At 51.4% G+C, this 70,367-nt stretch overlaps 1 protein-coding gene across 2 annotated transcripts; it reads right to left on the bottom strand.

Moving 5' to 3' along the window:
• Positions 1-10,318: 10,318 nt before the first annotated feature.
• Positions 10,319-68,480, bottom strand: TNR (tenascin R). Of its 2 annotated transcripts, XM_059673463.1 has the most exons (21): positions 67,921-68,480; positions 65,057-65,533; positions 58,816-59,079; positions 54,958-55,073; positions 52,652-52,802; positions 48,193-48,462; positions 43,310-43,495; positions 37,358-37,447; positions 36,171-36,434; positions 35,362-35,631; positions 34,127-34,246; positions 33,127-33,273; positions 30,634-30,753; positions 27,650-27,793; positions 26,859-26,989; positions 25,852-25,984; positions 17,905-18,056; positions 16,520-16,616; positions 12,905-13,066; positions 11,330-11,493; positions 10,319-10,748 (listed from the first exon to the last, which is right to left on the bottom strand). In XM_059673463.1, exons 1-21 carry the CDS (start codon positions 68,420-68,422, stop codon positions 10,629-10,631), a joined length of 4,080 nt encoding a protein of 1,359 aa, XP_059529446.1. In that variant the 5' UTR covers positions 68,423-68,480; the 3' UTR covers positions 10,319-10,628. The 2 variants fall into 2 exon arrangements, with proteins under 2 accessions (XP_059529446.1, XP_059529447.1); XM_059673464.1 differs by lacking the exon at positions 67,921-68,480 and having other exon boundaries at positions 58,816-58,975; positions 65,057-65,137.
• Positions 68,481-70,367: the final 1,887 nt, after the last annotated feature.

Here is a 70,367-nt window from a genome sequence, read left to right as displayed (position 1 = left end):
CAGAGCACGAGACGGCTCTGTTCTGCAGCGGGGCTGGCTCTTGGAAGGGGAACAGGGGGTCCTGGGAATCCCACCCTGAGGGCCAGGCAGACGGGTGGGGGAGGCACTCTGGCTGCGTCTGCGGCTCCTGATCAGGAAGGAGACTCTGGTGAAAAAGATCCCCACGGGAAGCAGCACATCCGTGGCACCAAGAGGTGAACCCAGGGCCCCCCCTGCTGGGAGCGGTGTGGCTCCGCGGGAAGGGCCCCCGCGGTTACTGGTTACTCGCGAGCCTGAGCCAGACCTGTCCCCTCTGAGCCAGAGAAGCGAACCTGAGGCCTGTTGCTGCCCGTCACCCTGGATGTTGATCCCCTGACCCGGGTGGCCTTCACAGCTAACTTAGCGCGACACAGGTCTGCAATGGTGACGGCACGTCCTAAGCACAGAACTAGGCCTCCTGGCCCAACAGGCGGGGCTGGGACTACAGGAAAGAAAAATCAACATTGCGACTTTCTCTGAAAAAGCTGGAGGAAATCATGGTGTTGCATCCCCCTCTCGTGCACCGTGCCCCCTTCCTGAATACCTGGCACCCCCTTTCCCCTCCCGCCTCGTGCCAGAAGAGCTAGCTTGGAGGGTGAGCGGGGGTGGGAGTGGGGGGGGGGATGGGAGGGTTGGTGGTAGGCACGTTTCTTGGCCACTTCCTGAGGCTGCAGTGGATTTCTTTCATGGACAACTTTCTATTTTTCTTTTTGCTTCACCTCTATCCTTGTGGCAGTTAAAGTTCTCCTTGGCTCGGGGTCTGCTCCCCGACATCATGGGGCACGTAGGCATGTGACTTTGATGTCCACGTTCTCCTGGGAGCATGGACAGCGGCCCTGACTCCCTTGTTCAGAATTTTGGGACAAAGCCTTCCCTTCCTCCTGTCCTCGGTTCCTAACGTACCCTCGTTTCTTTTCTTCGTGAGAAACCTCCAGGACAGAGGAGATGGGGAGGTGTTTGGGGATCTTAAACAATCAGCCCCATTTATTACTGTCCCGGGGGCAGAAGCGACCCTTGGTTGGGAACGTCATTGGCAGCCGCTTGTTCTCTGTACGCATCACCTGATAAACTCCAGGCCCACCTGGGAATCTAACCTCATGCCCGGAGTGAGCCCAACGAAATGAAACTGAGAACACAGATCGCTCTTCAAACATCGATACACGACATAAAGAGAAATTCAATAGGAAAGCTATAGCTGTAATCCACTTGGGGGGCTATTTTGTCTTTTGAACTGAAACGGACTGGATGGTGCATCTTAAAATGTGGCTTTAACGGAGCCTGCATGGAAGCCGTCATCTTCTGGTGATAAATCTTAGAACAGCGACTCTCAGCTCGGGGCCATGTTGCTCGCTGCGGGCACGTTGCATTTGTCAGCGTCTGGGTATATTGGTTGGTACAGCGTGGGGGGCGGGGTTCTGCTGGAATTTGGTGGGTAGAGGCCAGGGCTGCTGCTGAGTCTTCTACGATGCACAGCACAGATTCCTGCAACAAAGAATTAATCTGACCGAGATGTCAGCGATACTGGTGCATTGCAACCCTGCCCTCGGCAAGCATGCGCATTCCAAACCGGGCTAAAACAGCTCGTTTCTTTGGGAAAACTAAAGGGGTGTGTGTGTGTGTGTGTGTGTGTGTGAAAGCTAGGTTTCCAGGAATGTCCCTCAAAGTATTTACATGGCACGTGACGCGGGGGGGGGGGGGGCGGTTAGGGCAGGAGGGCAGGTGGTTCCACGTTGCGGGTTGATTTCTCCGTTGTCGGTGACTCTCGGTCACTAAGTCCGCGAGGTGCCGTTCATGGAGACCCAGGCTGTCACTGCTGACAGCTGTTCCAGTGTAGCTTTGGTTGTAAATACAAGTTTTAGTGATTACTCTGCGGGTTTTATTTACGGAAGAAAAGTCATAAAAAAGTGAGCCTGGCCCACAGATCACGCCAGGTAATGCGTGCGCACAGACATAATTTACACCTTCCCTCCTAGTTCTCACTGTTTTTCTTGGCTCTTTAAATTTCCTGCACAGCTAGCATATTGAATTTTCATAATTGCTACTGCATTTCTTGTAATTTATACTCATTTCCCAGAAACCTCTAAAGGGCTTATTGTTTGTCGCAAAGAGCAGGCCCAGAACTTTCACACATGAGATGAATGGAGTGCTCAGTAGGGATCGCGGTCATAGCGATTCTTCTTTAAGGCCTTACAGGGCAACAGCACCTAAAAATGCCAGGACATTTCTTTTCTGACGCCCTCACTCCACCCCCCCCCCCCCCAAGGAAGATTCTATGGTGCTTAAGCCTTTGAGAAGGTTCTGTTAGCGTTTTGGATTCAAGACTCTCCTTAATTGCCACTTTTCTTAGTGTTTGAAATGTGTCTGAATTAAAAAAACACTGTCAATATTGAAATGACAGCCCTCATCCTAATTCACTGAATTCTGTCACGGTGTATCTCTTTCCAGTTCCTCGTGAACACGTACACAGAAACGGGGAGACTTCACTCTCTTTTCTCTTAAAACCACTGAAGCGAGGGCCCTGACCCTCAGGTGTGCGGGACGTCCTGGCTGGGGAGTGGGGAGTTCGGTGCAAGCGGACGGAAATGGCACGAGGCACACAGAGATGCCCGGGACCAGGCCCTTCATCCCTGCACATCCAGAGCAGCACCGGGTCCATAGCAGGTGCTCACGGAGCGTGGATGCTGCAAGAGGGAAGGGGACAGAGACGCAGTTGTGTGTGCACTTACACACGCATGCTCTTTTATTCCTTGAGAGCTGGGCAGTGGGGTACATCGCACATGCCACACGAGAGGGAGTACAGGCCCCAGGGCCCTCACTCCCGTGAGCAGCCTTCCTGCCGGCCGGCGGAGAGGTCCCTGCCCGGCCACGTGTCCCCGGGACGCTGGCATCCCTGCGGGAGAGGGCGCTGCGGCGTCAGGCCGGGCTCTCGGTAACAGCTCTGAGTGCTCGTGCCGCTCTCGCTTCTCTTGCTTAATGATCCACTTTTAGTGTCACCCGCGGCGGTTCCGAGTTCCCAGCACACAGCACGGGTTCGGTCTGTGTTCAGGTGGTTGTAAATGTGCCCGGGGCCTTCAGTAAGGGGCGAACGACACTCATTTAAGTCAGAACCGGAGGCGAGCGTCCAGCCGCCGCAGGAGTAAATCCTAATCCCGACCTGCCTCTCGGCTCTCCTTCCTCCCTGTTGCTCCCTCCCCCAGGCGACAGGCAGAGCGTGATGCCTGGACAGCCCTGAGGACGGGAAGCCTGGCTGGTTTCAAAGGCCTCTCTTGTCTGAGGGTCCGGAGATCTGGGCTCTGGGAAATGAGTCCCTGGGGACGCTGGGCAGCGCTCTGCCCCGTGCGCGTGGGGCACCTCCGGGGAGCCTGTCGCTGTGGCTGGGAGCCGGGATTTTGCCGTTTCCAGGGCTGAGAGGAGGCCTGCTGGTGCCTACATAGGTCTGGGAGGAAGGATTCGTTTTGTGTGTTTTTAAATATTATTTCCAAGTTTGGGATTCTGTCCCTTAACGAAGTCCTCTCTCCGTGTGACAAGGGGACGTGGAGAAAGGCCTCTCCCTCTTGGCTGGGGGAGTCTCCATGTTCAGTCTGGCCCTGGCCGCCTGTGGGGAGCTGTCATTAGAGCCCCTCAGGGTCCCCAGGGAGATGGGCCCCGTCCCGGCCCTGCTCCCACAGGTAGGTCCTCTGCCTCGGACTCCTAGTCACACTGTTCCCACTCACCTGTCCTGTGGATTATTCCCGTTGTCACCAGACCCAGCGGCTGGCCTGCCCCAGGGAGTCTCCGCACACGCCCTCCCTGCAGGGGCCCGGCCCGGCCCTGGCACCCAGGTGCCGCCGGTGACTGCCATCTCGGCACGTGGCCCCGGGGCCTGTGGAGCTGAGGTAGGCAGGTGGCCCTTATGCCCTCCTCTTGGGGCTGTTACCTGGCTGGGTCTTACCTGACGTGACCGGGAGGTTACAGTTGGTGTCACAATGTGCCCTGGGCCCATATTCAAGGGAGAAAAGGGGAAAATGGTTTCCCAGGTGACCCGAGTCCGAGAGGTGGGTGGGCCTGGCCGTGGGGACCGGAGCTGAGGGAGGCAGCGGGGCCTGTTGGGTGTTCTCCGCCAGGGCCCATAGGTGGCACTAGAACCTTGGAGATCTGGCTGCCACGGGGCCTCCAGGGTTGAGGGAGCCGGACCCTGAGGCGGTCGCAGTGGCTGATCAAGGGCTCAAAACCCAGACAAGACAGTGCGGGTCATGCCCCGCACCAGCAGAGGCGCCACCCACCTGACCTTTCCTGAGGGTGAAAGCAAAAACGGAGACGAGAGGAAGAGTTCAAAGCCGGTGGGAGATGGGAAGGAAGGGAGGGGAGGAGGGGAGGGTGCTGAGGAGGAGACCCAGGGGATATGAGAGCAGAGGATTGGGAAGGTGGGGGGCGCGGATGGGGGGCAGGGCACAGAGGAATGGGAGCAGCTCCTGGAAGGGTGACCCAGGGAAGACGGTTGGCAGAGGTGGTTGGCAGAGTGGCCGGCAGACGCGTAGAGGGGGTCTGAGCGAGGAGGCAGACCAGCCACGGAGCTGGCCTTCCCCCATCATCCTTCGGGTCTTTTATTAACGTATAGAAAATGTGTTTAAAAAAGGAACTATACAGAGGCTAAAAGCTACCAGGACTAAAAGCACTAGTTCACAATGGTTAACAAGCGGAGACCCCAGTCTCTGAGCCACGGCCGGACAGGCTGGGCGTCGTCCCCGCTCCCTTCCTGTCCCTGCGCTTTCCTTCTGTTTCAGTTCGTTGCCGCGTTCGCCGCTGAGCAGTGCGGTGTTTTCCTTCTTCCTTCTGGTCTTTCCTTCGTGTGAACGCTTTTCCAAGCATGTGGTAGCTACAAAGTCAGTAAGTTGGTCTTTGTTATTTGTACCTGAAAAGGCTGTTAAAGGTTAAGAGGGCAAACGCAAACTCGGAGGGATGGAGGACCTGGCATTGGTGATGTCTCAGAAAACTGTCTCGGTGGGTTTCAGCTGGCCGAGGCCTGATCACCCCCCCTCCCCCCCATGCTCACAGGGCTCTCTTAGGGCGCCTGGCAGTCCTCTGGGCCGGAGTGTATTTGAGGTTTGAGTAACTGTGGTGTGTGGGGGGATGATTGACAGGAAGGAGGCGATGTGTGTTAACTCCCACAGGTTCCGAACCTTGAGCCTGTGGGACATTTATGTGAGTCTAGGCCTGAGGGGGCCTGGGTGGGGTGGGGTGCGTAGGGAGCGCTTTCTGGGCTGATGTGATCGCATTGACCATGGTGTCTGGTGCCTCTCACAAGGGACCATGACGTGCGGGGCTCTCTCTCGGGGAGCGCGACCTATTCCTGTGTCTAGAATGTCATTCAGTTAAGAGGAGAGGGTTCATTTCTGGGGTTGGGGGCTGGCAGCTAAAAATACAAGTTACCAAGAACTGGTTTCCTTATCAAGTCCCCAAAGTGGCAGAGAGAGAAGAGATTGTAGCTGATGGTCCTCGGCCCTCCCCGGCCCTCTGGGGGTGGGGGGCAGGTAGGGCAAGGGACAGGGAAACCAGTGAGCAAGTGAGTGAGTCTCCTGCCTGTGTGACCTCGGGCAAGTTACTTAACCTGTCTGTGCCTCCATTCTCTCACCTGGAAAATGGTGAAACCCGATCCAGGGTTCTGGGGAGGATTGAACAAAGTAACACATGTCCAGCCACTAACCCCCCCCGTCTGGAAAACAGCAGGTGTGCATGGATCCCGATACTCTCAGCCTTCGTTTGGGGAGAGGAAGTGAAAAAGTTTATGCCAAATCTGATCGCAGCTGTGTTACTAGCCAGCCCTGTGAAATGAGCCAGTCGCCTAACCGTTCTGGGCCTGGGGGTGAAATGAGAGAGGGGTCAGATATGCAGTCCCCTCCAGGCCTGAAGGGGACTGGGAGATGCCAACTTGAGTTCCATCCCCCTGATCTCATGGGACAATTTGTTTTCTCTTGCCTCAGACTTGCCAAAGCTGCGAGAGGGGCCTTGGACCTCAGAGGCTGGGGCGCAATGTGAGGGTGGGAGCCTGCCCAGCGTTGGCCTGTTGGAGGCAGTGTTGAGCATGTTTGTGTTCAATGTCAGGATGTTCAGAAGCAGCCCTGGGTCTCCCTGGGGCTCTGAAACCACTGAGGGGAAGAATCCAATCGTTCTCACCCGTGCACCTGCCTCCTGGCCCTGTCTCTGGACCCAACCCTCTCCGTGGCCTAGAGGTTCCCGGCCCCCTGGGAGAGCCGCTGGGGAGACGGAAAGCGTTAAACGCTTCTGACCTGGAAACTCGCATCAGCCCAGCCTCACAGCCGACAGTGAGGAGCGGTTTCACTGGTTAACAGAGGGGGCAGGGTTTTTCTGAGGAACAAGAGCCGTGCTATTTGGATGTCCTGCAAGTGCCCGATTAAGCCTGGAGAAGGAGGGAGGATTTCCGGTTTGGAGAAAAGGCAACACTGTCCAAAGACGGAGAGGCTGGCCAAGGACATTTGGACAATGAAGTGCTGCAGGTGCAATGAAGTCATGCTTCAGGCAAAGGGTGACCTCGAAAAATTAATCAGAAATGCTGGAGGTGACAGATCGGGCTTGTGACTGCTTGGGAAGGAACGTGCTGTCCAGGCAGGGTGGGTGGAGCGAGTCAGGTTCTGTGCAGCCACAGGCCCCTGGGACCTCCACCTTCCAGGTGAAGTGGGGAGCAGACAGGGGTGCTGGGGCGGGGCACAAAGAGCAGGGAACTAATGCCGGCCCTTCACGCCCCGTCTCTGCATTTTTACTGTGGGTCCATCTGGAGAAGGCTTGCTTTTAGTCTCTAACGATCCACCAGCGTCTCTTTTTTTGTTATTTGGTGGCCAGGCAGAGCTGGCAGCAGCTCCCGGAACCTGGAGCTGTGGGCACGAGGCAGACTCCCATCTTCAGGTTGTGCCCCAGCCTCTGAGGTCCAAGGCCCCTCTCGCAGCTTTGGCAAGTCTGAGGCAAGAGAAAACAAATTGTCCCATGAGATCAGGGGGATGGAACTCAAGTTGGCATCTCCCAGAGATTCCTTTAAGGGTTTTGAGAGCAGATAGTGAGATGCAAGACGAATGTGCCCTTTGGAGCAAAGAAATGGGAGTAAGGAACTGGACTGGATGGGAGCCTGCTGATCAGACAAAAGCCACAGAGAAGCACATGTCCTGAGCCAGGGGCTCCGCCTTTCCTGAAATCCTAGGTGGTTAAATAAAAAAGAAAAATATGTTCAAGCCCCAGGTGTATTTGCAATTCCTGGCCACCAGCTAGTGGGTGTCAGTGCCCTCAGCTTTGTGCACCTGCTGTTCTCACAGGTTCCGTTTCCCCCAGAGGAGGGAACAGAGAGGAACTCTAAGCCCTTTCTCACCGGTGCTTCGACAAGAGCTCTTTGAAAAGGTCCCTGAATGACCCTTTGTCCTTGAATCTACAGCTCTGTCCTGGGACTGGCTTATAAAGTCTACATGAGGTTGGGATTGTTTGGTTTGGCATTGAGCTCATTGGCAACCTTGGTTCTCCAGGTCTTTCTTGGGAAGGCCAGTTCTCAGGATGCCAGGAGCAGGTATGAGGTCTCTTACGTCTTCATGAGGAGTGGGGCTGTGAAGGGTCCGGGGCATTGAACTGTTTGTGGAAGTTTGCTCTGCATTTCTTTGCTGCCATTATTATTCTTATTATTGTTATTATTATTAACAAATCTGTTCATCTGTTGGCCAGTTTTCCTTTGGTGTGGGTTCTCCTGGTAACCTGGAGGCACTTGCTGTCCTCACCCCCAGATGACTCACAGGGGGTTACAGGAGGGGCTGGGGTTGTGATCGCCCCCTGGTGGTGACACTTAGCAAGCTCCCTTCTCCAGTTAAATCTGGTCTAAAGACCAGCAGGAGTTTCCCACAGATTTGTCTTCCCCATTCCCCGCTTCACCTTCCAGAAATAACCCAGGAGAATGTGAGTGTACTGAGCTGGAAATGATCTCTCTGATGGGGAAATGCGAACAGGAGGAACTGTCTGGATCCTGGGTTTAGGCAGTGAGTCTGTAGCCGTCATCGGTGGGTTGTGTGTGTGTGTGTGTGTGTGCATACGCATCCTGGGTGTCTCCAGGTAAACTGCCCCTGGGCAGGGTGCACACTCCTTCCTGTCCCTGGAGGGACGCGCTGGTGTAGGCCGGGTGCTCTGTGGGTGCTGCTCAGGATCCACCCCTGGAAGAGCACCTGCTTGGGGGAGCAGGATTAGCAGGAGTCAGGGAGGGAGGTAGCAGCCCTGAGTCAAGTTGACCATGGGACTTAAAAACGATAAAAATTTGTGACAAAATGACTCTACTTAATAAAAGGAATCTATAAATCCTTGGACTGAAGGTTGGGTGAGCTAATCTTTGAAGTCCCTTCCTTGCTTTAGGATTCTTTCACATGGATCAGGGCCGTGCTGTGAGACTATTTATAGAAGTGCTCCACAGGGTGTGGCGCTTCCAACAAAAGGCAGATTGGGGTTTCTGCAGCGCTTCCTGAACGTTTCTCTGTGTCAGTCCCTTCAGGAGACGGGCAGTATCGGTGCCACTCAGGTCCCTGGGCTCTGCTTTCGCAGACAAAATGAGTGCAGCCTCCTATGGGGCATAATCCTTCCTGCAAAGTGTGTGTGTGTGTTTCACTGATGACTTCTCCCTCCATCCTTGCTTCCCTCCCTCCCCACTCCCTTCCTAAATAAAGCAGGGTTTCTGGTGCATTTTCATGGCTTGATTGTGCTCCCTCGCCAATGCCAATTTCTATGCAGATTTTCAGATGAGAGATGGGCATCAATGACTGTTAGAAGCCATCCTGGCCTCATCTTTCATGTAACAGGTGAGGAGATGGAGGCCCAGAGAGGTGCAGCGCCCTCCTGGGTGTCACAGGGCCAGCAGAACGGCCTGTCGCTCAGCTCATTCAGTGTGCTCCCCGCTGTTCACTGGTGGCCCACTCCACGAAGTCTCATTTAACTTACAGGTTTCTAGAAAGGCTTGCTTGCGTTTCCCTGCTTTTCCTCATTTTTCTGAGGCCCACAGTGAACTGAGAAATGGAAATGCCACCTCCGTTTTTCGGACCTGGGCATGTCAGTCACATCCGCACCACAGCCGTGACAAGGCCTTGGCGGCCTGCTAAAGGGACAGTGTGCACAGCAAGTGACCACAGGTATGGTCGTCAGCCCGAGGGATGGTCTCCTGGTTATCAGAGCTTGGCTAGGCTGCAGGTGGAACAGGTACCCGGATGCCCCAGTTGGACACTACAGAGAGTGGAATTGAGGCCTTGAGGAGGAGAGGACGGGGGAGGGCAGCTGGGGAAACAGCCTGGGTTTGGCCGGCGCCGTGGGGACGATGGCAGCTAATGTTTGATTTGGAGAAGCTGAAGGGTCCTGGCTTCTAGAGCCTCCAGCTTTCTCGGGCTTAAAAATCAAATCACAGACTAGCCAGTGGAGAGAGAACATCTCATCAGAGGGGAGGTGGCCCACAGCCCTCCCTGTTCACCTTGGATTTCTAGATGTCATTTCATTTCTCCTCTCAAAGGCAGAGAAATAAAAGAAGGTGGAGAAGCCTTCTCAGGAGCTCACCTCATTAAGGAGGCCATTCCTGTCTCTCTGGGACCAAAAAAAAAGGGGGGGGGGAACAAGAACAAAACCCTCAAACCCCACCTCTTCCAGGGAATACCAGTTAGGAGAATGGCTGGCTGGTCATATAATGTCTTCTCTGACTCTTATTAAGCCTCCCACATAAAGGAGAGCCTGGCTAAGGAGAGCAATCAGTTTGCAACTCAGAAAAAAACTGTTCGTGACATAGGACCAGAAATAAAGACCTGTGTTCCCCATGGAACCTCAAATCTCAGTGACAGGGGCCCTGAATTCTCCTCCTCCTCCCTTTCCTCCAGGCTGGACCCCAAATCACTAAAACCCAGCACTCTCTCCCTCTCCCCCTCCACAGAGACCCACAGGGACACAGCCATGAGCAGCTCCGGGCCAGCCAAGGGCACCGAGCACCTTGGGAACTATTGTCGGAAGCAGTGGCTGGGCTTGTAGGGTCACGGGGCCTCAGGGTAGGGGGCAGGCACAGGCTCCGTGGGGGCTGGAAGGGAGGTCACTACTCTTGAGATGTCACAGGGCCACTCGGCGGAAGGGTCAGAAGGTGAGAACCTCTGGCCTGTGAAAGAGGCTTGGGCTGGCGGATGGCAAGGTCGAGCTGCCTCTTGGGGGCGTTGTTCGCAAACTCTCTCGTGGAGGCTTCTTCCGTGGAGGCAGTGAACAGGGACACATGCCGGGAAGGGGAGGGCATCTCTGAGGGAGGGCAAGGGGTGCAGGCCCGTGCCCGTCACCATAGCAACCTGACTCCACCACTGGCCTTTGATTTGGTCTTTTAGGAAACGTCTCCCTTCTCCTCCTGGTGGGAAAAGGGGCCGGCTAAGGTGGCTGCCGAGGAGGGAGAATGGACTAGGGTCAGGCCCGAGGGCAGCAGAAACCTTAGGCTAATTCTCAACCGACTCCTGCTACTCCCTGCTTCCTTCCAACACTCAGGACACGTTGCAATGCACAGTGCTGTGACCCCCACCCCTTGCTTGGTTTATAAAATACAAACAAATGACAGAAAGGTCAGGTGGCCGGCGGCCGCCCACGGCTCAGAAGTGCAAGGACCGCCGCTTCCTCCCCGCCAGGGGCCGGTGGTTGTAGGGGCGCGTCTTCATTTCCACGAAGGGGATGGAGAACTCGTGGCCTTTCCAGTGGTACCAGTTGATGCCCTGGGAAGGAGAAAGCGTGTCAGATCCCCCGAGATGAGGCCAAAGCACAGCCTCGCTCCAGCCTTTTCCCTGGAAACGGGCTGTGGCCGGGCCGCTCCCCGTGGCCGGCTCTGTTTGGCCTTCAGGGTTTGTGTGCAAAGTCCCCACAGCACGGACGCATTCTGGAGGGTCGCCCAGTGCCTGCTCACTCCTGGTGGGAGGCCAGGTGGTTTCCGCAGACGGGGACCAACCCCGGGTTTGCCGGGACCACGGGGTTCCCTGGCTGCTGGCTTCCAGGGCGAATGCTGGGCACGTCCCAGCGGGTCACCCGTCACCCTGCCCGGCCCACGGGCATGTGGTCTCTAACAGGCATAGACGGGCCGGTTAACACCGGTATTTCTCATTCTCTGTTCCTGGGACACTTCGCAGGCTGCTTCCTCTCCTCCTGCTTCTACCCTGTCCTGCCCGCCCCCAGCGTCTGCATTACCTTCCTCTTCACGATACTCCTTCCCGAGACCCTGCGTAAGACCCGCCTGTGCAATCAACACACACGCCAAGGGACCCCTCGGCTCCGGCTCATCCGGGCGGCAGACTCCACCCACCTGGCTGTGCCTGGACTCCCCGTACTTCCCGTTGAGGTTGGTCCGGTGGCAGTTCTTATACCACCACGCCCCCTTGTAGGACAGGGCGCAGTTGGTAACGGCGATGTCGTTGTCTCTGTCCGCAGTGGAGAAGGGGCGTCCCTGGTGGTAGCTGAGGGAGTCCCCTGGGGAAAAGGAACACGCGGGAGGCCGTTCAGTTTGTCCCTCCTCCGTCAGGATTTTCTGGACGTTTGACCTGCTCCCAACCAACCGGCTTCCACTCACGGGACCTTCCACTGAGCCCCCCTTTTCCTTCCACCTGTGGGTCAGTCTGGCTGGACTGACCGTCCTCCCCTCCCCTGGGGCGGCTGCTTCCACGCTGCTCGCTCCAGCTCATCTCCCCCTTCCCCACCCTGCTCAGAACCCTGTCCACGCGGCACCCCCAACCTCTGTCTGTTTCCTCCAGGCCTGCAGGGGACAGACGTGCACAACTCCCTCTGTTTCCGGGGGGACAGTGATGAGCCTGGTAACACGGGACAATCTGGTCACCGCCATGCAGCCTCCTTATCTGTGAATGAGTCGGTCTGATACTTTGTTCACTGGAGTGCACTTCAATGGCTATGCTATGCCCGAAGCGTGGTGACTGGACCTTCCATGGGGCATCGGGCAGGGCTCGTGGCCACGGGGAAGGGTCTGAAATTTGAAGCGTAACAAAGGGAAGCGTGCCTTCTCTTTGGAGTAACGTACTTGGCTGGAGAGAGAAATAATTGGACAGAGGCCGGAATTGGAAGGGCAACACCTCGATGGTCCTCGCAGTGCCAAGAGGCATAAAAATGCTGCTAGAATTATACACTGGCCCTTAGCCCTAAAATCCGAGTAAATGCAAGGGCCCATCACTCCCTGCACCAAACAGTAGAACATTTGGCAAACACAGGCTTTATGGAGTAGACCCCAGGGAACAGACAGGCTGCGCCTCAGGACCGGCCCAGCATTTGGTTCTGATGAAACCATTAAGGCCACGGGTATTCTTCTGAGTGTAAATGTCGTCAGCGTCTGCACAGAAGATGTGGTGATGTACGTGGCTCTTGAGGACGGATGAGTGGAATGTGGACACCATTAGTGCTGTGGCTTGCTCCTTGATGGCTGTGATGGCAACTTCTGTGTGTGTGTGTGTGTGTGGGGGCATCTCAGAATATGCAGGATCTGGTTAGTTTCCTCAGTTCATGGTGGTTTCCTCGTGTCACTGAGGGGAGGTTTCTGCCCAGACAGCACGGGGTTCTGCTCTCTGGATAGGAGCCCATATTGAATGATTGAGACAAGAAGAATCGTCCTTGGCCCTCCCACTGAACTTCGGTGTTTAAACCTTAAAAGCACGCTCCCGGCCTGCACTGCCTGTTCCTGGCTGCTGTGCAGTAGGCAGGGATCCCTACGATCATGCTCCAGACGAGGAAACTGATTTCAGGCCGCCGGGTGGTGAGGGGCAGCCTGGCCGGGGCCAGTGATTCGCAGCCCGTGCCCAGCTCACCGGCCGGCAGGGAATCCCAGGGCAGCTCAGGCCTGGAGCGGGGGGCCCTGGTCTGCTGGGGGCCCAGGTACCTGCAGTGCCGTTGTAGCCGCCTACACGGAGCTTGTACAGGCTCCTGCTGTCCTCGACCGAGAACTTGTCATAGTGGGCGAAGGCAGCCTCCTGGCCGTCGCGCATGTCCACGCGCAGCTCGTAGCGGCCCTGGGATGTGATCCTGTGTATGTTGTCCAGCCCTGCGGAGACGAGCAGAGGACGCAGGAGCCTGGCACAGCAGCTTGGGAAATGGGACCGCGGCCTCTAAAATATGTCCCGGGAGGAGGAGGGGTATCGGGGACTCCGACCCTCAGGCAGATGGTCTGTTGTCAGACACACCCTCCCGGACTCCGACTCGGCCCCTGCGAAGGGCCAGCCAGGTCTGCGGAGGAGTCCCAGCACCGGTCAGCTCCGGGCCTGACGTCTGGTCTGACTTGGTGTCTGAGGAGCCCGGAGCCTCAGCATCCCAGCCCCGCCCCTGCACCTCTCACTCCAACCTGGTATGGCTGACAGTGGCAGGAGCACCACAGGGGCCTGAGGCTCTGGCATGAGTGATAGGGGGCAAGAGGTAGAAACAGTGGTCACAGGAGTCGAGGGCGGACCCTGGGCCCAGGATATCCCAACATCCTCCCACCTCCCAGCAGCCGGCGAGGGGTCAGTCTACCATTCATTCCACACCCCTCCTCTCCCAGCCTCCACATAACTCATAGCTGCCTCCCTCTTGGATAATCGCCTGAACGGGAGAGACTGCACCCAGAAGCTGCACCCTCCACCCCCACGCCACAGGGTGACCTCCATCAGTGCCTGTTGCTTCCTTTGCAACAGGTATCCTGTTACCCTGCTCCCCCCTCTCCTGAGAGCACCCCCAGCTATACCCCTCGAATAAGAATCCCTGTCTCAGGCTCTGCTGCTAGGGAACCCAACTTAGGACATAAACCAGGGGTCACAGTGTCACCCCAACCTGAGTCTTGCGGCCATACAACGCATCCCCGAGCCAGGCCTCTGTTCAGGAGCCCTCACTGGCTCCCTGTTACCCACATCCTCAAGTCCAGAGGTCGCCTCCCCACTTTAGATACTATACGGCCTTCATTCACTTCATTCAACCCACCTGGCCTCCTTTCTCCTTCCCCTGTCCGCGCCTTTCCTCTGGCTTCTTCCCTGTCCCATTTGCCGCATCAGCAGGATCCCTGTCTTCCCTCTCCTCTGGTCCCCTTCCCTCCTGCGCACCCCTCGCTGCCTCCCCGTGAGGCTGAAACAGTGGTCACAGGCTGCTAGGAGATGGGAGGGTGTCAGGACATGTCCCCTCTCCCCCGCTTCACCGCCCCCGCCCCCTACCGCCGTGTCTCTGAGGATCTGTGGCCTCTTTGCCAGGAGCTCACATGTTAGTATGGCGTTTCCCAGTGTGGGGCGACATCTCTGATGAGGACAAATATCTGGGGCCTTGGGACTACATAACCTTGAACGTAAGGGGAGAGAAGTATTTCCAAATCCTATCCTTAATAGATTAAGGAGCAGCCTTAAGCCTGATTCTAACCTTAACTCGCAGTCTCGTTTGGTGCTAGTACTTCTGTGGTTTAACACCCAACACTTCTCATCTCACTGTCACTACCAGCAGCAGCCACAGGCTGAGCACTGGGTTTAACGGTCATTTAATAACACTAGAGGCCCGGTGCACGACATTTGTGCACTGGAGGGGGGGGTTCCCCTCAGCCTGGCCTGCGCCCTCTCACAGTCCAGGTCCCCTAGGAGATGTCCACCTGCGGGCTTAAAGTCGGACATCCCCTGAGGGGTCCTTAACGCTGCTGCGGAGGTGGGAGAGGCTCCCGCCACCGCCACTGCTGCTGCGCTCTCCAGCCATGAGCCCAGCTTCTGTGGGAGCGCACTGACCACCAGGGGGCAGCTCCTGTGTTGAGCGTCTGCCCCCTGGTGGTCAGTGCGTGTCACAGCGACCAGTTGTTCCACCGTTCGGTAGATTTGCATATTAGGATTTTATTATATAGGGTGAGTGTTGTTTTCCTGGCATGGATTTCTGAGGCTCCCTTTAGGACTGCACATAACCAGCTTCCCACTTGGGCGATGTTTCCAAGTTTCTTTCCCCAAACAATAGATTTATGAACTAAACAGCGATATAGAGAAAACACAAGTGCCGACAGCTTAGGTGTTTCACAGATGGGACAAAGGTTGTGGGGACAGGCATGGGTTCAGGGCATCGGTTTGGGCACAGAGCCCTGCCTGCAGTGGGGGCGCTGGGAACTGCTGTCTGCCAAGCAGTTTGCAAACTCGTCGAGGGCCAGTGTTTCCTAGTCACTGACTTCTCTCTCAGCATTTTTATGTGACTTTCATCTCATAGATTTATTACCTACATCAGCAAACACAGATCTGGTTTCCTAACAGACAGTCCGTAATTTTACCACTGACTGACAGCGACGCTTTACCTGCTATCCTCAGGCACTGTAATAGGCAGCGGGGTTCAGAGATGAAGATGATGTGGTCCAAGCCCCACAAGTTTATGTAGTATAGTCAAGGGGGATAAGGAAACGGACACTGATTTGAGACAGGAAATTGGCCACCAATAAGGGAGGGGCCCATTCTCCCACAGGCAAAGGGTGAGACCAGTGGGTGGGAGGGCTCCCTGGTCTTTGAATGGACGTGGATGGACACCACGGTGTGCAGGGAGGGACAGCTCCTTGCAGAGGAAGCATCATCAGTGATTCCGAGTGTTCACAGTTGGTGGGGGTGGGGCCGTGTGGGGAGGAGAGAGGTGCTCAGGGTGGGCGCAGGCTCCAGGGCAGAGGAGAGAGGCCGGGCGAGGGGTCAGGGGGCTTGGCTTTCACCTGGCGGCGAGGCGGAGTCGTGGAGACGGCTTACACAGGGGGCTGGCCGCCGGGCAGGTTTTGGGTGTGAGAAAGCTCATCCTAGGGGCCCTGTGGATGCTGAGTGGTCCTGGAGGCAGGGAGGCCAGTGAGGGGAAAGCGAGTGAGGCCCGGATGAGATAGTGACGGAGGAGTCGGAGGCCACCAGTGCGGAACACGCTTATCTCCTCTCCCCGCCTCCCTGGACCAGTGGCTGAGCATCGCACCAAGAGGGAGAGGCAGGTCATCAGGGTGTCCCGCCGTCTGCCTGGGCCAGGGGTGTGCTTCCCTCCTCACACCTGCTCAGTTCTCAATCTACACCTCCGCTCCTGTCAGAACTCGGGGACACTGCTGGCCACCTCTCTGCCACTCTCACTTCCCTCCTTTGCTGGCCCAGGCCGGGAGTAACATTCCCCCAGAGAACCGAGCGTGCGTGGCGCCTGCCTCGTTCTCTCTTGCCTGCAGGCTGGCTGGCTGCTCGTAAGGTGACCCGCCGCCCCGTGGCCCGCATGCCCCCTAGCACACCAGGCCGATCCGCGCTTTGTAGTTGCTTCCTGTCAAGACCCATCAGCATAAGAGACTATTAATGAGGATGGGAAGAGACGGGGCAGAGAGGAAAATGCCACAATGAGATAAAAACAGATCAATAGTGCAGCCAAACAGAGCCAGAGGAACTGAAAGCAATTCACGAGCTGTCAACTTCTCAACCGACCCGGGGGTGCTGGTAACCCCCGATGGGCCCAGAGGGAGTGCTGGACCCAGAGCCAGAGCAGCTCCCAGGGAAAGCAGAGCGGGCGTTACCCAGCCAAAACTCGTCCTCCAGGTTCCCGAAGCCAGCGCGGTACTCCGCCCACTTCCGGAAAAAGTCGGTCTGGCCGTTCTGCCGCCTCTGGAACACCTGGGAAGAGAGGGGGGTGGAAGCTGGCCGGAGGAAAGTTGTTGGAAGCGAGTTTTCCATCTGCGAGGACGAGCGGGACAAGGGGCACCGCGGGCAGGGCTGGTGTTTGCACGGCCGTCCGTTCCCTGGAAGACGCGCAGCGCCTTCTCCAAGGGCAGAGGCCCCGATGGCGAGGCCGGCTGTGATGTTGACACTAATCTGCACCCAGCAATGTAGAAAGGACTCGGACACAGCGAGCCCCCAAACAGGGGAGTGGGTGGCTCTCAGGTCCGTCCTTCGCACCAGGCCGTGCAGCAGAGAGCATTTCTCTCCGCAAGAACAGGCCCAACTCCACATCAGCAGTGACTGTCGTCATCCCATCGCAGGCAAGGAACTGCATAGCTCACTTTGCTAGCTGTTTAAGTGCTCATTTCATCTAACCTCCAATCCATCAGCCTCGGCTTCAATGCCCAACTATGCTTTACGAAGGAGGCACAGATATGTCAGAAGAGAAAGGGAAATGTCTCCCAAGTGTAGCTATTATGAGCACAGTCCCCATTTCACTCCATTTAAATACTCCTTTCCATGCGCACCCTCCCAGCTAGCGCCGGCTGCTGCGGGCCAGGCTGCTGCAGGCTGGGCTGCGGGAATGCGGGAACCCTCCCATCTGCAGTGGGGCTGCGTGATGGGCAGGGACGTTAGTGAAGCCACCCTTCCCTTCTCTCTGTCCTGAACTATCAGACGTGGAGGAGGGTGGTCACAGGAAATGGTGTCTCTTTTCCTAATCATGGTGCCCCCTGAGGGCTGGGACAGTTCTGGAGACGAACCGGGGAGTCCAAGGAAGGATGGGGACACGGTGGCCTTGGTAACCGGAGGTGGCTGTCCGTGCCCTGCCCTCCTCTGCTCCCTCATACGCAGCTGTCCGACAGAAAGGTCCTAATGAGCTCCCCCCAGAGGCTCACCTCTGCTACTCCTCTGGCAGCCGCAGACCCCAGTGGTTAGGACCCGGGCCTGTCTGAGCTGCTGGTCCTGCCCCGGCACCCCTGCCTGCACTGTCATTGCAGAAGCAGCCCCTCCCTGGGCCAGGCCACTGCAGCCTCCATCTGCTGTTCCTCTCTCGGCCGGGCCAAGCCTAGGACTGGGCTGCTGAGAAAGGGCCCCGAGGACAGTGAAGAGCCTCCAAGAGGGACAGGAGGGGAGTAACTGAAGGGACGGGCAGAGGCTGTGAGGTGTGGGTCGGTGGGCGCTGCGCCTGGTGGATGAGGACCCCGGGCTGTCTGCACGCGTGGAGAGCAGCATGCGTACTTACAATCCAGCCACCCCCGTCCGTGGTCATGTCGCAGTACACCTGGAGCTTCTGGCCGGGCTCTCCGTGGAGGAAGATGGTATAGACCCCACTCAGAGTGTCGCCATTCATCAGGTGCTGGGCACAGTCTTGAGGGTGAGGGAACACCCGGCCCCCTGCACAGGAAAAGAGGCGACCTCCAGAAAGCATCCTTTCTCCCCCTCTGCGCAAACCCCTTGATCAAATCGGAGAAGGGTTCAGAGGGTCTGTGGGACCTCATCAAGAGCCGTGGGACATCCACTCTGGCCTCACCCAGTGTGGGAACCCTGCCTCACCCTGTATCCCGCCTAATTGATGGAGCAGACAACAGACCAGAGAGCTGGGCTCACGGTCTGGCTCCTCCACTTACCTGTTGTTTAGCTTAAGCAAATGGCCTGACTTCCCTGGGTATCAGTTTTCTCGTCAGTGAAATGGGGATAATAAAAATACCCCTCCCCCCAAAGATGAAGAGGTGAGTGGTGACTCAGGTGATGGTTACAGGTGCACAGGCCACCATGCTTCCCTGGAGGGCCCCCTGTCACAGGATGAGAGGCATCTAAGCCAGCAGTCGCCAACCTTTCAGACCTCAGGGATGAATAATGGTCCGTGGACCACCGGTTGGCGACCGCTGATAGACAAAGCCTTCCGCCACCCTCACAGCAGACACTCAGGAGCTCCCAGACAAGCTCAGTGTTAGCAAGAAGACGGGCATCTATTCCTCGTGCAGAATCATCTCCCCATTGGACTCGACCCAGTGGCTGTGCTCTACAGTTCAGTGTAAGCTTACAGACACGGCAGGGGGAATCACGGCCTCTCATCTTTCAGAAAGAGCAGCCCAATTTGTAGAACAATATCTAATTAGCTGAAAGAGAAGCTTAAATCATGTGTCTTGAAGAGCTTAGCTTCAGGGCACATTTTAGTGCTTAGCAGGCAAGCTGAGGGGGAGAGACCAGTGGAGGGCTCTCTGGACTGCAGGAGCTGAGAGAGCACGTGAAAGGCCAAGCTCGAGAGTGAGGGGCAGTGACGTGGGGCCCGGGAAGCGTAAGGTGCAGCAGAGGTGATCCTGCAGCCTTGAACTGTGCAGCAGTCTTGAAGGGGCTGGGTAAGGACCTCATGGGCCAGTCACCACAGCACCCCCTGGTGGCAGTGCCTGTGCACTGCAGGGTGTGACCCCAGGCCACTTGGAAAGACAGCTGGAGGCTCAGAGCAAGTGACAGCCTCATGCCACACAAGGAAGGAGACATACGGCCTCTTTGAAGGCCCAGGTCATCTGAGACACCTGTATGGACCATCAGGGAAGCATCCTGTGTTGGGGAGAGGTTGTTGGGGTTCCATAGACTTTACAGGAGGCCCCTCTGGAGATGAGTTACCCCCAGCACAGGACTGCCCTCCGCTCGGCCACACCCGGGACAAGGGTGGCTCCCTTTGCAGGCAGTTTGGAACAAAGGCGCCCACCGACTTCGGGGAACGACAGCGGGTTTCTATAGAACCTGTGCTTTGCCAAGTGAGTTTTCATTTTCACTTCATTCTTGCAAGAAACTTGAGAGGAAGGCAGATCATCGTGAATCAAAAAACTTATTTTACAGAGGAGTCTGGTGCCCAGCGGGTTGGGAACCCCACTCTTCCTCTGGTCCATTCTCCTCTTCTCTGAGAGGCCAGGCAGTGGAATTGCCAGCTGGACTGTGTCCCCAAGGGGCCCAGTGGTCGGCTTTCTCTGCCTCGATCCCTACAGCTGCCTGGATAGACTTAGAGTCTCTCTGTCTCTCTCTGCCGATTTCCTTTTCTCCATTTCCTTCCCTCCCTCTTTCCCATAGGTGTGTCTTGAGTGGGCAGGTCCCAAGATTTAGATGGAGGGTGGGGATGGGGAAGAGAGTCTATTTGTCCTTGAGTATAAGCCTTGGTTCCAGGTGCTACCATTAGGAGCGCTCTGGGGTTACTGGACTTCCGCCTAGCTAATAATGAAGACCACACTGATTACTGTTCCGTTGCGTTCACTGCGTGTGTGCTGTGATTCAGACACTCTCAGGGAATTGTCGGGACAGATTTCATGCATCGGGACCCTCCCGATGTCCTACCATCTACTCTCAGCAGAAACACACCTTTACCCTCACACAGATCATCCGGTAGTTTTGCTCAAGGCAGACATTTCAGGACCCAGAGCAGCACCGGAGGCTTCCTTCCCTTTGGTGCAATCGCTGGGCCCGCTGACAGAGAGGCTTGTCTGTCTTTAAGGCACAGGCTGTGTTGATTGCCAAGTTAAGAGGAACGCAATGCCAAGTGATCGGGACACTGAAATGGCTCATAGTTAAGTGTTTCTAGATGTAATTGTGAGATCGATAGGACGAGCACTTACCGGAAGAATTGCTCAGAAATTGGTTCGTGTTGGGCATCGGAAGGCTGGCTGCGAGTGGAATGAGGTGAGCTACATGATGCACAGAGCAATCAGACAGCTCCAGCGGCTGGGAGTAAAGGAAGAGACCTTTCCGGTCCCTGCCCTGTCCCTTCCATGTAAGGGGTTCCTGGATACAGTCTCTAAAGTGGTCTGAGTTAGTGGCTTTGGAGAGTGTCTGTCCACTGCCTGTCCTTACGGCCGTAGCATCAGGACCAAAGTGAGATGTTGGCAATTCTCTCTGAGAACAGACCCAGCAGAGCAGGGTGTGCGGCTCCACAGCAGCGCAGGGACCGCCTCTGGCCCCGGAACTTACTAGTAGGTGTCTTTTCCCCAGAAGTGGGCTTGTGGTTGTCAGGTTTGTGGGAAGAGCTAAGTTACCTGGTCAGCCCACACAGGCCGTCAAACCTACCACCTTAGCCACCTTGAGAGCATCTTCTAACTCATTTACCTATTTATTCTTTTATGCATTTGTTAAAAAAAACATATAGGAAGTGTCTGTTGGGTTCTAAATAGCGGGCTAAGAAAGAGATGGAAATATAAAGAGAAAAATATATAGTCCCATCTTTCAGGTTGCTCACACTCTAGTGGGAGAAACATACAAACATAATCCCAAATTCTATGTGCTCTGGAAAGAGATAAACACAGGGAGCCATCAAAACTCGGGAGTGAGCATGCCATGAAGCCGGGGCTGGTGGGGCTAAGGTGAGCGGTGGGGCCTGGAACGGTGTAGGGATTGGCAGGTGCTAATCAGAAAGGGCTTCTTAGTTTAGGAACTGACTGATAGAGAAGTAAGCCACAAATTGGTGGGGAAGGGTATTTCTGGCCAATGAAAGTGCATAGCCTATATTGGGGAACTGCAGGGTCAGCCAGGAGACAGAGCAAGGGCGGGGTTAGATGGGTGAGGGAGAGCCTTGGGGAGGTAAGTGGGGACTGGATTATGCCACTTAAAGAGTTGAACCTTCTCCTGAAGGCAACAGGCTGAAGATTCCAGCAACGGACTTCAAGTTCAAGTTTTTAGAAAGCTTGTTCTCATTGAGAATGAATGAGATGGGGGTGAGACTGGAGGTAAGACTCGTTTAGGAGGTAGTAGCGGGAATCCAAGAGGAGAGGTGGCAATAGACTTTGAGGAGGTGATGGGAACAGAATCAACTGAGTCATAGCCAGCCTGGATGTCTTCCTTGTACACAGAGTCGCTGAGGAAGGTCCTCGAGCTTTGCAGACCACCCGTTTTCTACCCACCAGTCTTCTAAGTCTCCCCTTTGAAGACCAGCTAAAGGCACCCTAACAGTAGAGAAACGTTCTGACATAACCTGCCTTACTATTCCTGGGACTCAGTTATATCAGGAGACCCACTGCCATGGCAGATTAGTTGATCATAGACTGGCAGCTGCCAGCCTGGTGTCTGTGTCTCTTGCTTCAGCATGGCAAGGGGAGGGTTGGGTCATGGTATTGCCACCTCCCTGGTCTCTTCCTGCCTTTCTGGCCCTACTTGCATCCATTTTCATATTGAACCAGAGTGACCTTTCTGTAGTATAATGTGATCTCTGTCTCTCACGTGCTAACAACCTCCCAATGGCTTCTCCGAGGTGATGGCTTCTTGCAATTAGAATACAACCCCAGGGCCTCACCACGACCCACAGGACCTGCAGGCTCCGGCCCTGCCTGGTCCTCCTTTCCCTTTACCACTGGCTGGCTTTCTTTTAGGCTTCGGAACATGCCAAACTCATTCCTCCTGCTGGGTGTAGACATCGCTCTTCCCTCAGCCCGAATTCTCCTCCTTGTCTGATTCACTCTCATCTTTCATGTCCTGGCTCAAATGGCCTGACATCCTAGCTGAGGCCAGGGGCTGGGGCTGAGGGAAGGAAGTGGCAAGTGACCATCAGGAAAGCCTTTCTAGTACAGGAGCCGTCCTGGAAATTAGCTCTTCACATCAGGCCCTAGTCCATTACTCTGTTTTTTATGGTCTCACCACTACAGTGGGGCCTTCACTTACGAGTTTAATTCATTCTGAGACTGAGCTCGTTAAGGAGCTCGTTAAGTCAAATTACTCTATCAACTCAATGCAAAAAATTGGCCGAGAGACAGCTGGTATCTCAAAAAACTCGTTAGTGGGGACACTCGTAAGTCAAGGCCCCACTGTACTTGAAATTACCCCATTTCCTCCTTTTGTCTGTTCCCCACTGCCTCATGCCCTTGAAGTGTTTAGTATAGTGTGTAACCCACTGTGAAGGTTCAGTCAATATTTGTTAAATGTAAGATACCATGTGGACCCTATTTTCCTTCCTATGATTATGAAAAGGGAAATGGACATTAGCTTTTCTGAGAACATGTGGGACAGCATGGCTAAAAATGGGCCAGATCAAATTTTGTATATAGTGACATTCAAGGCCCTATGGCAGGTGGCATTACTGCTTGACCACATTCACTGCTCTCCCTATAGAGGGACCAATTGAGTAGTAGACAACTATAAGTAAATTCAGGGACATGGACCAATTCCTTGAAAATCACCACCTACTGAGAGTCACCCAAGATGAAACAGACAACCTCCGTGGTACTATTAACTGATAACTCTGCGGATTTGCATGGCCCACCATCTGCTGTCCCAGAACCCAGGGTTGGCCAGTCTTCACTAATTTTCACAACTTCCCAAACGGAAGCTTGTGTTAGAATAGACTCTCCGAGTTTCCCTAAAAAGCCCCAGAGATCAGCTCGGCCTGGATGTGGGGTCGTGCCTCCTGCGAAGGCACGGAGCAAAGGCAATAAAGAAAACTTCTCATTCCCCATCTCTGGGAACCTCCGCAAATGACTGTCTCCGCTTAACCTTCAGGTTAAGACAGCCTATTTTATAGTGTTCACTGCCTGTGAGGACAGCTTCAGCGAGCGCCTTGTTTGCCGCTTACAGGATTAAAAGAGACAATGAGAACTCCTCTCAGGAGATCATGTCGCCCAGTCTCTGTTGCTCTGCGGGAGTCTTTGTTTTCTCATTTATATTCGTGTCTCCAAAAGACAAGTAGACCTTGGATGAAATTTCAGGCGACAGTAAATTATAAATAATAGATCCATATTTTTCTCTTCTGTTCTACTTCTATTAAATTCTCCTTGGAGTTTTGTGCAAACACCGGGGACAAGAGGACAGGAAGCTATTAATGTGATTGTTAGAATGAGATAGGCTTATGTTCTAAAGGCAGGCATGCGAACAGGGAAGACATCTTGTTCAAGGGGGGCTTTGCAGAAGCCGATCTTTTCTCTCTCTTTTATTTAAATTTTATATTTTTAACACGTCAACTCTTTTCCAACCCATTAAGGAGTCATCTGTTTGAAATGAGTCTCTTTTCTTGGCCCACCCAGGACAAGATGTGAATTTGTCAGTGGATGGAGGCCACTCAGGGACCTAAGTTTAAGCTCTTTCGTTCCATAAGACAAGGCATAAGAAGTGCTTAGAATGATCGGCTGAGACCAGCGTCCTAAGAATAGGGTGATGCTAGGTGGAAAGCTCAGGTACTGTCAATGAAGTCAAAATGGATGCTGGTCGCCAGACTGAAATTAGCCTCTGAATCCATCAGCCCTGGTTGCCACCATAGAGGAAGCTCTGGAGTTCCTCAGCAGGAGCAATTCATGGGCCTCAGACTGGCAGCGCTCCAGTCTTCCCAGTAAGCGCAATGCCCTGCTCTTTGCTTCTCCTCCTCCTCTTTCTCCCTTCTCCTCATCCTCCTTTCTCCCCCTCCTTCGTTTGAAATAGGATCCCATATCTGGAGCCTACGGGGTACACCATGTGGCCTCTGGTGTGTGGGGGTGTAAGTGAGGGTTCTGATGGGGTGGCGTGGCAAGGCAGTGAGGACGCATTAATACCGACATTCAATTGACCGTGCAGGTTCACTGTAATTTATTCAGGGAACTTTGCATTTGGGAGCTCTGTTTATGTTTCTGTCATCTGTGTCCTTTTTATGGGAAAGAAATTCTTAATTCAGTGAAAAGTTCCAATCCAGGGCCTTTGGGTGGTAGCTTGGAAAAGAGGAGCTTGGAGGACCCTTTAACCTGTCAATGAGTAGGGAAGGGCTTGAACAAGAAGAGGTAGCACCTTGGTTCTGAGACAGAACTGCCCTGAAGGGGCAGGAGGGAGAGTATAGTTGATTTCAGCCGCACAAAAGAGATGAGGTGTCCTCTAGTTGGGGAGGACACATTTTGGATTCATGTCTTGGTTGTGAAACCAAGGTTTATTTTTATTTTCTAATCAAAAGTTTTTCTGATTAATGTGCTCATTGTAGGCACATTGTAAGATTGAAAAGCATAAAAAAGAAGGAAAGAGAGGACTCATTCACAACTCACTATCCTAAAAGCCACTGGTGACAGTTGGTGTGTTGGATCTAGTGTCCTGCTTTGCCGTTTAGAGCAGTCTGGTGGGGGAGGCCCCTGGGAGGATGGACGACTTCCCATCACTTCTCTGGGGTTAGGGATTGGGCTCTGGGGCCTGGGCAGGAATCCGTCGCCCTGGTGCTCTGAGATGGCAGGCAGACATGCATCTAGGGGTAAGGGGCAGGTCCACACTTGCCCCACACAGGGGCACAGCCACACCCCAGAATGTGGGGCAGGGAGAGAACTCAAAGTCCAGACCGGGTGGTCCCATGTTACAGACAGTAGAGAGAGGCACCATGGGAAGTGACAGAAAGGATTGGTACAGCACAGACCCCAGAGCCAGAACACCTGGGGTCAAATCCCAGCTGTCCTACTGAAGAGCTGTGGGCTCTTGGGGGAGTTACCTCCCCTCTCTGTGGCCCATTTCCTCATCTGCCGACAGGGGTAATAGAACACACCTCACAGGCTGTCCTGAGGATGACATTAGATCACACATGCAATGCAGTTAGAACAGTGCCTGTCACCGCCCCCAGAGGTTCGATATTAGTTCCCCTTGCACACATTAGGACACTCCTATCCTTAAAGGACATTTCCAAGTATCATCTGCTGATGCTTGGATGGGCAAGGCAGGAGGACCAGCTGAATTTAGAAGGAGACCTTGGTTCAAGTTCAGAACCAGCTGCTCACTAGCGTGGAAGTCATCTGATGTCCATGCACCTGTGGAACGGGGCCGAGAAGGCCCTCCTCCCCAGTTGTTGTAAGGACTGTATTGTGACCTTAAGAATGCAAAGTGCTTTGTGTGTAGAGAAGAACCACAGGTTCATAGTGAGGGTTCACTACTACTTCCTTTATGGGTGGATCTCTGATTACAGGCGGCAAGGGAAGGGGGAAGAACAAACCCTGCTGGAAAAACGCCGACGGAAAATCTGAACAGGAACTTGATGTCTTTACTCGGTGAGTTTAGTTGGTCCAGGTGGACCAGGGAGATGCACTGTGGTCCCTCTGGTTGTGTTGGTAGTGAGAGGTTTCCTGGCAGGAATCGGAGGGGAAAGGCAGGAGTGGAGGAGGCAACTGAGTTTCTTTGATGGCCTCCTCCTTGGCCCAGTCTCCTCGGCAGAGGCTCCTGCCGAGGGGCCTGAGGTCACACAGGGGAGAAGCAGGCAGGAAAGTGGCAGCCACTCACTCACCTGTGGTGAAGGCGGTGGAGGTGAGGCTGCTCCTCTCGGCATCCTGGGCCGCCTGCAGGAGCACTGTGTAGTCTGTGCTCTCAGACAGGCCTTCCAACCGGATCCACGTGTCCTCTGCATCCACGATCAGCTCCTGTGGAATGAGCCGGAGGAAGGGTGATGGGAGGGAAGGACCGGCTCGCAACGAGGGGTGTGGGGAGGGGAAGTCCGGATCCCATGGCCAGCTAGGTCAGTATTGCAGTGGCCATTGCATTGTCATCCTCTCCACCCCACAATAAGCAGAAAACAGAGCCAATAAGCAGAGAGGACAGCTCCTGCCTCCCAGGGGCATGCTGGGGTAAATTTCGGCACCTGGATGGTTGAATCAGTGCTTTTCGGATTGTTCTGGGCCTCCTCTTGGACTGAGGAAGCAGAACCCTAGGACTCCCTGCTCCACATGCAACAGACAAGCGCTGCTCAATCTGTTCCGCATGTTCAAGCTTCCCGATAGGATTTTACTCTAAAAAAGCCCTCCACTGCTAACCAAGTATGACAGCCTGAGCTTTAGATGGATTGTTTCAACCGATGACATAAAGCAGAGATTTGTCATCTCTTTGCAGTAGGCTGTGTACATGTGGCCTTTCTAGTGCTGATCAGGAGGCATAAGAGGCTGCCGAGTTTGGCATCCAGCTCATGTGTGCTCGGCCCTGCTAGTGAAAGGCCCTTCCAGTTTCACGTACTGATAGCAGCTTGGAAGTTTCCAGCGTGCTTTGCTTCATCATGTTGGAGGCACTGGCACAGCCGAGTGAAGCCGCAGAGGCAGATAGCCCCATTGTTTAGGGAAGAAGCCGGCACTCAGAGAGGGTTAGTGTTTGCCTTTGTACAGAGCCAGGGTTAGCGCCCAGATCTCTGACTTGCAGACTGGGGCTCCTTCCTCAGCAGCAGGCCGTGTGTCCATCAGGGAAAACCCAGTTTGCTCCTGTGGACTGCCTGATAGAAATGGTCCTCCCCCCTCAGTCGACGCTCACCTTGCGGCTTCCGTCAGTGGATTTGTAGGTCAGGACGTACTTCTCGACCTCGGCTCTGGGAGGCTGCCAGGAGATCAGGGCACTCTGTCTGGTGACCTCACTGGCAGTCAGGTTTGCAGGAGGGTCCAGTACTGCAAAGAGGAGAAAATGCCGGGAGCGCCTGCCCATTTGATTCCAGGCACATGTATCTGTTTGCCCACCTGTGTGGTCTCTGGGCTGCTCACATGCTGACCTCAGTTCTCGCCTGGACAGGAGCAGGAAGGGCCCCCCCAGTCACAAGGTGATCCTTTAGGGTCATAAGCATTCTGACAGCTTATGACCCTCACCCGGGCCTCTGGGCCTGGGGGGGACATCTTCCAATCTGACCCTCTGTCTGAATTCATGACCTTGCTGCACCTGCATGTCTGTGGTTTACTCTTGAACTTATAACACTCTCACATCTATAGCTTTGTCTACTGTTCTCCTGGCCACGACTATATCCAGCAACTCTCTCCCCAACATCAAGCCCTTTAATGTCCCGCAGACTCTCTGGCCAGATGCATTTCCAGGACTGGCCCCTCTTGGCCTGGTTCTACTGCTGTCACCAGACCCAAGTCAAGGCAGAAAGTAGACGTGTGTCTGCTGGCTCCACTGACTTTCATTGGCATTTGGGCTGCAGTCAACTAAAGTAAGGACAGCTCATTGCTGCTCTAAGAGCTGTAGACTAATCCAGCCCACCACACGGAGACACAGCATCCTCAGCACCCACAGGAGCCTCCAGGTGCCGGCCATGTGGCTGACCATGCACTCACGTGTGGAGAAGTTGGTGCTGATGGTGCCACTGGTGAGAGGCCCGCTGGTAGCATGCATGCTGATAGTGTAGTGGGTGCGAGGGAGCAGGTCAGTGAGCAGGAACTCCTCACTGTCTCCATCAACCAGGATGGTCTCTCCAGCAACTGAAACCAGATGGACATGGACAGGGATTGAATAAAGAAAGAATTCCCAAGTCCAAAGGCATTTCGCCAGAATTCCATATTGGATAATTTTTTTGGGGAAAAAAACATCATTCAGAGGTTATTTAGTTTGACATTTTATTCCATATAAGCATCCCCTCTTAATGTTGTTTTACATCTTAATTGAGAAAAATATTCCTTATTTGGAAGCTGAACTGTCTTTTTTTTTTAACTGATACTCAGGACTCTGGAGTTACAAAGAATAAGCCGAACTCTTTGTCTACATGACCACTTCTTCCCCGCCCTCATTACCTGAATGAGAATTCTAAAATTGCCACAGTGCTGGCTTCCTTTCTCTAGACAGGTAACAGTTTACCAGTGTCCCTGCTAAAAAGCAAGACTCAAGAGAGAACTGAGAACAACGATTGAGCTGTACTAACCAATGAAACCAATAGGATCAATGTCAGCTTTTATTTGTGCCAAGTCTGTGAATCCATTAGGTCTGAGACAGTCTCGTAAGGTTGTCACAAGCAGAGTGTTACTAATCAAAGACCTTTCTCATAAGTGCCTCCAACCCAACTGTGGGTAGTGGATTTTGTGCATTGATTTCTATCGCCTTTTGCCTTGTTGCTTGAGTTTTGGACCACTGTTTCAGTTCATTAAAATATATCTGAGTTTGGATTCTACCCATCACAGTTTTGTTTTATATGCAAATTTGGTAAGCATGCCTTCTCTGTATCCATTCAAGCTGTTGATAAAAGTGGTCATTAGACCAGGGCCAGGCCCCCTCCTGTGCCTTTAGAATACTCCTGAGTCATTCAGCATCGAACCAAGTTCAATAGGCACTTCTTCACACTAGGTAAGCGGGACCTGAGGTGGCAAGTTTCCCGTGGTCTAAAGGCATGCGAACAAGTCAAAATCTAAACGAACTCTTGGGAAGCGCATACAAATGCAACACCTGCCTTTGGTCAGTGTCCCAGCCACACAAACTGGCAGCTCAAACTCTCTGTGGTCTCTCCTATCTCTGCAAATGCACAGGCTGCTCTTGTTCTTGAGTTCCCTCTTTCCTCCTATTCTCTTTCTTTATCTAAGATCTGCCCCCTTTCTCCCCCTCAACACTGGGATCCCAGTCAGTGGCCATGGATGTGGCCCAAGGTGTTTTGTGCTTGCCTATGTTGTGACACTGCTCATCTGTCTGCACCATCACTAGGTGTGAGTTCTGTGAATCTGTGTGTTTTATCTCTGAATCCTTATAGCCTAGTAGGGGGATTGCACATGGAATAGCATCAAAAGGATTTGTTGAATGAAAGAATGCTAGCTGTTGCGCTGGAGTTGTGTACTTTAGTACCTGTGAGTCAGTGCACCTGGCTCTCTTAGGGGAATAATGGCAGCTCTGACAAAGGGATGGTGGTGAAGGATGGGTTTACTGGGCAGACAAGTGGGGAGAGAATTTCCTGGTGGAGGAAGCAGCATGTACAAATGCGTGGTGGCTTGAGAAGGCATGGTTAAGAGGTAAGAAATGCAGGATCATGAAGGGCAAGGAGGCATGGGAGGACTGAAATGGACTGTGTGTGCAGAGGGTTAGGATGTAGCCACAGGAAAGGTGTTCATTCTCTGAGGAGGGGCATTCAATCAGCTACAGTTCTCTGCAACTCCGTATATGACCCATTGTGTATTGCCCATCTAAGTGATAAGTGGGTTTTTCTAATGCCTTGCTGAAGGTGCTAGAAGATTTTCCAATAAAAAACAAGGACATAAAGTAGTTTTGGAAAAACTTATTCCTAGGGAACCTGTGCTGGTATGGAAGTTATCATTAATTCTTTTTCCCTTTTGTATAATAATCTATTTTGGTTTCTACTTTCCCAAGTTTTGACAATCAGTGTACTAGTATTTCTTTGTAGCTTACAGACTTGGCTTTCTCATATTTTTTTTTTAAATTTATTTATGTTTAATTGCATTTATTGGAGTGACATTGGTTAATAAAATAATATAGGTTTCAAGTGTACAACTCTGTAACATTGTATATCGCATTGTGCATTCACCACCCAAAGTCAAGTCTTCTGTGACCATTTATCTCTCCTTTACCCTCTTCTTTTTCTCCCCACACCCCTTTGTACCTGGCAATCATCATACTGTTGTCAGTGTCTTTTTTTTTTTAATTTCTCTTAATTTTGAAAATTAAGACATCTGCCTGACTTCTGTCTTCTGATATCTTTGTTCTCTGGATTCCTGAAGATAACCCACAACAATTCTGTGATCACATATGTACATATGCAATATGGGCAGGGAAATAATTTCTGTAGGCCTAGAGACCTGGACTACTCAACACTATTTTGGTTTGGGCTTCACTATTCAAATAACATAAGGTGAACAAGCATGGTGAAGAAGACACTGAAACTCCGATTTGGGGCTGCACGTGGATAGAGAAGACCAAAGCAACAGGAGAGTTTATTAGTTCTTGGTCCTTTGCCACTGTTATGTATTATCTGCTCTGAGCATGGTCCTATAACTAGTGTTTTTCTTGCTCTTTAAATATCTAGAAAAGTCTGCTTTCTTGCTCATAGCATTTTGGGGTAAGTCTTAGCTAAATTCTTAGTTTATCTTCCTAATGCGATTTCTCCAGTTTTGTATTTGCCCCTGGTTATGTGCCCTTCTCGCGCCTTTCAGATCCCGCTCTCTCAATTCCCATAGTTGATAGAGTTTGGGGACATCTTGAGGGCAGGAAATCTCTAATTTGTCCCTCAGATGGACAAAATGCCTTTTTTTTTTTAACTTTCATACTATATTCTGCCCCAATCCCCGCCATGCCCACCCGTCTGAGGTGCAGACCTGCAGACACTCACCTGAGAAGCGTGTGAGGACAATGACGTAGCTCTCCACTTCGCCCACAGGTGCCTTCCACTGCAGCAGGGCTCCCGTCGGAGTGATGTTGGTAGCAATCAGATCCACAGGGTTGTCCATGGCTGCAACAGAATAGAACAGCAGGGAAAGTAGGAGCAGCTACAGGCTGGTCCCGTGAATGGTCCCCTGTAGTTCCACCCACAGGGTCTCCCATACTGTCACTCACAATGCACCTCTGCTGCTGTGCCTTACAAAACAGTGAAGTGAGTGGAGACCATGCTCCTTTCTCCCCTCTTGGTTCGTTACATCAGCCCCTTCCTCTTCTCCCCAGATCTTCCTCTGAATTAACTGACTTATGTGCAGAGTGCTTGTCAGGTTCTGTGGGGGGGTCCCAAGGTATGGCCGTGTGTCTTAGGCGTTTCAAGCTAGATGGCAAAACTGAGAACATATAGAAGTTGTTCTAACTCTTTAGTGAAGAGGAGACTATGCTTCCAGGCTATTTGCACTTTCATAGATGGAAGGGCTTGGCTTGTGACGTGATCTCTGTTGAATGTGGTGGGAGCTCCAAGGAGGCAGAGTAGCTCCAGCTCCTAAAACTTAGTATGAGTCTCAATAAACACTTGTGCAATGACTGAATGGGAGTGAGGTTACCTCTGAAGTCCTATCCGACTATGTATTCTTGCTTTTCTACTCACAAAGGCTCACTCCGTACTCGGTCCTGCTATCCTTTTTGTGAATGAGAGGCAGGAGATTCTTCCAAGAATGCCTGTTGGGGAACCAGGTCTGCTGTTATAGGACCACATTCCTATTCTAATTTGTCCATACTCTACGTCTCCCTTCCCCAAACTTGGGATTATTTTAGAAATGGATGTTATTACAATAGTTTAGGTATCAGCTCAAACTTAATGTCATGTAATTTACTTTTTTTTATTGTTTTATTGCTTAAAGTATTACAAAGCGTATTACATATGTCTCCTTTTATTTTCCCCGCCCTTGACAAGTAATTTACTTTTGAGGGCCATGATGTGCTGCTCATCTGGTTTTGTTCTCTAATCAAAGGTTTTTATTGCTTGCCTATGTCCCTCATTTCAAAGCAACAGCAAGAAATTTTTTTTTTATAATTTTAACATCTGAATTGTATCCCTAATCTGGGCCTTCAGTGACTTCTTCAAATGGAACTTTATGTGAATAAAAGAAAAGTCTTATGACACTGATCAGTTTGATCTCTCTGAGCTGAAGCCTGAGACCCTGAAGGAATACTCATTTCCAAAACTTGTAAAATCATAGACCTCATGTTAAAACAACAAATGACAACAAAATAAGACATTTCTGTGAGCAATCTGGGTATTGGAAGTTTGCAAAATAGTGCTGCCTGAACATGAAGGAGGGTGGTTTGGGTTGGTGCACTGTTAAGAAATGCTGAGGAATGAGTTTTTTTACTTAAGTTTCTGCTCTCTTTTACGTTGGGGGTTGGAGACTCTTAAAATCCATTTAGTTGTCCTCAGTGAGGAGGAGCCTACTTTATCATGAATTCTAAGACTTTCAGGAAGGTGTGAAGGGGGCTTCTACTGACCCACTGGGTATCACTTCGGGTCAATATTTCTTGATATTTTATTGGTCACAGATAATTTAGTGGCAGGGGTAAGACTGAACCCAAAACATGGCTGGGTTTTCTGCAGTCACAGGTCTGGAAGGAGACCAGGGGGATTAGGATATTCTGGGATGTCTTTAGAAGAATGATTTTGAGTTTCTGAAGGGATGTTTCTTTGGCCTTAGAGGTGCTGTTTCTGTACTTGTTCGAGTATCTATAGAAGCAGTGAGGAACTCCAAGTTACATTCCCTTGCTCAGAAAATACTGTTCTCTAAGGGAAATCCAGGCGTTCCCCTAAGGATGCTTTCCCATTGACTGGGGGGATGAAAGCTTAACGGGGTGTGGGGGGGTCAGGTTATCAGGGCTTAGGGACAGAAAGCTTTGGCTGTCCCCACTGGTGACTTCTACAGCAAGTCTGTCCTATCTTCAGGTGGGCTGGCTAAGGGGCAGAGGAGGTCACCACCTTCTTCCTCCATCCCTGGAGCAGCTCCTTGGTGGTTGTGGCCATATTTGATGAGGGGTTCCATGACCCCACGGGTTGTTACTGGAATAACAAACCCCTTCCTTCTCTGAGGTGCAATTTTCTTGAGCTGTTTAAAAAATTAGATGACATGATTCAGATGTCTGTTCTGAAATTCACTTCCATTGTGGCTCTTTGAAAGGCCACATTTCAAATAGGAAGTTCCTGTGACCTAGACCTGCATGACCCCTAGGGGGTCAGGAGGAGAGAGGACTCTCAGGGAAGAGAGAAGTTGCAAATTGCTTTGCGTGACGCAGAAGTCAGAGGGGCGCCCAGGAATGGAACCTCTGAATCAGCCAGAACACCTTCACGCTTTGCCTCTTCTGTTTGCTGCAGGTTCTCAGTCAGGTTCTGACTTGGCCCACGCCAGGGAGACAGGCCTACCTGTGTGCATGAGAGTGCAGACACGCTCACTCTCCTCCCTGCCCCGCACGCTGTTAAGGCTGATTTCGTATTCGGTAGCTGGGTACAACTTGGTGATGGTGAATTCTGTCACAGTGTTGGGCACCACTGAGCTGTCCAGCCGCCCCACTAAGGAAGAGCAGAGTCACAATTAACTCTCAGCAGAATCACTCATCAACACAGTTCATGGTACAGTCTACATAGGAGCTCCCAGCAGCACTTGGTTAGGAAGCACTGATGGTGCAAGGCTCAGCACTCAGTGGGAGAGAAGGTTCATGGACTGGGAATGTTGGAGCTTAGAGACCCTGCATGCTGGCTCCACCCCCTCATTTTATAGGCTTCCCGGAGCAGAGGAAAAAGAACTATTTATTAGGTGGTTTTCTAGCACGCTGGTCTTTATAAAGGCAGCACAGAGGGACTGGCCAAAAAGGGTGGGTCCTGCAGACCTGGAACATGACCCCATCCCCTCCCGGGAAGTGAGTGTGTCCTCCGCCAATGCCACATGCACCAGTTAGAACTGGCAGGATACAAGCGAGGTCTGGGCCAACTTCCTCTGACTCATAGCTTGGCTAGAAATAGGGCCACTGTCACTGTGGTTCCCTCCAAGCTCCCATCTGGTTCTGCTGGGTCTTCACACGTCCCCCAGGGCTCTAGTCTTAGACTTTACTCTCTCGGGAGTGCACATGACCCCGGCTCCTGGCAGATTCTTTCAGGGCTCTCTGTGCCTCACTGCACTGCCCACTGCCAAGGTAACAGGGAGCAGTTGCTCTGCTGGTGACGGGCCTGCTTTCTAGATGAATGCAGTCCCACCTTTTAGGAAAGGAGCTGGTGAGTGCAGGGCCTTGGGCTGCTCCTCACCCACCCACTCGTTCTGATGCCACAGAGAGGAGGGCAATGCAAGCCGGGTGACAGCCTCTGGGACACGCTACTTCTCCCAGAACCGAATCCCATTTGTCTCCGAGAAATGGAATGGCTTTATTACCTTGGGTTGGCCGGTATGATACTCGGTAGTAATCAAAAGATGCGACAGGAGGGCTCCAGGAGACCACAACTGAGTCCTTGGTCACATTGCTAATTGTGATGTCTTTGGGGGGATCAATTCCTATAAGGAAGGCGGTGGTTGTGGGAAAAAGACAGAAAGCACAGTGTGAAAAACGAATTCCTCTCCCTGGTTTTATGTGGACCAAGAGCTAATGGTGTCCCAGACCATACTGAGTGGTAGGGCACCCTTAACACCATGGTCAGGCTGAAGTCTCACCTGCAGCCTCATGGGCGTGGCCCAAGCCACATTCGTGGAGGATGTTTAAATGACATAAAGTCAAGCTGGCAAGGTCTGTGCCTGTGCAGCAACTATTACCTACTTGAAGGCCAACTGGGAAGCTTCCTTTGTTTGTATGCTTTGTTTTAAACTAGAAATAACATGGCTATTTTCTCTTGGGCAAACCTAGCTCTGTCAGTCTCTATCCCTTATTTTTTTAGCAGCCAATTTTGATTCAATTTGGAAAAAAATGCCTATTGACTGGAGAGGGATTTCAGAGAAAATCCACTTTGCTAAACTCTATTTCATTTTTACTGTGCACTTTAATGTTTTAACTGCTGGATGGAAACCAGGTGTGTTGAATCCACTTGTCCAGTTGTGAGTGCTTGTCAGCATGTAGCAAACTACCCAACACACATGTCCTCACCCATATTCACACTAATATTTGGGACTGTATTTGGGAATGATGAGATGAGAATGATCCAATCCATCTCAGAGTGCCCGTGTTTTCCTAACAACATGCAAATCAACCCTGTTCTCTGAGTACCAGGGCCCTACGTGGTTGAATGCTAGTCCCATCTGATTCTGGGGAAGCATCATTTGCATCAATGAGCAGTTAAGAGATGGCTCTCCAGAATAGAAACAGGTATCTCCTTACTGCAGAATGTTTTCTTCTTGCAGACTAGCTCTCTGTAGGGCTTTGTCCTAGGCTGCTAGAGGGAGGACCTCTGGACCAATACATTTAAGCCCTGGCCTCCGCAAGACATTGGGCCCATCCCACCTTCAAAGTGGAGTTTCCCATCTTTGCACTGTATGTAACTACAGAAGAAGTGGCTTTTCCACAGACCCTCTTTAGCTGAACGAGGCAGTCTCCTGCTCCTTGGGTGTTTCACTTGGTAAATTTTGTTAACTTGTCAAAGGCTACTGTCCCCACCTTCTGTCAAGTCCTGCAGCCTCACCTGTGGTGATGGAGCCCACGATGGGCTCAGAGGTCACTGTGCCGTGGACGGCCACCAGGTTCACGATGTACTCGGTGGCCGGCTGCAGGCCCATCAGGACAGCGTGCCTCTTGGTGGCATCCAGGGAGACCTCCGTCATCTCTTCCTCCTTATCCCGGGGGCTGTAGTTCAGGATGAGTCTGTCTGCTGGAGGGGATGGGTCACTCCAGGTGATGTTCACGCTGGAGGAGGTCACGTGAGAAAAGTGCAAATGCGAGATGGGGCGGAAGCCTGCAAAGCAGAGAGATGGGCGGTTCTGAAACACAGGTGAGGTAGGGGGGCCACCTGGCTAGAGGAGCGATCTGACCGAAGGGGTGTGCTTTCCTTGCTAATAAGGACCACGCCTTTTCCCGCTGAGCCAGAGGTTCCACCTCCACCGGCTCCAGTCCTGTCCAAGCCTATACCGAAAAATGAAGGATAGACCGGCATTACCTCTGTGAGTTATTCATAAAAAGATCCAGGATTTAAAACCTTGATCCTGGCAGGGATTTAACATGATCCCATGGGGTCTTCTGATCACCCACTGATTTAGTGCAGGTGAGGAAAGAGACAGATCAGCCCCTCTGTCTGGGCTACTCAATCAGACACACATTTTTAGGCATCCAGGTGGCTTTGCTCACCTCTCCCCTTGACTTCAAACCATTCCCTCTTGACAATTTATTAGTGTGTCCTCTACCTGTTCTTTCTCTACCCACATTCTGCCTGGGTGACCTGCTCACACTAAGGCCCGTGGATCCCTGAGTGCAGCTGGGCTGCTGCTGCCCTGGTACCTGTGAAGGCATCCACGGTGGACTCCAAGCTCTGCTGCCGACCCCTCTCAGCGGTGATGGAAATGATGTACTCTGCCCCAGGCTCTAGATCGGTCAGTGTGTACCAGGTCCTGTCCTTGGGCACAGTGACTTCTGAGGCGATCCCAGAGGATGGGGTAAAGGTAATTCGGTAGTGGTCAATAGGGCCACTGGCCTTGGTCCAGATGAGGGAGATGGAGGTCTCAGAGGAGGCTGTCACCATAAGGTCTCTCGGACTGTCAAGTTCTGAGGATAAACATAAGGAGCCGATTTCACACAGGAGGGCCAGTATTTATTGGAATCATCCCCGACCCCGCTGTGGATTTCTATACTATCAGCAGTCCTGCCGACCATGAGGATAGCTTGTCCTTGCCGACACTTAGCTCACATGTTGTTAGGCACCTTCCCTTTGAAAGATGGCTGGGGGCTTGGCAAACAGATCGAAGAAGGGCATTATCAGCTGGCTGCTGATTTTCAAGCTCCGCAAATTCATTGTCTCCCAGCCTTTCTTAATAAGCTGATCAGGGCAAGACAGGAGCCACAGGTAGGGCTGTGCCATTCCTAGCAACAGTGGCCACCTCTGTTCCTGAGGCCATTTTGACTGACATGGCCATGGGTGTGCAGGCAACTAGATCGGAGGCCTCTTGGTGACCCACGTGGTTCTCTAGAGAGATTGTCTATGCTCAGCCCATGGTTTGTACCTAAGGTACTAGAGAGACTCTGAAGTTTACCCGGGACTTGGAAGTAAAAGTGCTGGATGGAGAGTAGTAAGGATCCCGTGTGGACTTTTCCATTGCCCTTAGATTTCATGGGTTATTTCAAAGTCTAGACCTTCACCCCCTGGTCTTTCTGAGGGCTTCTGTAGTACATTAACGGATACCACATTCTGTCTGCTGTGGTGCCGACTTATTTGGAATTTTCCACCTCTGCTCTGGACCGCTCCTTAGACCACAGAGGGCCATGCACAGACCTGTACTCCATCCTGGATGTCGGGGGGAGGCACAGGGAATCAAAGAGTTTCAGGAGGAGGTCGTTTTCAGGCTGACAGCTGTTGCCCAGGGACCTATTCATGGGGCAGCACTGCCTCTCACCAATCTTTGCCAGGACAAACCTCGTGGCCCCTTGGGATTTCAGGGGCCTGGTCTCATTCTGTACCAGTTCCTACTCACCTGTCCTGGCGTTCATGGTGGCTGGTATGCTTTGCTGTGAGTCCATGACAGCAGATATTCCAAATCCGTACTCAGTGCCGGGTATCAGATCTATTGGTAGATGCAGAAACAAATGTTATTCTGTGTGTCTGTCAAGGGTGGGAAGGATGAAAAAGAGGGAAGCCAGTCATTCTAGACTCCTGTTCAGATCTTGTGCTCAGTCCTTCCTGAACCCGCCCTAATTTTACCTCTCAGGACACCCCAATTTCACCACTGGGGAGATCTGAGCCAAGTCAACAGGATGGACTGTCAGTGCAGAGCCTCCTTCTTGCTGCTGGTCTCCTTGGCAGGCAGGTTCCCCTTGCCAGTGGCCGTCAGAGGTGTGCTCTCCTGGGGAAGGTCTCTCCATGGTACTTAGAGTCTCAGGTTGACGACAACTGGTGAACGGCTTTCTTGCTTAAACTGTGGATTGGGGGAGTGTGCACTCTTGAGGGACTGTGTGGACATAGTCCTTTAAAGTTTTTCTTGGATGTTGTACATGAGGTTTGTATAGTGACTGAGGCCACAGGGGGCTTTCTGGTCTGTTCGAGAGAGTGGCAGTGGGGGATCATTCTCTCTGAGCACAGGCCTTCAATGCAGGGGCACACAGGAGCCTTGCTGCTGTGGATTCCCTCCCAAGGTTGATAATTTGGGCCCCAGAATATGAATCCAATTCTAGGATGATCTCTGGGGACCTGGGAGGATAGAGAAAATTACAAAAACTGCCCAACTAAAGGGTGTAAACCTCTCTGGGGAAATCCTTTGGGGGTTCAATACAAAGGATCACGGGGAGCCTCCCAGGACATCTGGAATCATCTGGGGTCTCTATTCTCTCCCACACTGATTTCCAGACTAACTGGTTTGACTGGCATATTAATTTCCTACGGCTACTCTAACAGATTCCCACAGCCAAATGGCCAGAACACTACAAGTCTATTGTTTTACAGTCCACGATGTCTGCAGTCTAAAATGCTTCCATCCGTCTGCATGCCTTCCGGAGGCTCTAGGGGAGAGTCCATGGCTTTGCCTTTTCCAGCTGCTAGAGGTTTCCTGCAAATGCTCTCCTGTCATGTAAGGTGACATAGTCACAGGGGCCAGGAATTAGAATGTAGACATCTTTGGGGCCATCAAACACCCTCATTGATTAGGCCTGGGATTGCAGAAAAAATGCAACAAGATCACATCATCACCCGTAGGCCCCCCTGGCCAGTCTCAGTCCTTTGGGCCCCCAGAGCCCTGGCTGATGACCGTGCTCTTCTGCATTTATGGAACATTTATTCTCTGCAGAACACCTGCATGTGTTTGATCCTCACCACAACCTTGCAACATGGTGGGATGAAGAACCTTTCCCATCTGCATTCGTTTCCAGGGACTTCCATGACAAATGGACATACACTGGGCGGCTTAAAACAACAGAAATGTACTCTCTCAGTGTTCTGGAAGCTAGAGGACCAAAATCAAGGTGTTTGCAGGGCCACGCTCCTTCCAAAGGCTCTGCGTGGAGACTCCTCCCGGCTTTGGTGATGGCCTTGACCCCCTCAGGATCCCTGATGTATCAGGAATGATTTTGAGAGGAAGGGCATGGGGCGATGTTTCCTTAACAAATGGCCTGGCTTATGGAAGCGGAGTGCTGTGGGGTCAGAGGGTCTGCACCCACCCCCCGTGTGGCTTGAGGGCAGGCTGAGCAATAAACCCCCCCACGCTCCGTGGGGCAGAGCCCACCCGGCCTTGCTGACCAGGCTCGCCTGCAGGGATGCATGGCCTTTCTCAGCCAGCCCCGCCCATTTCCTAATCCTTAGTTATTCTCGGAAGTGTGAACACTAGTAGTGTGAACTCGGAAGTCAGACAGAGTTTGAGGTCTGCCAAACCTCCTTCAATATTCAGGTCTGCCACTCTCCACCTGGGCATTTTGATTCCTTAATTTTGTGTCTTTGAGCGCCAGTTTCTGTAGAAGCAGATGAATAAGAGTATCTATCTCAGAGGGTCACTGTGGGGATGAAGTGAACTGATGTGGATGAAGTGCAGTGCGTGGCTCGTGACAGTAGCCAACATTCTTGTTACCTTGCTTGGAGAACTATTCCTGGATTCTGGGTCCTTTCTTCTTTCTGTGTGTTGCCCAGGCAGGTACAGGCTGGTCCTCAGCACACCTGTTGTTGGTTTGCTAATGAAACCAGAGATTGGGGGAGCCCAGGCGGCAGTGAGGCCCTGGCTAGATTGATGGGGTGATTGCAATGCCCCAGACCTCTTCAAAGCACACATTTATCTCTGTCACGCGTCCCAGGCACAACCTTGGTTGGAGAAATTAGATTACCTTTGGGACATAAACTACTTTTCCCAGGCAACTGATTGAGACCTTCAATTGCCTATAATGAAGTAGAAATTCTCCGAAGCAGATGAAGGGTGACAGGTCGAGGAAGTAAGACAGAAATTACATGTTGCCAAGCGGATCTAACATGCAATGTTTTCATCCGAGTTTCTTATTTATGAAGCTTAAATGAAATGTTCAATAATTTACAACGGAATCATCTTCTTCCAGAAAAACATGGAGCAGAATTTCAAGTGCTCTCTTCTCAGGCCTCCCACCTGGGGAGCGGGGAAGCGGGGCTCGCTTGGTAGGTTCTCGCCTGCTGCTTTCCTTTCATTTTTGGCAGCTTTCTTCCTGTGTGGAAGTGAGCGCTGCTCTTTGCCAGCAGGTAAAGTGCAGTTCTGCCCGAGAAGGAAATGTATATCTGAGGCGTATCCAGTGCATTTATACATCTGCACTCCGGGGGCTCCGAGGGGTTACTCATGTCTTCGAGAGCTCATGGCTCTCTATCAATGCTCCCTTTATCTCCCCATCCAACTCCTGAAAGTGGTAACGTAGCAATGGCTCTGTTCCCTTTCTTAACAATAGCTCAGAAAATTCGCCCGGTAGGAAACCGCCGGTCTCCATCTCTTACAGAGCCTCCTTTGTTCGGCTTGGAGGGTGACGCTGTTCTCAGCTCTCCTCTGAACCTATTCTGCTCTGAACTCCTGCGGCACACATTGCACTCACTCGCCAGATGTTACTGAGAGGCTCCTGTGTGCCAGGCACATGGCTGTGAACGGGGCACCAGGGTGAGCTGAATGGACATCACCCTTGCCCTTCACGAGATTTTAAAAATCTGCCCAAACCGGTTTGGCTCAGTGGATAGAGCATTGGCCTGCGGACTCAAGGGTCCCGGGTTCGACGGTTTGGCTCAGTGGATAGAGCATTGGCATGCGGACTCAAGGGTCCTGGGTTCGATTCCAGTTAAGGGCATGTACCTTGGTCGCAGGCACATCCCCAGTAGGGAGTGTGCAGGAGGCAGCTGATTGATATTTCTCTCTCATTGATGTTTCTAACTCTCTATCCCTCTCCCCTCCTCTCTGTAAAAAATCAATAAAAAATATTAAAAAAAAAAAACCTGGTGAAGAAGGAAACCAATGACTTCCTGAGCACATACACTATGCCAAGCACTGGGCTGCAAGCAATGGGTGATCTAGAAAAATAATGGAGGAGAAAGGGAGGGCAGGAAGGAGGGATAAACACTGAAGGGGAATTTTTGAGTGTCTAATGGTCAAGAACACTATTATGAACTAGTTTGTCAGAGAGTCGCACATGGCATCTCCTTGACTTCCCCGCAGCTCTGCAGGGAGGGCACTGCTGATGAGCAAAGCACTCAAAGGGAGTGGGGCCTCCTGCCTGGAGCCCCGATTATTTTTTGATCAGGGGATAGGGAGGGTGGGGTTGCTGCAGGTGACCTGGAGTGCCCTTCCCACCCTGCCCAAGGTCTTGTTTTTATAAATGCAAATGACTGTGTTTAGAACCAGAAAAAAAGGGGGCGGAGCTTCTCCCTCATTTTGCCTCCCCTCGGCCAAGGTCCTTCCTTCTGTTCCCCCAGAAGGCAGCTCGAGAGCCAACAGTCCTTGTAACTTGCATCTCAGCAAGTACAACATAGTTTCCTTAAGTCACACAAAGCCATTTGCCTTTATAAATCTCCCCAGCTGCGAACTCCCTGCGATAATTATGAGTGATATATATTTATAGGTTAATTTCATCAGCCCAACTCTAATAAAAACATCGACTATGCAAGCCCTCTCCTTGTTAATAATTTTTCCTTTCCTTATAAGTCTGCAGCACTGACGTGCTGACTGTCCCTTCCAGTCTACTACTTTAGTAGGAGCAGCACGGAGCGGGAGGCTTTTGATGAGGACTTGCAACTGCCTTGGAGTCACAGCTGTGCCCCTTGCTGGCTTTGTGAACTTGGGCAAGTTTCCAAGTGCCTCAGTTTCCACATCCATAAAATGGGGATGCCAACAACCCTCAGGGGTGTTCTGAAGGTGAAATGAGCTGTACCTACATGAAGGTGACTGGAATAACATTGATGGTCAATGAAGGAAGAGTCTTTTCCCCCCTGGTTGAGGGAAATAATGACTGGGATGTGACTGCGCTCTTTTCTCTCTCTCTCATGATTCTGTGGTGTATCTGCCATCCTAACAACTAGCCATCATCCTTGGAAAGTGCTAATTGCCAAACCAGCCTGAGGCTTAGGCAGGAATGGGCTGCGCTTAGAGTCGGCTCCCTGCTGCATCATTTCAGCTTTTTGGTTTAGCTTAGTTTTTGTGAATGTCTCCAGCTCTCGGTAAAAGCCCTTCTGCCAGCTGGTCTGTTCCCACTACATCTAATTCACCCCCATTAACCTGCTTGGTCAGCATATCCTTGCGTCTCCTGGCTGTGTTTTCAGAAGTGCGTCTGCCTGGAAAGTGCATTTATTATATTTGCTTTAACCGGCCTCGTTGGGCAAGGCGGCCTGGGATTTCAGCTCAGGAGGAAACAGCTTTGCTTCCACTGTCCTTGTTTACTGTGTGACCATTTGCTGTGCCTCCCGTCTGCTAAGATGGCCAGTGCTCCAGTAGGAAGCCAGGGCACACTGAGCAGATGCTGTGTGTGCGGGCGCGTTGGCAGCCCTCATCCGAGGCTGCTGTGCACGTCACATATTAAACGCGCCCTGCGTTCCCGTCATCTACCTGTCAGTGGAGTCCACCAGGCGGGTCTTCCTGGGTGGGTGTGTCTGAAGCCCAGGAGGATCACTGGCTGGGACCCCGTCTCCATGGGGACAGGGAATGCTCCCAGCCAGGCATCATGGTGACCTTGGGCGTCGTCCTAGTCCACACTACCATCATCCCTGCCATTGACTCCAGCACGGCCTCGTGACCAGTGTCTGCCTCTGTCCTTGCTCCCCTCGCCCCGTCTCCATGCTGCAGCTGCACAGATCTAGGCCTTACATCACCTTATTTAAAAATCCCGGTGACTCCCATTCTAGACAGGGTGTACAAGGCCCCACCAGCCTCTTACCTTATCACTATTTCTCAGTCACAGTGAACACTTAAAGTTCCATCCATCCATCCACCCACCGCTTATTTAGAACTCAGTAAGTGCTAGATGCTGGACATTGGGGAGCCAATGACGAGCAGAAGCAAACACAGCCCACCTTCCACAGAGCTTTAGGTGGAGAGTGGGCACTGACAACTGCATCACCCAGCACGGTACGCAGGACAAACAGGGTCCTGGGAGGGGAGTGGTGACCAGCGAGATGAGGCTGCAGACGGGGAACCTGACCCGCCGGGAATGGACAAGGTGCTTGAGGGACTGAAAGGAGCACACCTGTGGGCCTGGAGCCCAGGGAGGGAGGGGAGACTGGAGAAGATGGCAGGAAAGCCAGGCAGGCCGTGTGGTGTTTATCCAAGAGCAATGGATGTCCCTGACATGTAAGACAGGACGTGACAGGGTCCGAGACCAGGCGATGGCGCGCAATGGCGAGTAGGGGACATATGCGATATGCTAGGCACGCGAGAGACTAAATCAGTGGCATCTGGCGGTGGTGTAGGTGGGCGGGAAGAGAGCTGTGAGAGTGTGGACACGATCTCACTCACCGGTGAGGGTGGCTCTGCTGGTTGGCCCAACGCTCTTGGGGACCAGCAGCTCGTGGTACTGCTCGCCTGCCAGGGTGCTGTACACAACCTTGTACTTCCGAACCTCCGCCTCACTGTTGTCCCACTCGAGGTCCAGGCTGGTGGCTGTGCGGGAGCCAACCCGCAGGTTCTTGGGGGCATCAATCTCTAAAAAAGAGTCAGACATCACCCAGATCACACGGGATAATGTGCATTTGTCATGCATCTTGAACATAAACAAGCTTTGCAGTGACAGCCCACACCTCCTGACCCTGCCTCTTGTGTGAGTGACCCCAGGCTGCCCTGCAGCCACGTTGGCCACCACGCATTGCAGGGAGTTTGGAGAGTTTTGCTTAGGAGTTAGTTATCAGCACACTTCACTCTTCCCCCATTTCCACTCGGAATTTCCAGCGGCGTTCTAGACATTTAAACTGAACCAGTTTGTATCATAAGCTTGAAACTAAGCAAGGAAAAACCCGGACAGGACAAAACCAGAGACACCTGTCACAAGGTAACAAGTGCTGGCAGGAGAAACTGTGTGCAGGTGAGGGAGCTGGACTAGACTAGCACAGTTTCGCGTTTGACCACCAAACAGAAAGGAGGCTTGTTGACGGCGAGATTCTGAAGCTGTCCTCCCTGCTTACCTGCACAGATGCTGCTGGAAGGTTTGCAGTTAGAAAATGCTATATACAGGGGTGGGCAAAAATAGCTTGACAGTTGTTCATATGGAAAAATATGCAAGAATTAATAATAATGCAAGAATAAACTCTGTTCTGCGTGATGTGGTAGACAGTGGACAGAACGTGGGCTTTGGAGTCAGGCCTCAGTTTGAGCCCCAACTCTGCCAATTACTTGTCACCTCACTGGGCCTTGATGGCCACGTGTGTAAAATGGACTAATAGTACTGACATTTTAGATTGTTGTATAGATTAGACGATGCAGATGATGTGCGTGGCCTGGTGTAAAAACCGGTGCCCAAGCCCTGGGCGGACTTCCCATTGCCTGCGACGCGCTTTCTGAGTTCCAACAACAGGGAACCCCCCATGCTTGCTCTGTGGGGTCCAATAATTCCAACGCAGTAAAGAGACCATTGCCATTGTGGTCTCTCCCACAATCCTGGGGGCTGGTTCTCTCTCCCAGGACTGGTCATCTCAGGCTTATTTTGGCAAAAAGAACACTGACACGCTGCGGGGTAACAAGGTAACAGGCGCTGGCAGGATAAACGGCCACTGAAAACGTTGCGAACAGGTCTTGTTGTCGAGACGTGGACTGGACTGTGCAGTGGGCCAGCCGCTAGTTCTGAGGAAGCCTGGAGTAGCCTGCTTCAATTGGCAAGTGCCAGGCCAGCGTCCCCAGCTGCTCCTGGGGAAGATGAGTGCGTGACTCCATCTGCGAGCAGCTTCAGGGTGACGAGTGTTCCGTTTAGTGATGGGAACTCGGTGAGACTTTGGGCAGATTTAGGTCTTTGCAGCTACTTTTTCTGAGAAACGTTTCCTTGCTCAGTGTGGCTTTAGCATCGGAAACTGCGCCTTTTCGGTGGGCTGTGTGTTACTCCTGCAGCACTTGGGTGGAGAGAGGAGCTTGGACTGCGAGGCATGTGGGAGGACCTCCCTGCACCCCACAGCGCTCAGTTCCATGCCCGAGGAGAGGCTGGGATGAGGGACTGGACCGGGCTGAATGGAACTGCAGTGACAATAGCTGAGGCTTAGGGCTCAGGCTGAGTCCTGTACCTGCTTTTCAAAAATCCCAGACCTTGGAAACTGTTTTTGTTTGCTTTGCCTTAAGGCCTGCGCTCTGTGATTAGGGACCAGACATTTTCAATGTCCATGATGTCAGAAGAGGTCAAGCCTGGTGGAGTGAAATGGTCTTGAAGCCCGACCTCTGGCTGCTGGGCTGGTCCCAGCCACTTGTCAGCAAGCCAGGGGCAAGGCAAAGGCAGATGTCCGGTGGGGGCCCCAGGGGTAACCTGGGGCTTGGGGCTCTGGTAGCAGCCACATCTAATCTCTAAAACATAAAGTAAACCCAGTGATCCCTGCTGAAAACTTGCCTCTCGCTTCCTATTAGGGACTCTTAGGGTGGCCGGCAGGCTCTGTGTGATCAGCCCCCTGACACTTCCCCTCGTTCACTGTGTTCCGGCTGTGCTGCCTCTGTTCCTGCCCCTGAGACACATCACGTGATTCCTGCCTCAGGGCCTTTGCACCGGCTGCTACTTTTGCCTGGAATGCTCTTCCTGGATCCTCACTTGGCTTAGGTAACCGTAGGTCTTGATTAAATCTTAATCTCCTCGGACAGATGTTTCTGAACTTCTCTCTACGTCATCCGTTTTGATTCTCAGCATAATGCTCATGGCTGAAATGGCCTGTGTGTTTCTTCTCTTCTTCCTTGTCCAGTGTCCCCACTGGAATGTAACTCATGAGAACCTGGGCTTTGTCTGGCTCACTTATTCTGTAGCCTCGGTGAGTGGGACAGTGCCTGGCACCTAGTAGGTGTTCAGTGAGTGCATGTGAGGTGCCTGGATGAATACTGGCAGTTCTCTGGCTTGTCTGTTCCCTTAAAGCTGTTAGAAAAGCCTTGTTAAATATCCCAGCTGCGGGGCTCTGAAGGATGCCTGGGAGGAGGCGGTTCAGGGACAGGAACAGCTTCGCCTAAAGGCAGCTGGTCCTGGAGGTGAGGTGGGGGGAGGGTGGCGGGTGCTCTCACTGCTGAGCAGGCTGTGGCTCCCATGTGGTGGCTTGGCCTTTGTGTTAGTTTCCTGGGGCTGAGACGACAGAAATGTATTGACCCATGGACTAGAGGTCTGAGATGGGTGTTGGCAGGGTTGTTTCCTTCTGAGGGCTGCAAGGGAGAGTCTGTCCCGTGCCTCTCTCTGCTGGTTTGCCTGCAACCTTTGGCTTGTTCCCTGCTTTCATCTTCATGTGGCGTTCTCCGTGTATGCGTGTCCATCTGGGTTCAAATTCCCTCCTTTCCCCAGTTCACGACAAATTCTCCCACAGTCATATTGGCATAAGGCCCATTCTAATGACCTCTTATTCGATCAACCAAATTAGGTCACATACACAGGTACTGAGCATCAGGACTTCCACATCTTTGTAGGGGACACAATTCAACTCACAACAGTGTTCAATAGGGGTTTGTGCGTTCAGTTAAAGCAGTAGCTGCTGGTTGGCCAAACGCTGTGGTGGCTGCGTTCAGTGCTTTGGGGATGTGCTCAGAGGGAGGGGTCCAGGAACTTCCTGAAACTAGAACCAGAGCCACCGTGGGGCAGGGAGGTGCAGAGACAGGCCTCTGGTGTCCTCAGGCTGGCGCTCTCTTGCCACTGGCCTCAGCGAGCTTCCATCTGAGCTCTTTGCTTTTTCTGAGCAGCCCTAACATCCCACTCACCACGCAGGAAGCAAATCTCTGTTTTAATTGTCTGTGCAATTAGTGCTCGCCTGGTGTTGAAGCCATCACCTGGAAAAGCACTTTGGCTAATGTGAATTTAAGCGGAGTTCTGAAATGACTGAGGGCCCTACCGTGAGGGGCCAGGCACACTCATCATTCCGCTGGCACCTACCAACCCCCAGCCCTGAGGGCTTATGGGAAAAGCTGCTCACTCTCCCTATCCCCACACTCCCCACGCCCCTGCACCCCGGAGCAGAGAGGGGCAGGTTGGAGGTGTGGGCTGAGGCCGCAATGCGAAGGCAGCCTCCTAACATCTGCCAATCTGCCAGGCAACCCGCAACAGAGACTCCTGCAGCAATGAACCGAGACTCAGGGCCGCTTCCCGGAAGCAGAATGTAATCGTCTTGATTGGAATTTTTCTGGGCCACCAGCCAATCCTGCCTCCATCTTGTCAACCTAAACATCAAGCACTTGCTTTTCATCTGCTGCTCAAGGGCTCTCATCCCCTTTCCTGCCTTTTTGAACTCCTTATCTGAGCAAAGCACAAATAAACCACGTTTCAAACAAAACCTGTTTTAAATTTTAAAAGGAATGCAGGACTGTGGCCCATGGGAGGCCCCAGCACCTGAGCAGGCGGTGTTCTGTGTATGGGGTGTGGGGTGGGGCAGGAAGGGCTGACCTTGAATTCACCAGAAGGTCACTATGGAGGTTGCTCTGCACGCGAGGCCCTGAGTGATTTGGGGTTGCTGCGGAGTGTTCAGTAACAAATCTGATTGGCACCTGGGTGGGGTGGAGTCCAGCCATGGGCTCTGGGAGAGTCGGGGAGCAGGTCCCCTAGAGGCCTGGCCTTTCCCGGCTGTCGGTGAAACTCTTTAAGAGTCCCGACAGTTTTGGGGGTGGAGGGGCTGGCCTCATCACAAAACGGGGACACTGACCTGCTTCACTCCGCCCGCTGTCTGTGGGAGGGAGCCTGTCTGCCCCTAGCCTTCGGGGTCACACTTACAAACGAATGGCAGACACAGGATCTCAGGTGAGGGTCCTTCCAAATCCAGGGGGTGCCATCATGCCGTGCAGTCATGATGGACTTACAGAAGTATTACAACAATCTCTGCAAGCAGCAATAAAAGGGCCCCTTCCCCAAACTGCCATTTGGGCTCGTCATATGGATGTGTAACCGTCTTCAAGACAATTTACATTGTACAAACAAAATAGCTGAAGCCATGGGACGAGGCTTAGAGCAGGTCCCAGGTCTGGCTGGAAACAGGTGGGACGAGAACATGGCTCCCACCACGGGTCCACGCGTGGCCCTCCACTGTGACGCAGTGTCACCTGGGGCCCCCGAAATCTCATGCTTCCTTCTTGCAATGACCATGGTGACCTGCGTGCCCCAGCATGCATCCTCTCACCCACGAATACCATTCTTGCCATGACAGTACCACCGCTGGCTCATCCCCTGTCATCCCTCTGCCCCACCGCAGCCTTACCTGTCGTGAACTGGGTGGTGGAGGCCTCGCTCTCATTGGTCCCACGGACGGCACTGACGCTCACCTGGTAGCGGGAGCCGGGCCGCAGGGCCTGCACTGAGTACTGGCTCAGGGGAGGCTGCAGCCGGAAGGTGGTCTTCCCGCCTTCCCCGCCCACCAGGCCGTACTTCAGGAGGATGAAATCGACTTTGGCTCGAGGGGGAGTCCACTCCACGAAGGCCACGGTGTCGGAGACATCTCGCACCAGGATCTGCGTGGGCCCGTCAATGACTGAAGGAGAAGGGTCAAACAGAAGGACGTTTGAGAAATGAGCTCTCTCCCTTCTCCTTACATCAGTCAGGGAAGGGATGGGTGTTATGATCCCATTTCACAGATGGGGAGAAGGAGGCACAGTAAGGAGACATCTCTTTTCGGAGGATGCAATTTGGAAGCAGGGTAACTGACACCGGAATTCAGTTTCCTGCATCTCCTGTCACCAGGCTGAGTTTTTCCCATCTTGGCTGGCTTGAGAGGGCCAGGGCTGCTTCTGTCTGGACAGAGAATTGAGCTTCTGGCGTGAGCCCCAGCGCCCAGCTCTTCGGAAAGATCTATGAAATTATCAGCCTCATCTAAACACCTGAGACTTCCAACACAGGTGCCAAGTGGGGCACCACAAGTATCCAAAAGATGTCCCTGCTCAGCCATGCGAGCAACACAGTCAGCACAGCTGCTAAGACGCTACCGACGGCCAACAGACATTTGTATTGTTGACACAGAACGTGCCTTCTAGGGAAACGTGCTCTTCTGACAAAAGAGGACCTTGGTTTTGGACCCATCTCTTGGGGGCTATTTTCCCCACCTGCTCTTGCACATTCCTGAGCCAGAAGGACACTGCAGTCACACGCAGCCCCCCATGAGCCCTGGACGCTGGCACTGAGCAGCTGAGGGGACCTTATGGTGGGGTGGTGTTACCCTCGAAAACCTGGCTGGTTTCCTAGGGGTCCCACCATTCATCCTGTGCACATTGAATTAGATGATGGGTGTGGAGGAAGGTGAGAGAATATAGAAGAAAAACTGAGAGAGAAAGGTCTGGTGAGGAGAATGGAAAATGGTCTTCACTCCTCATGGTATGTTTGCAAGGCCACCAGGCCTGCTTTGAATTACTCAGTGACTGGAGCTGATTGCTGTTAATACTGTGCAAGGGTTTGGAATTAGAACCAGAGACTCTGCTTAGCTGAGTGTGACCATGAGAGCGACTGGCATCTAAAGTGGAGGCCAGCCTTGCGGACTGAGCCCTCCCCTGTGGCGGCCGATACTCTCCCTGGGCAGAGAGGATGGAGCTGAGTTGCAGGACACCGGACATCCCACTGGTGTTGCAGAGAATCCCCATGGGAACTGGAGACAGAGTTTTAGGAGCAGAAGTACGGAGAGAAGCAGAAATGAGTGACTCAGAGGAGCGTCTAGAGATGGGAACTCGATTCCCAATTCTCCATTTTCTAATTCAAGTCTTTCATGAGGCCCCCATGCATTTCTGGCCCTGGGGGTTCCATGAGACACTCTCCTTCCGGTAAGTTCTCTTCCCTGCCTCAGCTCGTTAAGAAAGCTTTCCTCCTCATTACCAGAGAGCCTGAGACTGGTTTGTCATCTGCCCACGCTGGACCGCCTCCTGCTGTCTCCAAGATGGAGTGTCTCCCTGGGCCCGGTCTCAGTCCGACCCAAGCCTCTCAGTCTTGCCGAGTTGGGCCTTTCCCTGGTCGCCCCACCCGCTTTCTGGGTCTAGCCAGTTTTGTTCTCTATTAAGCAGCTTAGGATTTGGTGTCTAGTAACAAATAGCCCAAATGAAAATCGGCAGACCATTGTGGTTTGGGGGTAACAATATGATTGAACGGAACACATCCAGATGTTTTAGGCTTGCTGTACTTAGGGGTTTTAGGTAAGCTGGGCCATTTTTAAATGGTCTACCTGCCGTTATAAGCTTAATGCCTGAAACATAGTAGTCACTCAGGAAATGGGCGCTGGATGAATGGGAGGAATGGATGGGCGATCCCCTGTATCTAGGAGAAGGAAGAGGAAGTGTTCCAACGAACTGGAACTTCTTGGGGAAGAAAGAAAGATGTCACAGAAATGCAAATGATCAGGTAAGGCTTTTGTCCTTCAACTCTTTCCTTCCCCCAAACCCTAGGCTTAACGCACTGTCCCTGTGAGAGTGTGACTGTGTAGCTGAGTGCTCCAGCTGCAGGAGGTCTTGTAATTTGCATTCCCAAAATGACCTGCCTGCAAGAAGCCAGTCTGAGAGCCTGATGAGGCCTTGGAGCCTCGCAGGAGGGGGTTAGTGTAGGTCAGACCTTAGCAGAAGGAAATAATTAAACAATCATTTTCTAAAAATAGCAGGCAGGGTTTGGAGCAACCGTACTTTCTGCAGCCGCTCTGCTCTTGGATTCTGCCCTTCCTTGGCCACTTCCGTGAGCTATCCCATCCCAGCCAGGAGGGGTCAGCTTGCTTTCAACTTGGGCCCAAAATTCTAAACAAACACAGGTCCTACTCAGAAAGTAAACTGGGATAATTATTATTCTTTCCATTTCTTCACGACTCTGAACACAACACCAAAGTCTTAACTAGGATGTTTTCCTTTTGGAAAAACAATTCTCCCTAGCTTTACCACACATTTTCAGGTCTGGAACTTTGCATTTTCCTCTTAAGAAACTTCCAAACCAAAAATCCTGCAAATGTAAAAATGTGGATTAAGGAGAAGACTAAGGTGGTGTTGGACTACCTTCTGTAAGTGCTGTCAATACAGGGTTTCCCCAAAAATGTATACACACTGTAACAGCTGATAGCTCAATGTTGAAAATAAAATGTATTTTAATAAATCCTGCCTTTATAGTTATTCAAAGTGTGAGTATACATTTTGGGGGAACATCCTATATTTTGGAAGAAAAACATTCTGCAACTATAATGTCCTGGGCCCTCTGATGAACCATTGCCTTCTCATCGTCTTTTGCTTCCGACTAACTTTTTCTTACTATCCAATCACAGGAAGGAACATTCCACATCAGAAAGGAGAATCTACACACGCGATGAAAAGGTCAACCTCAGGCTCCAGATAACCTTGGGGAGCAAAGATGTGGAGCCCGCCTGGCATCCGGAGAGACTCCTGCAGAGCACTTGCAGGCTTCATGGCTGTGCAGTTTCTTCTAAAACACATTTGGTCTAGAACTCTGGTTTAAAAGCCTCTTTTTGGAAGGAGGAATTAAAGCACAAACTCTTAAATGACTGTACAGAATGTACAAGAGATGACAGTGAAGCTGCCGTGGTTGGCGGGTGTGGCGCGCCTGGAGAGAATGGTCAGAGGCCTGGATGTCCCCTCGTCCTGGCCTCGGGATGCTGCCATGGAACCCCAGTGCTCTGATGGAACATAACCTAATTCCACAACAGTTTTAAACCAGTGTTTTCTCTATCGAGCATAAGCCTCAGCACCTGATACTGCTCAGTGTGGATCCAATGAGCAAAGCATGAATCACTAACGCAATGTGTCTCATTATGTAGCCTTGTGGCTCCCTATCCTGGCCAACTCGGCCTTTGCCCTGACTGGCTTTCTTCAGTGTCAATTTCTGTTTATGAAAAATAAAGCTGTACCAATATTCGCCTATCTCATTTACTCACAGGGGAAGTTGCTTAACCTTCCAGTCTCAATTCCTCCCATCCCTAAAATCAGAACAAACATGATACCAGATGCTATTTATAACTTTTGAAAAATTCTTGGTGAGGGCACACACATATGCATTATAATTGCTAATTTACAGCCTTTGTTAGCCAAGGAAATGATAAGGCAAAACACGATGCAGTGAGTGAATCAGACCTAGAAATAAAGATCTTGCATGAGAGGAGCTGTGCTGAGGAAATAATAAACTTAAGTTCACCTTGAACAGTGACCCAACCTATACTCCTGGTCTTTAATGACGCTTCCCTACACTCTCATGTCTAAGTGTGTTCTCTGAGCACATGTGTATATACCAGGTATTGAGCACTCACTCTCATCAACACAGTGCTGATTACTTTCCATGCATTATCTGATTTAATCCTCATGTCAAGTCAATGACAGAGTTCTTATTATTCGTCATTGTAAAGTGAATTAAGAAGGGTTGGATGACTTTCTCTAAATCTCATGTAGGTTCCGAAGCTCAAGATACTAGGAGCTAACAAATGAGACCTCTTGGTGAGTAAGGCTGGGAGAAACACACTGGACATCTTAACACAGAATTTCCCCACAGAATACCCTCCTAAATTCCTATGCTTGCAAGAAGCAGTAAGGAAGAGGTTCTGCTTAGCATGTGGCAGAGGTCCATCTGCAGGTGCCAATGCTGTTCTCAGCTCTGGGAGATGTCCTCGCCCCCTTTGTCTCTACGTCTCCGACAAGTCTGTAGTTCCTCCTCGTGAGTGACCCAGGGGTAGCCTCGGGAGACAGGCAGGAGGCACTCACCGGTGGCCACGCTGGCCGAGATGGGGAGGCTCCGGGCTTGCTCCTTCAGGGCCACCACGTTGACAAGGTACTCCTCCCCAGGCTTTAGTCCAGTCTGGTTGAAGGATGTGACATCGCTGGGGAGCTGGGCAATGACCCCTCCTTCATTATTCTGGGTGGGGGAAGGGAGATGCAGAGAAAACAAAAGTCACTGGGAAAGAAAAGTGTTCCACTGGTTGTGAATTGTGATTTAAAAATGGGGACTCTTCCTCTCCCTTCCATGAGGACAGCGGAGTGTCTGGGGCCAGGGATGAGTCTCACCAGGCTCAGGGAGAAGGCCACCCCTATAGGAGGCTTTGGCAAATGGAGAAAAACAATTTTCAAGAACATTTCTTTGGCCTTTCCTGAGTCTATTGAATTTGCCAATACAAATTAGTCATGAGGTGATGTAGCTTAGCTTTTGCCAAAGATGAGAAGGTGGATGGTTACAGTTTGCATTCATCTTGATGAGCATGTTCTTGGCTACATATAAGAGTTGCGTATGAGTGTAAACAGCTCTGTGTACACACACACACACACACTTTCCAAACTAAGATGTTTGCAGATTTTTTTTAATGAGGCAGAGCTGTATTTTGCTGTGTCTGGAGTTTCTCATAGTGTTACTCAGGGTGCAAATTTGTCAATGTCTTGTTTCCTCTTCACCCAGATGTGTTAGGAGTCAGTGACACAACCAACTATCAGTACAGAGAAGAGAAAAAGGAAGTGTGGAACAAAGAATACAAAGGAGAGAGGAAGGAGAAAAATGGTAGAAGGGAAAATGAGAAAGATCAACATGACGACATTGGGTCCCAGATTGAGTATCTACCTACCTACCTGTCTGTCTATTAACGATTTTCTATGTGTGTCCCTGGAAATTGAGGGGACAAGAGGACTGTTCTGTGGCACTGCTCCTCTCCTCTATTCTTTGGTCTCTTTTCATGCTACCCAGAGTGCCCTGTATGTTCTTCAGAGCCAAACTCGTGGAAATCAGTGTGACACATGCCGCTCAGTGGCCCCGAGAATAATCACACAATTATTCTCTGTGGCAATGTGTTTGACCTTGGCAAGCCCTAGCCAGCCCCTCTTATTTGTCACATGTTGTATGTAAAACAGGCAAGGCTGGCACAGTTTTTTTCTTGCCTGAGCAGTAGGGTGGCATGATTTTCTCTGCATTATAAACTCATCTGCTTGTCAAACTTTGCTGATCATTTGAACACAAATAAGACATATAATAAAATATTTGTACAGAATGTCTGTTTAGATGTATTTAGGTTGCTATGACATGACTACATCCACATGGCAAGAGGGGGGCCTCTTGGATTAGTGGACAGAGCCGTGGACACTTGGGCTCCTGGATTAAGCCTGCCACCAACTAGCTGTGTAAGTTTAAGTTCACAGAGTTTCTGTCTCTATAAACTATGGGGACTGGATGTAAAATGAGGGGTCTACTCTGTGAGCTTGAAGGTCTTTTGTAGCTCTAACAGCTCATGCCTCTAAGAATGGTGAAATCACAGTCTTATTAGCCAACAATGTGTCATGTATCATTAAGTCTGATGAATGACAGAAAAAATGCTCTTTGATATTGAAAGATGAAGCCAGAGGGAAGGAGTCTGATTAAACATTATACCCCTATGAGTGATACAGTAGGAAGAACATCAGTGGGGTCAACAAACTCTGGAAAACCACAACTAGTCAGGTACCGCTGGCAACGTGGAAATGTTCGTTTTAGGATTAGGAAAATAAAATATGATTTTACTGAACAGAAACGCATCTTGGGATACTTTTAACTCAAAGATGAATGATGTAATTTGTTTAAGGGAAATTTTGCTCAATTAATAGGTAACGAAAGGTGTTTTTGTGTTGCACCTCTAGCTGTGAGAGACGGAAGCCTTACAAGCGGACTCTGGTGCGTCTGTGTGCACAGGATAAAGCGGGGCTGGCCACGTGACTGGCTCAGGTGGCTTTTTTATGTCCTAGAGAGAAGCCCCAGGTCTCAGAAGGTATGGTGTTCAGGCTCACTAATCACAGTCCACGAAACCCCAGAGCTTTCTGAGCAGAGAGCGGGGCTGGTGGCTGCTTCCCACATCCATCCTCTGTCACCTCAAGCCAGCATGCTGGGCTCAGGGTCCCTCACCACACGTACAGCCCAGACACCCACAGAACATCCCTTTGTGTCCTCAGCGGTGTAGAGAGCTAGGGGCCAGTGCCTTCCTTGCTGTCCCAGATCCCACGTGGAGGGTGTGGACACGCTACAGAAGACCATGTAGCGGGCTGACAGGTGGGGTTACCTTTGGAATAAAGCTGATCTCCCACCCGTCGAAGGAGAAGGAGAAGGGCTCCCACTGCACCTCCACGGTGGTCTCTGTGATGGTCTTGAACTGCAGCCCTTGAGGAGTGGAGAGATCTGGAACACAGCAATGTGGGGACCATGTCATAGGGTCCTGGGCAGGGACAGAGAGCATCTCCGGGGGCTCTGGCTGGGTGTGCTCCTCCCATGACAATCTTCTCTCTCTCTCTCTCTCTCTCTCTCTCTCTCTCTCTCTCTCTCTCTCTCTCTCTCTCTCTCTCTCTCACACACACACACACACACACACACACACACGGTGGGTCCCAGGTGCAGGGGTGGGCTGGTGCCAAGTCTTGGTGGAATACATGAAAACGTAACAAACCCAATCTAATAAATACTTGTTTATGCTTTCTAGTCATAATATGTTATTGAAGTACAAAAGTCACACTTTCCTTCCCTTACTAACGTGGTAAATCTTGGCATTAAACTCAATGCCCTTTTTGGAGAACCCGAACGCTATCTTTGGCGGCTTTAAGGATTCCAGAGAGGCAACAGAATGGCTGAGTGTTCCCACTTCACACCCAGGAAGAGGGAGGCACAGTGAGGTGACTAGAGGTGCGGACCATACCCACTGCAGAATGAAGACCCTCTTATGGGCAGGAAGAATATTTTGTTAGCTCAAATAACCAAGTGTAGGAAGGCCTGAACTGTCCATTTCATGTCCACAATCAAAGCAAAGTCACACACAAGGGAGAAGAGCAGATTCTGGGGTTTTTGCTCTTATTTAACTATCTCCTCCTTTTCTCCAGTGGTTCCTTTATCATTTCTCTCTTCTCTGCCTCATCACTATGGCCTCCCTTACCTTGTTATTTTCTTCTTCTCTTTCTCTCCTCTTCCTATGCACACGCACACACACACACACGGACACACACGTGGACAGGTCAGTGAGGTGGCAGCATGCTCGCCCTGGTGCAGTTCCCATCACCAGCCCTGGAACATGCCCGCGTGCCTTTTCTCAGTTCTGCGGGGAGCCTGCTTCCCTTTCAGCTTTGCCCCTCCCGGGATATTCTCCTCCTTCCTGGGTGGAAGCTCCCTCATGTCACTTGGTTAAAAGGCAGGGCTGATTCTGAGCCCACTCGAAGGCACGTCAGGTGCCTCGACATGATTTTGTCCTTGTCACCTGGGAGCTTGCCTGAGGGGATGCCCTGACGTGGCATAAGAAACGCCACAGGAGATGGAAAGCTCATCACTGCATGCACACAAGGACCAGAGGCAAGTGCGTGGGACTTGGGCCAGGCGCTCGCTGTGGTGACTCATCTCGGAGCAAGGTGGGGACAGCGCAGATGGGGACCTGCCTCTGCACCATCACTGTGGATATTTAAGACTAGTTCTCAGGCACCAGAGGAATTGGGGGGGAAAAGGTCAGATATAAACAGAGAAACAGAGCTAATTATAGGCACATTAACAGTCATCACTCACAAGAAGAGTCCAATATGATAATAGGATGTTTATCATCTGAAAAGCAAGGGACAAGAGGATTTCTTAAATCCTGTCCCCTCTGCCTGTCTCTATCCTTACATCCTTCAAAGCTCAGTCCACATCCTGAGAACTCCAGGAAGCCTCCAAGCCAACTCTTTCTCCTTTGACCTCCCCATTTTCTGAACTTTCATAGTATTTGTTACCCAAGTACCATCTTGTCATTTGAGATGAACATAAAATGGGCCCCGATCTCTTAGTTCATATTTGGTGATAAGTTTCATTTACGACCCAAGAGCTTATGGTTCATGGTCACCCCTTGTTCTGGTTCTGCGCTACTGCTAAAATCTGTGACATCATGAACAAAAATAGACCGAGAGACATAGAAGCATAGAATAGACTGTGGAACCTCAGAGGGAAGGCAGGGAAGGGTGGGTGGGTGAGAAGAGATCAACCAACAAACTCGCATGCATATATGCATAATCCATGGACACAGACAATGGGGTGGTGAGGGCCTAGGGTTGGGGGCGGGGGCAGGCTGGAAGAGGTCAATGGGGGGAAAAGGGGACATATGTAATAGTTTCCACAATAAAAATTAAAAATAAGTATTTGGTCTTTGTCGCTGGTTCCTAGCACACTGCTCCTAAAACACTTGGAATCTCTGGACTAATAAGATCTTTCGTGTGATTATTAGATAATTGGCGGCTGGGCCCCCAGATAGCTCGTCTCTGGAGAAACCAAGGCATGATGGGAGGGTTGGAACCTTCAGCCCCACTCCCAACCTCCATGCCTTAATCAATTGTGCCTCCATAATCAACTCTCCATAGGAAACCCCAAACACGGGGGGCTCAGAGAGCTTCCAGGGGGTACACACATGGAGGTACTGGGAGGCTGAGTACCCGAGGGGGCATGGAAGCTCCACGCCCATCCCCTACATACCTTGCCTTACACATCTCTTCATCTGGCTGCTCCTGAGTTGTGCCCTTTATAATAAGTTGGTAAGTAAAGCACTTTCCTGAGTTCTGTGGGTTGTCATCATTAATTATCAAATCTAAGGAGAAGCTGTGGGGACCCCCTGAGGGGGTCAGAAGTCCTGGTGACAACCTGGGACCTGAAGTGGGGGCCATCCCCTAAGACTGAGCCTAAACCTGTGGGATCTGATACTAACTCCAGGTAGTGTCAGAATTGAGCTTGTGTCTGAGAGTCAGGAAGTGGCATTGGAAATGATTTAAGAAGTCAGAGGTGAATAAAGAGAAAAAAATAACAGTGACTTCCTAACTCCTTCCCAGTCTCCTCCTTAATATAGTCAATGTTAATAGTTGGTATGCAATCTTCTAAAATTTGTGCTTAAATAAACATACAAAATATAGAGACACACCTATAGGAGTTTTCCCTTGTTATAAATGAAAAAGGGAAATGCCCATTTCTTAACGAGAGCAGTTTACTTGCTCTCTCTCACTCTTTTCTCCCCATTGAAATTTTCTAAACTATGTTCCAGAGTAGGGGTGGGGAACTTTTTTTGCCAAGAGCCATTTGGGTATTTATTACATCATTTGCAGGCCATACAAAATTATCCACTTAAAAATTAGCCTGCTGCATTTAGTCAAATGTTTAATTAACTCCCCCAAATGATTCTGCAGGCCTTATACAGTCCTTGGGCTGGACGTTCCCGCCCCTGTTCTAGAACCTCAACTTTTATCATCAAAATGGACTATCAAGATATTTTGTTAAACAAAAGACCACCAGGAAATTATGCCACCTCTCCATGAGAAGTGGGTGTTGTCAGTTGTGATCTTTTTTTTTCTTCTTCTTCTTTTTTTTTTTTTATTGCTTAAAGTATTACAAAGAGTATTACATATGTCTCCTTTTTTCCCCCCTGCCCTTGACAATCCCCTGGCCTCCCCTACCCCCCAGTGTCTTAAGTCCAGCATATAAGTTGTGATCTTAAATAAGATATTTTCCCACTCTACTATACACTTACCATCTGTAACACACCTTTAGCGCACGCTTATCATACGTCCCATTTCAGATCTCCTGGTTTTAATCTCTAACTAGAATCAAAGTCTGTAGAATTCTCATAACTTCCCTTGACCTCTATTCAGATCTAGCTTAGAACAAGAAAGAGCTCAATAAAGTACTTTTTGTCCTTTGGTTCTGTAATTGATGGAAGCTGCCTGAGTTTGGAAACTCTGTTCATCGAAGTGCCTTTGTATCGGCATACCCTTTCCCAAGGGGGTCATGTCGGAAGACTGTCCCCTCAAGCGCAATGACTATTGCAGGCATCCCCGAAGAATTAAGAAAAGACACTGCGTACTATCATGAATGCCCATGATCTCATGGAGGAGAAAAGAAAAATGAAGCAGGACGGGGAAATGGTACGTACGGGTGGCCACCTTGGCAGTGATGGGAAGGCTGAGGATGTTGCTAATGACAGCATAGACGCTGATGTTGTAGGTGAGACCTGGCTCCAGCTCTGTGATGGTGACACCACGCCAATCTCCAGGCACCCGCTGCTGGAGCTGGAGGCCCCCCAGGGCCGTCGGCTGGTAAGAGATCACATATTCCGTCACTGCCATCGGCCCGTCCCATTCCAGCTCAATGGACCTGTCGCTGATACCAGCCACTCGCAAGTCCTCTGGAGGGGCAGCTACCGGGAGGCAATACACAGATAGCATGAGCTCAGAGGACTGCCTTCTCCATCCTCGACTCACCTTTCTCCCTCACTTCTCACCCCAGGTGCCCTTTTTCAATGTTCTGCTCAGCTCAATGGCTGGGTGATTTCCAATGCCCTTTGTGCGCAGGTTCTTGACTTTCTGTGCTTGGTTTTCCCACCTCCGTGGGGCCCTGAGTCAGTGGTGTGCTGGAATCAGCTCCTACTGACTCCTGAAAGTTGATGGTCAAATTCTCCCGAATTTTGCAAGACAGTTGTTAAATAGAGCCATTGTGAATGATTAAATATAAACTCAGAATTAAGTAAATTATATTACAAACAAAGGTAATAAATACTCAAAATTCATCAGTTTCAAATTATTTTGCTACATTTTACTATTTTCTATGCCCTTGAGGTAATGTACATGTGTTGTGTCTCTCTGGTGGCAATGCTATATAATTGTATTCTACTGCACAGCTATTGCCAACTCCATGTGTAGTGATGTCATGTTGGTAGTTTGAAATTGGCCACAGAGGGAGTATTTACACCATGGAAATTGGCAAATGCTATAAAGCAAGAACTTTCATTTTTTTCTTCAGTTATTAGATACTTAACAGCATACCAGTGGCCAAAATTTTTGATAGTTTAATAAGTTGTCACCAAATTACCCTAGAAGACAATATTTGATTTTGTAAGTGGAAATAAAGGCTTACTCCTGGTTACTTTGTAGACAATAAGAAGCCCAAACAGTAAGTCCTGGGTACCATGGACAGTTAAAGACATGCAATAATGCTTCATTGTATCATTTTATCTCTTAAAAAGATACTTTAAGTTTTGAAAGAAATGTAACTTAAGCTAATTTTTATTAGCCTTGATCTCGGGGATAATGATAAAGAAGCATTCTTGAGGGCTTTGCTTTCTCTCTTGTTCAAATGCTAATCAAAGAATCACCAAAGAATAAACCTCCTAGAAGTAGCCTTTCATGTATGGCTCTCTTAGGAAATAGAGATTCACCAGGAATGTGGTATTAAATAATTGAACCTTTAGGACCAATTAGGAGGCTAATTCTAGTGTGCCTGCAGTTGGTGCTCATAGATGAAATCAAAGATCGGGCCAATATTTAAATAGTCATAATTAACGTATAAGTTTATATGTAATGGAAGCTTCGGTTAGTTTAAAAGTTGCCATTGGTTTTGAATTTCTCCTCCAAGAATTCTCATTTTTTCTTTTTTACCGTATAAGAGTGTAGGACTGAGCCGGCTATTGTACACAGGATTTGTGTGTGGAATGTGGCTGCCCCCGCTCCCCCCTGTTGTGCTCACATGTGCACCCTCAAGTTCTCAGTAGTGGCCGACAAGAGGCGCCCAGACTCTTAGGATGGACATTAGGACCACATATTTGCAATGTTGAGTATCTGCTTTGATTGCTTTTGCCCCAAACTGTTCATTGTGTGAAACAGTCTAAGCAACAGAGCTTCCTCTGACTGAAGATGGCAAATGTTGACCAAAACCAAACATTAAAAATTTATTCTTTAAATGTATAAAGCTAAATGTAAATGAAATTTAAATAGACTTTCAAATGATAATTGATAATAAGCTCATATCATTTCTAATTCTGACATGAATGAAGTTTAAACTGCACTGAGAACATTGTGTATAGTGCCTCAGAATAACGCCTGGGCCAAGGGGGAATGAAAGAATTGACCTATAGAACCTCTGAGTAGTTTGCGTGACTATAGCAAGCATTTATCATGCATCAGGAACGATGCTAAATCCTCTCACCAACACTGTGGGACATGTATCATTATTACCCCTATTTTATAGATGAGAAACGGAACTGTCAGCAGACACAGAAGCTACAGTTTGAACCAGACAGAATGGGTCTAAGCTCTCACCCAGTAAACAACACCCCTTTGAGGCGGCATAGCATTTCACCGTCTGTCACAGCACTTGCCAACTGGTGGTCTGCGGACCACTAGGGGTCCGTGAGGTCCGAAAGGTTGGCGACCGCTGGTTTAAAGAAACCTTTCTGACTCTATAAAACATGTTCAGACACACATTCTAATTAGAATTTTAAAAAATCTGTCCAAAGCAGCCCAAGTGAAGCAGATCGTGTAGCTATAATGATCCCAGCCTTATAGATGGAGAAACTAAGGCCCAGGTTAAGGGACTTGCCAAAAACCCAGGAAGTGGGTTACAGAAGAACTGATTCTCAAATCCAGGCTGTCTACACTGAGTGTTCCTTCCCTGCCAGTTTGTAGAGCGGGTCATGGTGGTGTCGGACGTCTTCTTTCATGTATACACAGCCCTCCAACGGAAAACCAGGCTGGAGAATAATTCAGACTGTCCCTTTAGCGGGTGAATCCCAGACTGCTTATCGTAGCAACTTCTTTTAAAAATGGGTCTCTAGTGCCTGCAGCCCGTGAGTCACACCGATTCCAGGCTTCCTCTGCGGGACGTCCCCTCCCACAGTGACAGGAATGGCCCTTCCAAATTTCCCGTCACCAGCAGCTCTTGGAGCATTTGGGACACGTCAGTATTCCTTTTTGGTTCCTTCTTCCCGAAAAGAAAGCTACAGAGGATGCCAACAGAGGATGATCCCAGACGAGCATTTGGGGATTTTAAAGTAAAAATGAGGTGTGGAAGGTTTTTTTTATCTTGATAACTTCACCTGGCAAGGTTTTATCGTGGGACACGGGGATGGTGGTAGGCACTGCTTCTCCTTCTGATGAGATGGTCCCCACTTGCCTTGAAACTGGCAGGAGCTGTGTGCACTGGGGGTCAATAATTCCTATGAAATGAAATAGTACTGAACTTAAAGCAAACTATAAAGGAACCATGTGCCTTGATGCTGTGAATTTAGGGTGCAAAGCAGTGTCTTACTTTCTGGGGTTGGAACCTGGGGAAGAGAGGGTGATTAAAAGGGAATAGATTGGGCCCAACTGGTTTGGCTCCGTAGATAGAGTGTCAACCCGTGGATTTAAGGGCCCAGGGTTCCATTCTATGTCTCTCTCACATCGATGTTTTTCTGTCTCTCCCCCTTCCTTCTACTCTCTCTCTCTAAATATCAATGGGAAAATATCCCTGGGTGAGGATTAACAACAAAAAAATGGAAAAAAACTGGTTTGAGGCATGGAGTTGCACATCTGCAAAGATGCCATGCTGTTTCCCTTGTAGATTTGCATCAATGTTGCACCTAGATTAGTTGCGTGAAGTGTTTTGCTCCAACGAACAGAGTGATTTCAGGTGCCAAAGGCAGGGCTGGCTGGGGTGCAGTCAGAAGCAGAGGCAGAGGCTGACGTTGATGAATCCCCATGGGTCTGACGGAGGAAGTCCAGGGACCCTGCTCTGCTGGTTCTTTCATCCTTCTTTCACGCATTGGCCAGCTCCTGCATTAACCTGCTGCACTGGGGGAGGTGTGAAGAGTTGGTTCCAACATCTGATTTCTTTTTATCATTTGACAGAGCTTGGCTTTCATATCAAGAGACTATTTCTTTGTGTATGTGGCTTTTCACGTGTTTTTTTTCAGTTCCTCTCTACTCGGCATTCCGGAGAGGATTAAAGAGTGCTAGAAGGTGGTCGGTGACCAGGGTTCTCATTCTCGCCCTGCCATCCATTAACTGTCTGGCCCTGCAAGAATCTCTGTCTCTCTGAACTGCTGCTTTTTACATCTGGGGAATGAGGAGCCCAGAGCAGCTTCTTTCTGAGGCCTGTTTTAAGTGCCATATCTTCACGTGGCCAGAGAACAGGCAGGATGGTTGTGATTTCGCCCCATGGCCCACTACGAGCAAAGACCAAGGCTGGGAGTCCAGTACGGTGTCCTCGTCAACTCTCAATTGCATCCAGCCTCTAGCAGCTCGGGGCCTCAGAATGAAACCCACACAGCAGGCAGGCGGGCTTCCTGCACCCTGGCAGAGTGGGAAGAGTGGCTGCGAGGACATCGGTTTTGTGGTTCTCCGTGTTTTCACCTCCTCGTGCCTGTGGGCGCAGGCGGCAGTGACGCTGTAGTGTGTGTGCCTGGCCAGAGATGACCAACAGAGGATAACTACCCCCTCTCCCGCATGAGCCAGCAAAGCAGCACTTTAGACAATGCCCTTCATGGTCTCTGGCAGAGACCCGGGCATTTGGTTTAAAAGGCATCGAGAGCAGTCCCTCCTACAGCGAGTGATGGCTCGGGTTGCTATAGAAACAGATGGAGAGGATGTAACTGTCCCTCCTCACATGCTTTGGGAACCTATGAAGTAATTTATCTGGGCCTTCAGAAATGATCCTCCAACAGCCAGAGGGGGCGTGTTGGAGGTCACATGGACTCAGGGTTTGGACTCCACCCAGTTGAGCAGGAGCTATACTAACAGCTGTGGCGCCTTCCTGAATGGCCGGGAGGGCTCCAGTTCGGTTTGGACCCTGGATCAGATTTAAGATTCTGTCCGCAAGGGGACCTGTCCCTGTAGAACATGTACAGTCCAACACAGAGCCATTCCATTCAGAATCACGTGGACTAGAGGGTAGCCATACGGAGCGGTGGCCCCAGCTGCTCTTTCACATCCTCAGATGGGGCCGAGGGAGCCGCACCCTGTGGGTGGGAATCGGGACCACGTGTCAGCCTCCCTTCCCCAGCAACCTAGTGATTTCAGACCTCGAAACAGCGAGGCTTCACTTCTGCTTAAATTTTCTTTCATAACAGTTGGTAGAACTAAGTATACTTTTATAAAGATATTTCAATTCAGAAAATAAACCAGGAAGCTAAATGAAATTATTGAATATGGAAAAAAGTGAAGGAACATGAAAATATTTTTTCCTAAGCAGTACATTATTATTTGCTCACTCGTGGGAGTTTTTTTTGTTTGTTTGTTTTTTGTTGTTGTTGTTGTTATTGCCAATGAACTTCGATAGAATTTAAGTTGAAGTCACAGTGCAGGAGCCTGGTGTGGCTGGCCTGCTCTCTCAGGGGAGTCACTGAGGATGCTGAAGTAGTAAAGGCTTCCAGCATTCCTCCCGTAACTGACATCAGAGGGCTGATTGGAAAATTCCCAGAATCACCCCATCAGGAGGGTTAAAAATGTTTGTTTGTTATTTTTTAAAATTGCATTTTAAATCCCCCTTGTGGGCACTCCAGCCCACTGTTACAAATTGAAGTGCAGACGAAATGGATCAAGGTCAATCCCTTAATCTGTGCTATTTAGACACACACATTTAGTCAGCAGATGAGCAATAATAGTGAGATGATAAAAATAATCTGATTTTAGGCAAAAAAGTCATCTCCAGGGAGATGCTGGTATTCTTCCCACCGCAGGATTTCCTTCCTGGTTTTAGGACACCTCTGTACGGTGTCCGCGCTGTAGACCCCAGATGGGCTTGGTTCCAATTTGCTGCATGTCATCTGGAACAGCCTGAGTCTGCACTGATTGTCAGAATGTGAGCTGCTGCTTGGTGCCTTGGCTGCTTTACTCCTGTTTGCATTTCATTCCTTACCTACAAACACTTCTTTTTCCATGTGGACACTAGACCATTTCATAAACTAACCCTGAGTAATATAGGCTCCAAAATCACAGGCTAACCCCCATCTCAAGTGGTGGCTGAGACTTGTCCTGGGACATGGTGGCGAGCAAGGGGGATATTGTGGACGCCCGCTGAGCCAGAGCGGCCGTGCCCAAGGTGGTCCCCTGGCCCGTCTCTCCCCTTCCCTCCACTCAAGGGCAGTGGGAAGCTGTCACCGTTGCTGTTGCCTTTGTTCAGTCTGAGCGTAAGATCCAACTTTCAGCATGAACCTGACCTTTTCAGGTTTCCCCTTCCCCCCTCTAAGTCTGCCCCATCCACTGTGATTGACGAAGAAACCAGCTCCCTTGGAAAGCAAGCGAGCACAACCCAATGGGGAATTATTTTGCCTAAAATCCACCTTCCTTCCCATCTCTCTTCCCCTCTCCAGTGAGTCTGCTGGGCCACCCATGCCAACGCCCAGGAGTGCCCCTTCCTACCTGCCGAGCAGTCGGGGCCCTGGTAGCCCTCTTTGCAGAAGCAGAGTCCCTCCTGGCAGTGTCCTCGCCCGCTGCAGGCATTCAGACAGTGCCGCTGGCCACAGTCCTCGCCCACATAGCCCTCCTGGCACACACAGGTCCCATTGGCACAGCTCCCCTTCCCGGAGCAGTCCCCGGGGCACCTCAGCTCGCTGCAGTCCTCGCCAGTGTAGGGCTCCTCACAGACACACTCCCCGTCCACACAGAGCCCCCGGGAGCTGCAGTCGGTGCGGCACCGGAGTTCGGAGCAGTCCTCGCCACTGTATTCGCTGTCACAGATGCACTGGCCATCCACACACACGCCCCGACTGGAGCAGCCCAGGGGGCAGGAGGGCTCTGAGCAGTTCTTGCCAAACCAACCTTCATTGCAGATGCAGCCGCAGGACTCGAGGCTGAAGTTGCCGTGGCCACTGCAGTGAGGGAGGTAGTCCAGTTGTCCTGGAAAGGTCAAGGAGAAGGTCAAAGGGGGCAGTGGCACCCCCTGAAAATGGTGCCTGGGGCGGGGTGGGCAGAGACCTCTTTTCCCTCTCTGATCAATGTATGTCACTGAGAGTTCATTTCAACCCATATAATCAATTTCATAAATATATTCCCCAGTGGGTTGTCTGTGCCTAGCATGGCGCTGGGATAAGAATGAGTGAGATCTGGTCCCTGTACATCAGGAGCTCAGTTTTGAGGTGTCTCAGCTTCCATTCCCCAGGAAGAGGCCTTAGATGAAGATTTAAGTGAAAGTGACTTATTCCAAAGTGGTCCCCAAAAATCTGGTTGGGGAAAGGGGAAGTTTGGGGAGGGAAGGAGCCCCAGCCAGGTACACTGTGGGCCAAGTCCAGGGAAGGTAACTTGGGGTTAGTCTTGCAGGATGCTCGGGTCACAGTGCAGGTTACCCCTCACCATGGGTTAAGGGCTGTCCCTGGGGGTGTAAAGGCTCAGGCTCCTCCATTCTCTCTCTGGGCAAGCCAAGGAGGGTCCCACAGCCCAAGGACAGCCCCTGACAAAGATGCCCAGGTGCTCCGGGGACTGAAGGGGTTCCCAGGGCATGTGGGCTGAGCACTGGGCTTGCTATGCAGGGCAAGATCGTATGTGCCACAGACTTGCCCTACTCCCTCTGCTTCCTGCCCTCACACTCACTCTGCTCATGCATCAGCCCTTGGCTCCAAGGTCAGTTCAAAGGCCTCCCTCAACCTCAGTCTCCTGCAGTCACTGTTTGCTATGATCCTTTTAGGATTCTGTGCGCATCTCTGTCCTAGCCCTTACCACGCTAGAAGCACAGTGGCTAATCTATCTGGCTAACATGAATCACACAGACTTATTAAACAAACACAAGCCCAGCACCGGCGTGGCATCCTTCTCTGAACTTGGCCTTGGGGATCTGAAGTGCAGTAAGTTATATCCTGTTTAATCCTGGCACTTCAGTCACCCTCACGGCCCGAACGGACAGCACACTGACATTGCTGAACACAGGCTCGCTTGTAGATTTCCCCACTTCTGCCAGGGAGCCTGGTGGGAGGCGGGGGAAAAGCCACTCAGAAAGCTGCCTAGCGTCCTGGGCAGCAAAGAGCCCATGTTCATGGACACCTATGATTTCCCCGTGTTCTGGCTCCATGGATAACCGACCTGACAGTTCTCACTGAGGGATGGGAGACTGGGCAACTGGACTTTCTTCTCTTCTTCAGACTGTTTTATTTACGGTTTTGGTTGGGGAGAGGAGGAGGTGAGAAAACCATGGCACCTCACTACTCAAAGACTGCCCACACTCACGTCCGTGTGGCTCAAGACATGTGGGCCATACAGGCCACTCCTGCCTTCATCCCTGCCAGAGCCTGGAGATATGAGACGTGAAAGCTGGAACCCAAGCTAGTGCGACAGATTCCTGCTCTCACCAAAGGATGAAGGGCAGGATGGCAGGCCTCTACGGGGCCTTTGGGTGAGAGGAGATGAGCACACAAGGCGGCAAACAGCTGCTGCTCAGGCAGGTTAGCGGGCAATAGCTCATGCTCCTGTGGGCTCATGAGGAGCCAGGCTTTCACCTGAGCGGATGCTTGTATCTTAATGCTCCGTGCCGTTCTGCTCTATCCCCATTTGTCGACAGGGAACGAAAGGCACAGGTCATGGGACTTGCTTAAGGATTAAGCTAGTAAATAACAGAGTCCAGATTTGAACTCAGGGAGTCAGACTCTGAAAACCTAATGACCTATCAGAGAGGCACAGACAGTAACTCCTAAGTGTTACTTGCAGGGAGTGAGTGAGGCTGGAGTTACCTCTCCTGGACATTCAGCCTTTGGAAGGGGTGCAGAATAAGCAATAGGAGTGTGTGTGCATGTGTGTGTGTGTGAGCAGGTGTGTGCACACGTGCGTGCCGGTGGAGGGGGCAGGGGCCAAAACTTCCATCTTGCTGGAGAAGACGGGGATGGGTCCTGGGAGACCTTGATGACTATCATTTACTCAGATGGGAGAAAGGCTGCGACTGAGTGAACATGCGCCTGCATTCTCTAGTCCCTCAGGTTAACACGGAGAGATATCAATTCAACAGCCGGTAAAAACCCAAGATGAATGCAGACAGACATCAAACTCCCTGCTCACTGCTGTGCTGAACGGATGTGCCATTCCCTGACTCATCCCCCCAGAAGCAAGTAATGTCTTTCACGCGGACTAGGTGAGCGTGTGGGTGTGGAGGATGCGGGTGCCAGTCCCCCGGGAGGACTGTGTGCAGATCTCAGAGACGCTTTATCACAGAGCTGCAGACTGGGGCTCATTTCCTTCCGCGTGAAGAGGGGCCGATTTCCCTCCTCTTCCCACCCGAAGCCCCTGCAGGGGCCCAGCCCTACCTGTGGCTGCACTTTCTTGGCAGCAGCTGCCGCCGCACTGGTCCCGAAGCACCGACACCTCCCTCTCCAGCATCTCGATGCGGCTCAGCAGCTCCCGCAGGACCTGGGCCGAGCCGGCGGCGCACGGGCAGCCCTTTCTGGGGAGGTTGATCCTGTGGGTGACGGTGACCTGGCTCTCCGGGTCGGAGGTCTGGCCCAGATACTCGGCCGGTGCCTCGTCTTCCGCACTCACCTCCTGCTCGGCCGAGGCCTCCAGCCCCGAGGAGCAGAGGCTGTCCAGGGGCACGTTGATGTTGTACACGTGGTTGAAGACCACGGGCGGCTCTTTGTCGGATGTGTTGTAGCTGGCAATGCCTCCCTCCTCCTCCACCGCCGGTCTCTGGCCCCTCTCCGTGGGAACCTCTAGCTGACACTCTGTGGGCTTGAGCATCAAGCCCAGAAGAATCAGGTTGACGCCAAGGAGCATATTCTTCAGGACCACAGTTTCCCCGTCGGCCCCCATCCTCCGTGCAGAGCTCTGGGTTCAAGACCAGCCCGCGGCTCACAGCATGGAGTTGTCGGAATCTGCAAGAGAAACAGGACTGAAGTTACCTCTGAGACCTGCGCTGGGTGCCATACTGTGCGGAGTCCTTCAAAGCCCAAGGACAGGCGGCCGAAGACGTTCAAGGGGAGGGAGGCTGGGAAGGGACGGGAACTACCTGGGTCATAAAGCCCAGAGCTCTGTCCCCTGAAATGGACGCTGCTTCCAAAGATTATCTGCAACACGGGAGACCAGCCCCCATGCGGGCAAGTGGTTCCAGCAAAGAGGGCCTGCGAGGCAGGGGCCCGGGCTCTGTGGAGAGTCTCTTTCTCCAAAGAAAATTCAGTGCTTCTTTCCACTCCTGGGTGAGAATTAGGATGAAGGCACCGTGGAGCCTCAGGCGCACCCTCGCATTTCCACAGATAGTTATTATGAAGGACACCCACCAGCCTCTTCAAAATAACTTATTAACTCTTCCAAGCTCATCTCTTCAATATAAGTTGACTTGAGAATAACCAGCCAGGCAGATAATATAGTTCCCGGTAATTGTGGCTGTTAATAATCCTTGGGTACACGTGTGATTATCTGGGACCGTGCGGGCTGCACACGCCTCTAATCTTCTCATTAGCACAGTCCCAGCGCTCCGTGATCAGGGCTCCATTCTTCCGAGGTCCTGCTTAAATTGCTAAACTAATAAATTAGCTCCTCTGCTGGTTACCCAGTCACAAAGAACCACACAGAACAATATATTTACTGTCATGCAAATCAGGTTTAGGGAAATTATATTGCTTTTTTATTCCCCACATAGAGGAGAAAAGAGATCCAACAAAGTTGGGTTCTAAAGGTGGCTTTAAAGCTACTAAGAAGATTAAGGTCTAAGGGCTGATGAAGGGAGAGTAACTGAGTCCAAGGATGAGGCAGCGAATGGAACATGTACTGAATGTGGACTGTGCACCTCACACCTGACCTACTTGGCCCTCAGAACATCCCTATGTCAGAGCATTAAGGTTATTCCCATCTTAGGATGGAGGAAATTCTGCCCAGAGATGTTGAGATTGGAGGTCAAAGGTTAAGAGCTGGCTCTGGAGTCAGACTGCCTGGGTGCATACCCCACTCCTTTGCTCTGCTTTCTACCTGTGAGTGGTAGATCATGTAGCTCTTCATACCTCAGTTTCCCCATCTGTAAGGTGGGGGTCATAAGAGGACCCTCCTTATGGAATTGTAGTGATGATCGAGTTAGTACCCGTATAATACTTAGCTAGTACCTGGCATTCAGTGAAATGCATAGATGTGGTTTGTGGACAGGCAGAATAACTGTCTGGTTCTTTCCCTATCTGGATCAGATATGGCCTGGTCACCACTGTCAGGACCTTGGCTCTCACAGTGGATGCATGGTCACTGGTCACAAATACCTCCACACACCAAATGTTTATTATGACCTAATCCCAGCCCTTGAGCAGCTCTCAGTCTCACGGAGGAGATGGAAACACAAGTAGGATAAAGACAGTGTAATGTGCTCATGACCTTGACCAGCAAGCAGGAGGGTGGAACAGCAGGAAATCCACTCAGGGGATGGGTGACCACCAGTGCCGTGGGCCCAGTGTTCCTGGGCCTGGCTTCCAGACACACGGAAGGACTATATTGTCTAGGACTATATTTTCGGGCCTCCTGCTGGTTGGGTGAGGCCATGCCACTAGCACTGGCCAATGAGTTGTGAGGGGAAGTGAGGAGTGTCACCTCTGGGCCGGGGCATTATTGCCGATGGGTGACGCTCCGAAGCTTTATCCCTGCCACGGGGGAGTGTTCCAGATGCTGGCTGCTTTCTCAGTCTGGGTCCCGGAGCTACTACAACCAACCGAGAGCCCCTGCTGCGCCACAGTAGGTGGCGGTGCCTGAGAGAGAAGGAATCCTCTGGTTTCTGAAGCAC

Source organism: Myotis daubentonii, chromosome 18, assembly GCF_963259705.1.
Source record: "Myotis daubentonii chromosome 18, mMyoDau2.1, whole genome shotgun sequence".
In the NCBI taxonomy this organism is placed as follows: Eukaryota; Metazoa; Chordata; class Mammalia; order Chiroptera; family Vespertilionidae; genus Myotis; species Myotis daubentonii.
The sequence above is the reverse complement of the archived record's forward strand: the minus strand, read 5'-3'. Positions and strand labels throughout refer to the sequence as shown.

Coding starts and splice junctions, on each gene's coding strand:
- TNR (XM_059673463.1), bottom strand. CDS start 68,422: ATGGGGGCCGACGGGGAAACTGTGGTCCTGAAGAATATGCTCCTTGGC. Junction 37,448..43,309: donor CAGCAGAGCCACCCTCACCG/GTGAGTGAGATC, acceptor ATCTACCAATAG/ATCTGATACCCGGCACTGAG. Junction 33,274..34,126: donor ATCATACCGGCCAACCCAAG/GTAATAAAGCCA, acceptor GCTCTTCCTTAG/TGGGGCGGCTGGACAGCTCA.